Source organism: Protomyctophum parallelum, assembly GCF_964188405.1.
Source record: "Protomyctophum parallelum genome assembly, chromosome: 1".
NCBI lineage: Eukaryota > Metazoa > Chordata > Actinopteri > Myctophiformes > Myctophidae > Protomyctophum > Protomyctophum parallelum.
The window spans coordinates 41,600,631-41,661,578 of record NC_139697.1 but is presented as its reverse complement, the minus strand read 5'-3'; the positions used below and the strand labels follow the sequence as shown (position 1 = coordinate 41,661,578).

General features: G+C 44.1%; 1 protein-coding gene across 1 annotated transcript; it reads right to left on the bottom strand.

Moving 5' to 3' along the window:
* Nucleotides 1–2,643: 2,643 nt before the first annotated feature.
* Nucleotides 2,644–42,358, bottom strand: erf (Ets2 repressor factor). The gene is made up of 5 exons (XM_083782142.1): nt 41,615–42,358; nt 17,390–17,624; nt 11,980–12,092; nt 8,068–8,954; nt 2,644–7,922 (listed from the first exon to the last, which is right to left on the bottom strand). Exons 1-5 carry the CDS (start codon nt 41,634–41,636, stop codon nt 7,239–7,241), a joined length of 1,941 nt encoding a protein of 646 aa, XP_083638268.1. The 5' UTR covers nt 41,637–42,358; the 3' UTR covers nt 2,644–7,238.
* Between the last annotated feature and the right edge of the window lie 18,590 nt (nt 42,359–60,948).

Below are 60,948 nucleotides of genomic sequence, written 5' to 3'. Positions count from 1 at the left end.
CACCTGATGAATCGTACCCATTTCGCACATCTTCAATCACTACTTGCTTCAATACACGATTATTCTAGAATCACAGGGATAATGAATGACCTTTGTCTCAGACCAGTTGGTTGCCTGCTTGGAGGTATAAAATAAATTGGACTTTCACTTTTCACATCATCTAGGAGAGTTGCAAAAACAAAAATAATAATAATGGAAGAGATTGAAGAAGAGATCTAGCGTTTGACCCGCACGGAGGGTATAATTCTGCTAAATCAGTATGGAACGCTCGGCATGGACTTTCTTTCTTCTAGTGAGGAATGGATACGTGTCTACATCTTAATGTAAAACAAAATGGCAACTGCAGAATTCTCCTTTAAGCTGATGACCCTAGCCAACATTAGCCTGGATCCAGCCCAAAGAGGTCGTAGATGTATATATTGAACAACATCGGGGAAAGGACAGAGCCCTGGGGGACGCCATTCCTCAATCTTCTCAGCCTGCTTTGCTGACCATCGCTGGTCCGCAGGATGAATCTGTGGTTTGACAGCATCTCCATGATGAAGTTCACCTGTGGATCATCCTCTCCAGGATCTTAAATGTTGACGCAGAGCAGTGAGATGGGTCTGTAGGCCTTGGGGTCTTCTGCAGGTTTGTTAGCAGGGCTATGACAGAAGCACGACGCCAGGTCTTGGGGAGCTTGGACCTCCGGAAACACGACGAGAAGAATGCACAGAGCCAGGCAGATGTAGTTGCACTTTGGTAGATCGCAAACTCTGGGTGGATGTTATCGTGTCCTGGTGACTTGCCTTGCTTCAGCTTGCTGGATGGCCTCTCTTGAGCTCAGCTGTTGAGAAGTCTCTTGAAAGGTTGGCATTGGCCTAGCCGCCCTAGAGAGAGAAGAAACCTCTCGATGTCAGGCGGGCGAAGTTCTTGTCGGCTCCAGGGAACCGGCCGTTCTTGAGGAGCTGGGACGAGATGGCATCTGCTGTCACCGCCGGACATGTGGGAGGTGATGTTTTTCTACCAGTCAGCTGGTTAATGGTCTGCCACGTTTTGCGGCTGGAGTGGGTGAAATCGACTGACTCTAGTCCATCTAGCTTTATGGGTGGCGTCCAGCTTTTGTTGAAGTGCCGATGCCGTCACATCCACCTCTTCCCTCCAGCTAGCCTGTTGGTGGTCGTGCAAAAGGTGGCAGGCTGGCAGCATATGGGATGAATCCCATATAATGACTTTCACATTTTGAGTAATATTACATTTACTATTTAAAAAAAAAGGAACTAGTTACTATTTTCACAAGGCTTGGTGGTACCGAGTGTTTAATTATAATGGACCAGGTTGGGATGGAGTTGATTTGCAGGCTGCTGATCTAGTCTAGATCGGAGCGGATACGGAAACGATGCGCACTTGTATGCGGAATAGCTGGCCTTAAACAGTCTGGAACAAACTGGGTATTGTGACTTTTGGGGACAAAAGATGCAATAACAATGTAAAGTAATAAGTAACAAGTTACTTTTGGCTGGGAGTAATACTTTTTTTTAATTCGTTTTTGAGTAACCTTTCCAACACTGGTAATAGGACACCAAACATGGATTCATATCCATGTGTATGTATGGCAGCACTCACCATTGTGAGAGGAGGAAGTGGAATAGTTGTGAACTTGTGACCGAATAGGTGTTGCCAAAGAGGACAGTCATGAATCTGATACATCCAACACAGACTCTGCTCTGAGAACAGCTCTGTAAGTGAATAGGAGAGGGGAGAGAGAAGATGAACACAAGACACATGACACCACTGACACCATGTGAACCTCCAAGATTCACAGTTTAGCTGTTGTCCTTCAGTCTCATGGGGGACACATTTTGAACAAAACACAATTTACCAGGAGTTGCTCTTACCATCTCCTGGAATGATTTTGATTATTTTGTGTTGACTTAGCAAAGATCTAATAATAATGGATTGCATTTTTATAGCATATTTTGATGCACAGAGTGCTTAGTCAACATGCTTACAAGTGCATTCATTCATACATTAGGAGGTGAAGCGGCAAACAGTCAACGCCTGCGTCCTCACTTATCACTCCAATGGTGGAAAGCTACCATGCGAGGCACCGACCGACTCATTGGAGGCAATGTGGGGTCCCACTGATCATTGGACGACCTGCTCTACAGCCGCCCCAATATCTACCATGGTCAAATGTTTGCATTGAAGAAAATGAATCGAATGTGGGATTAGCTGGCAGGTTCTACTTGTAAAACATTGCCTTGTACTTAAACCAGCAGCATACACTGTTGATGACCATATCATTTGTGTAGTACAATGAATCCACCAGCCATTCTTCCATACTGTCCAAACAAAGCCAACTGGTGTTGTAACTGAGAAAGATGACTAGTGGTTTTCATCTCATATCACAAATTATTCATGTGAAGTGTCTACTCAACGTCATCTTCTTCTGTACCAGCAATAGTGCCAGGAGATAAACTCTAACACACTTGATGCTGGTATGGCTTTGTCAGGCAGCATAGATAATAAAGCAATAGTCAATTACTAGTGACAGTCATGCCTAATGCAGCATACTCATTTCACTTCCTAATTAATTAACATGTATAAGTGAATGACTAAAAGAGCGAGGAGACACAGTGAAATGAAGCCAGGAGAACTAGGTCCGTTTTTACCAGTTTTTTTGTGTTTCTTTAATGAACCCTGATTACACGTTTAATTACAAATGAAAGATGAAAAGATAAGGAGAGAAACAGAAGTACAGATGCTTCCCCCTATACATGACGAGCGCCAGTCTCTCCCTCTCTGTCCGTCCTTGCTCAACAGTGACCGTTTGCTAGCGAGGAGGACCGGGAGGAGATCTAAGGAGACGGTGAACATTTTTCAAAATAATACAACGGTTAAACAATACAATACAATGCTTTTTTCTCCTTTTCTTTACAGAAATCCCCACCCCTCAAAATGGAAAAAATATATATACACGAGATCCAAGAAAGAAAAATACAAATGAGAACAAAGTTTTTTTTTTTAACAACAACGTGATGGGGTTATATGGACCCCCTCCCCTCTTCTTTTCTCCATGGTAACAAGGTTACCGGGTTAACCGGAGAGCTTTGGAAAACCATAATAGGCTTCTTGTGAAGTGATGTAGCAAAGCTAACTTATATGACAGGAGGGAGATAAAACTAATTCATAACAACCAGATGATCTTGGGAGAAGAGGTGGGCCCTAGGCAAGTGGGTACAAAATTAATCAAAAAATAGTTAATGTTAATAATAGAATAATTACAATAGCAACAGTAATACATATTGGAAAATATATAAGAAAATTATAAAATAAAAAATAAAACAGCAATGAGACTGAGGGAAGTAATTAACATGTCGGGAAAAGGTTAAGTATTTTCTATCCGTCTTCAATAGAGCCATTAGCAAAGCCTAGTTGCTCAATAGCATGCATCGTGTGTCGAAAATCGGTCATATTTGACAAGCCACTGTATGAATGAGGCTTATGGCAGTGCAGGCGCGACAGTTGGTTATGGGACCTCAGTCAAATTGGATTCGACAGTGAATTTCTCCCTTGTGTCACAGATGGGTCGGGGTTGCGGCCAAAGAACAATTTAAATGGTTTCAGATACAGAAAAGTACACTTTGTTACTGAATTGACACTTAAAATACTTGTTTGTGATTGTCTAAACTTTCCATCACTATTGCTGGTGTATGTGCAAACCGAACCCACCTGGGACGCAAGGTAAAAAAAAATGCTGGGGATTAGATCAAAATGATGTTATCCTGGCACTCTTGAGCAGGGCAAGCTCTACTCAATCGGAAGGAATAAAATAAATCTCAAACCGGATTTCAGTTCATTACTCAGGATAGAGAGCCTGAAGACATTGTATATTTTTTATCTTAAAGAGCACTTTAATGCCCACTGGATGTCACCACATGAAACTGACTGCACACATGGAAATTTAAGCTTTTTCCAAATGCTCTGGACTATCAGCCGATACCATTTGACCTAAGTCTGTTCAGGAAAACAACTAAACCACTCCAGCCAAAACCTTATTTGACCATGCTTCTCGGAGCTATGTTCAGTGGCTTTGTGTGTATATTCTGTTTGTTAAAGAAGGGTGTTTCACCACTCGCAACGAGTCGACTACCCACATCACGGGAAACCCCTCTCTCTCCACTCCTTTCCGAGGTTGTGTGACGTCATTTCCTGTGTGCGCGCGTGTGGTTTCTATGGTTACGCCGTCTACACAAGCGGGGGTGTCTGATGTCGTATGTGTGAAGTCATGTTCCTTAACTCACTCCCTAACCATATAGCATGTCAGTGCGTTTTCTTTGCTTGTCTGTACATATTATGGGTAGGTCCTCTTCAGACCGATCCCCATGAACACAAAAGTTCACAAAGCTGCTTGAGAGAACAGTCAGTCCAAGCTTAAAAGTAAACTCCACATGTCCTTAACAGTAGTCCTAAGAGCCTCCAAGTCGCCCTGCTTTTTTTTCCTTCTCTCCCCCATTGAGGGGAAGAGGTTGTGACACAGATGGACACCTGCTTAATGTCTGTGTGCAGTCCATCTACAGCCTGGGGCGTTCCAGGAACAACAAGCCCATTACCAGGTCCCCATTATGAGCTCAAAGCCTCAGTCTCCGTCTTTTATACAGAGCCTAGTGGGAATAGCTTGTGCAAACATTTCTTAGCATTTTTTTAACTACTTGGGAGGCCCAGGTGGGTTTGGAGGGTAGTGAAAAGGGACGACGCATTGAGAATGTTTGGGGGGGGACGGGGGGGACCACAGTAAATTATGCAAATGTAAATTCTACATGCTTTTCCGTGGCTGGCTTGCCTACCTGACACGATGAGAATAGCACTGATGTGGTTTAGACCCAACCCACATGTTATGCCGCAGTGTAGTAAAAACAAAAAAAATGAAAACGTTATTTGTACATAATACTCAACCCACATTTGGTTACATGTTTGCAGAGTACACTGTCAATCATTTGTCCTGAACTCGCCCCGTCCTCCTTCCCCTGAATACACACAATACCTGCATTATTATTATACAACAACAAAAAACTACATATCTGAATTTGGTGGCTGGGAGAAGGCAGAGGCTGCATCATACGGATAATATATGCCTTAACAATATATACCTTAGCCATTAAAAATAGTAGGCTTTTCCTGATTTGTATCAAATTACCGTACTGAAATATAACATTTGTTTTCAATATATATTTCAATAAAATATATATGTATTTTTTACTTGTATGTCTCTTTTATAAAAAAGAAGGCAAGGTGGTACAGTCAGTGTGTGCGTCTGTCTGCATTGTTAAAACCTTAGCTTGGCGGGAGTAGGTAGTCACTGAAAATATATCTTAAAAAAGGCACAATCTTATATGGAATTCTTTGTTCGTTAAAAAGGGGCAATATTTCTTACTCTCACTGATAAAATGGTCTTGTGGTTTAACATCTTACTCGAAGGTTCGCCTGAGTTAGCCTTGAGGCTCCACATTCATATCATGGTTCCTGCTCTCCGCAGACAAATCATCTCAGAATGGTCGAGTCCCTGTCCTCATAACATCATATAAACATGTTAGATACGGCTATCATCTCAACCAAAACAGATAAAATAAAGAAAATAATTAAAAACCCCTCAGATCACGGCAAATGCCCTTAAAAATCAGCATCCAAAAATACTGTCCACGCTCCTTAAGAGGCACTAGTGTCCTTAGATGGAAGGAATACAAGTCTGTACAACAGTGGGGAGCAAAATAAAAGGTATTGTACGCAAGAGCACACTGCCAGTCGCCTCAGCCTGCTCCCTCTTTTTCAAAGATTGTACCAAGTCACTGATAACAAGAGAGCACACACATCTGAGTGGTGTACTCCGAGACGTGCCTCTCAAGGACCTGATGTTTCACATCAAACTTTGGGTCCAGTTTAAAATTGATGTCCATTAACTACAAGACGACTTTGTGCCACGGCAGAAGAGACCAATGAAGTCTGAAAGATTCCGGCGGCGCAACTGTTCCATAAAATATATTAAGGCCTGACGGACATCTTTTCAAGGGTTTGGTTCAAGTGTACATTGGGATCACTCAATGGCCATGCTCGTGCTGCCACCATGGCAAGTGTTCAATGTGGCAATCGGTAATAGAGAGATCGGTATGGGCCACAGGAGGACATCAAAGTGAAGACCTTTGCAAATCCCTCATTTGCAACGCCATCTTGACTCCTGAATCTGTTCAGTTCATGCACATCTGCAGATGTATAGGTCAGTCAGAATTGTACATTGTGGGCTATGGGCAGAGGAAAGGACTATCAAGAATGCCTAGTTGACAGAGAGCTCACTCCCCTCAACCCCGTGAATGTCTCTTAAGTTGTTCACTCATAAAAAGGCCAGAACTGAAGAGTTCCTTCACTCCCCAGTCCACAAGATCAGTTTGTCCAAGGTTCCACTTTGATCATTCAACTTGTAAATGACTGGTGGTGGTTGTGACAACGAAACCTCTGCGTTTTACTTTAAGTAACATTAAGGTCTGTTTGCATGCGCGCGTGTGTGTGTGTGTATGTGTGTGTTTGTGTTGAGGTCAACTGAATCATAAAGGGTCAGCAATTCATTACATTTAATTTCGATTACTTAATACACTTGTAATATATCCGTCTGGATTGAAAGACGATATGAACAAGGCTTGCACTTTGGGATGGGATGATTGACAAATCCACACCGGCTAGATATGAAATATGGTGCACATTTACCAAGCTAGCAACCAAAGTACGTCCACTGAGAACATTTCCGATAATAGTGATGATAGAGCCCAAAAGGCATCCCTGACAGACTACCTTCTGTGGAATGACTGGCATGGCTGGGACTAAGAGGGCTAAGAGACATTGGAAAGGCAGTGGGCAATGTCTAAGTGCCTTAGACACGAAGGGATTAAAAATATAAGTCATTAAATAGGCTAGGTATGGTTCACTTATTTCATACTAGTGTTTACATCTGCAGCCATTCTATTCTGCCTGCTGTGTTTAAGTTGAATAAGGTGTCTTGGTTAAAAAAGAAAGAAAGAAAAAGGCAATATGTCTCACCTCTCAACCTGTGAGGCAACATAGGCACTTTGTTTTTCTCAAAAAATCTGTGTGCGCGTGCATGTGTGTACTTGTGTGTCTTATGTTTAGCGAGTGTGTCGAGAACAATTCCAGAGCTGTGTTTGTATGCAAGTAGAGAACCCTGGTGTGTGTGCGTGTGTGTGTCTGTCTCAGCACCCTGTGTTTTCCAGAGAGAGTTGTGCCGTAGCTCTCTGCAGCTCTGAGCTTGCTCTGCGCTGGGTGGGTGGAGGTGGCAACACCACCCCTAAGGTGACAGCTCCCCCTCTTCCTCCGTTCTCCACCTCTCCTCCTCTCCTCCTCTCAATGCCCTCTTCCTCCTGTTTCTCTGCCCGGACCTTCTTGTCCTCTGCCTCGTCCCTCTCTCCCTCAGCCTCCATCTTTTGGTCTTCACTCCAGCGGCGTTTGAAGCGCAGCTTGAGCGGGATGCAGGGGCTGATGGGAGATGACCCTGGACCCGGACTGGGCTCGCTCTTCAGGCTGGCAAGAGGGAATGCCGGGACGCCGACCAGGGTCGGGGTGGCGGGTGTCTTGAACACGTCTTCGTCCTCCTCCAGGTCCTCAGAGTTGATGTGAGGTTGCCGCAGTGGGAGAGCAGGGTGGGGGTGGTGAGGAGCAGGAGGAAGAGGCGCAGCGCCGTTGGTCTGGTGGTGGTGAGGATGATGATGGTGGAGGAGGAGGCGGCGGTGGTGGTGGGGGTGGAGGTGGTGAGAGGAATGGGTGAAGACGTCGCCTTCATCGTCCTCGTCGTTGTCGTGGTGACGAAGGTCCTCGTCCTCGCTGATGTCCGTCACCTCCACGTCGTCCTCTGAATCGATGTCAGAGATCGGCTCCACCTGGGGTCATACAAGCATTTAGAAAATAAAATTAGCTCCATTTAAGCTTTTGCTTAAAACATTATTTTTAATAGAGACTGCACGCAATTGATTTACGCACTAACCGGAAAAATGTCACGACTTCTGCATCTTCCATTGATCTTACCTTGATCTTAGGGGGTCCCACAGCAGAACCAGAGTAGGCAGAGGACTGGCTGGAGGAAGAGGAGCCTAGAGATGTACTTCCTCCATCCCTCTGCTTGCGGCCCAGGGGTGGCGGCTGCAGCTTGAACTTGAACGGTGACGGGTGCTGCTGCGCTAGCCCCTCCTCCCCCCCTCCTCCCGGCTGCGGCTCCCGGCTCAGCGAATGGGGGAGTGGCAGGGGCGGGCCATGAAGGTGATGGGCGGCCGGCTTCTCTGGGGCGGGGCGGTGGGGCTGAGGGACGATAATATTGGGGTAGTGGAAGAAGGCACGAGGACTGAGGTGATAATTGTAGACGGACTGGTGGTGCGCCTGCAGGTAGCGCTTCATGTCCTCCTGGTTGAAGGAGAAGTGGGAGCCCAGCATGGGGGAGGAGAGAGACGGGGATGGGGTGTAGGGCAGGTGAGAGCTGGGGGTCATGGAGAGGGCCGGGGACAGATTGGGAGCCAGAAGGCCTCCGGGGCCCGGCAGTGGGGAGACGGGGAACGGGGACCCCAGGGACTCGCTGTGGACCCTAGGGGCTGGCCTCGGGAGGTTGGGTGCCCCTCCGTAGACCCTGAACAGAGAGTCATGAGTGAGGCGGGGATGGATCAGGCTCCTGTAGGCTCTCTCTGCGCCCCCTAGGCCTCGATCATCTGCCCCCACGGCCTCCTCCAGCTCGGAGTTGGTGGAGGTGCCGTCGCTGCAGTCGCTGACAGAACCGCGTGCCATGCGGCGGGCCACGCTGCTGAACATGCCCGGGCTGCGCAGGTCCTCGTTGGGGGACAGCACATCGGACGGAGTGGAGGGCGGGAAGCGGAAGTGGGTGCCTCCACTGGGTACAGGAGGGGCACTCTGGGGGACGCCACGACCTGCAAGAGAGAAAGAAAGAAATTAGTTGGGGACGAAGGAGGGTTAGGGACACGATTTTGAACGGGAATTATTGCATATATAAAAGAAAGTAGAGAGTGAAATCAGGAATCAAGAACATATAAAGACCCTGAAATTGAGGAAAAGGCTAGGTGAAGGTGCAAGTGTGTACCCATGTGTCACAAACATTAAACTGAGTCAGTGACGTACAGAAAACAACTCTGGGACACACTAAAGCCTCGTTTATGCTTGCCATATCTCCGCTCTCTAGGCCTGCAGCGAGTAGAGGGGGAGACGAGATAAAGGCAAGTTTGTCTGTTGCATCCGTTCGCATTAACTCCAGATCTTAGCTTGATGTAGTCTAATTCAGGGGCAGTAGCGAGCCCCTACAACACACAGCAAACGGTAGAAGGAAGACGTGCCGTGAGCAACAGTATACTGTATCGGCTATGATCATTTGCAGAGACGGTAGCTAAATGTCCATGAAAATTGTACATTTCCTAGCGTCTATCGTAGTCCGAAGTGACTGTTACTTGTTTTTCAATGTGTTTCGGCTGTTTCCCCAACAATTCACTCATACTTCATCACCATCTCAACGGCTCTTAGCTGGCGGGGAAGCGTTGAAGAGGTGCACCAAATATTACGGTTCTGCTCAACTTCATGCAAATGAGAAGCATACTTGCCAGGCGACAGCCAATAACCATGTAGCAACCATTTTTTGTCAATGTCGAGTCGACACCACTTTAGAGGTGGACAGTTTAACCTGACTGCTGAATGCATTCACTAATATAGATATCAAATAATTAATATAACTAAGATAAAATAGATTATTGTTGTCTTTTTACGACTAAATTGCATATTGCCGCTATTGAGTGGAAAACCTCATGTATCCATAACTGTTACTTTTCTGATTAAAAAAAACAAACAGCTAAAGTAGCAGATCGACAAGCTCAAAATGTGTCAAACCCACGATGGACACACCCATGAAGAGCATCTCCATGACCACACCCATGAAGAGCATGTCCATGACCACACCCATGAAGAGCATCTACGTGACCACACCCATGAAGAGCATCTACATGACCACACCCATGAAGAGCATCTACGTGACCACACCCATGAAGAGCATCTACGTGACCACACCCATGAAGAGCATCTACATGACCACACCCATGAAGAGCATCTACGTGACCACACCCATGAAGAGCATCTACGTGACCACACCCATGAAGAGCATCTACGTGACCACACCCATGAAGAGCATCTACATGACCACACCCATGAAGAGCATCTACGTGACCACACCCATGAAGAGCATCTACGTGACCACACCCATGAAGAGCATCTACGTGACCACACCCATGAAGAGCATCTACGTGACCACACCCATGAAGAGCATCTACATGACCACACCCATGAAGAGCATCTACATGACCACACCCATGAAGAGCATCTACGTGACCACACCCATGAAGCGCATCTACATGACCACACCCATGAAGAGCATCTACGTGACCACACCCATGAAGAGCATCTACATGACCACACCCATGAAGAGCATCTACGTGACCACACCCATGAAGAGCATCTACATGACCACACCCATGAAGAGCATCTACATGACCACACCCATGAAGCGCATCTACATGACCACACCCATGAAGCGCATCTACATGACCACACCCATGAAGAGCATCTACATGACCACACCCATGAAGCGCATCTACATGACCACACCCATGAAGAGCATCTACATGACCACAAGCGTGAAGCATCGAGTCAAGCAAGCGTGACGCTCTCAGGTCACCGTAAGCTATGTGTTCCCTTCTCAGTTTCTCTCCATGTCTTTCCCTCGTTTTTTCTTTATTCTGCTTCCATGCATCTTCATCCCTCTTTTTTTTGCTCCTTCATGCTTTCTCTGTCTGCGTCTTCTCCTTACTCCTGCCAGAGAGACTGTGGCACTGTGATAAATTCTTGGCGTCCGAACACGTGCCAGGATTAAATATTGGAAAGTCATTTTGGCTGCCATCACAAACATGGGTTGGGTTGCCCCGTATTTTCCAGTAACACTGAGCGTACGTGTGTGAGTGTGAAGCTGTTTGTGCATATGTAGCAGCTCTGCATGTAAAAATGTTGGTCGTCCTCACACATGATATTTGCGTGTGTGAGACTGCGTGTGCAGGCCAGAAAAGAAATTGTGGCTGCGTTTATGTGTTTCAGCACAGGGTGGCGTGCACGTGCGAGTCTGTGTGTAACCATCATATCACAACATGTCAGACTGGGAGCCACATCACAGGGTGCCTATAATAAAATCTTCATGCTGCACTTATGTCACCCAGTATCCATTGCTCCATATGGCCTCTGTTTATACTGGGTGGCCAGGACTGGGACCATAATACTTCAGAGGAGGGAAAATACGAGGTGGGGGGGGGAATAAGCAGCAACGTGGCACTGGTGCTGGCCAATATATCAAACTCTCCATTACGATGGATATATATTGTCATTAAACAAATGAAGAGTACAATAGCTTTATCAAAAATACCTTTTGTTTGAATTGCATGTCTCAACAGTTGAAGAGTACATTTGTCCAAAGTCAAACGCTACAGAACAGGGGCATACAGGTGGCGTAAATCTTCCTGCCCACCACTGTGGAGACCAGGGCTCGGTCGCTCTACTGTGCATACAGCTTGGACACATGCTCAGACATGGACAGAAGTGCAATTGGACATATTTGTGGGTGGGAAGCAGGGCAGGGAGGCAATCCTTTTAGCTGCCCTAGTGTCTGCTACAGTTTGGCCAGAGCCCCTGTTCAGCAGGGAGCCCATCTACCTCCTGTGTGTGCAATGCATCCATGTGTGTATACGACTATTGATGTGTATAGGTCAGTCACTGACTCAGTGTGTGGAGAGGACACATGATTTAGAATAATGCTGTGTGAGGTTGTAGATTGCGTAATATTCAGAGCACATAGCCAAGTATAAACCATGGATAACTGTACAGCTGTGTCATGTGTGCATGTTTACATACCAGTTCCCATGTCAATGAATGGGTAGTTGACCAGGACCAGTTTGTTGAAGTTGAATTTGTATGTAAACCTCTTCCCTTTGGTCTTATGCAGGATCCTCTTGTTGTAGTAATATCTAAAAGAAAATGAAACCACATATAATATACAGTAGACAGCGGTCAACCTAGTCAACAGCTGTTTATAGGTTTTAACTTGGCTTTATTCAGAATTCCTTGAGGCGAAGCAATACACATTGTAGATCGAATTGTAGGTTGAATGCTAAACAAGGCTAATCTTCATATCTTTTGGAATATGAATAGCTTTTAATAGTCAAGATTAATACATTATGTTGTGGTTAGGAGGCCCCAATAAGACCCTTTTTAAGTCCCTTAGGTTCACATACTGTAAAGCATCAGAAAGTACAAAACGCCATGTGGAGTCATTGACACATTTTCAAGATGAAATAGAAAACTTAGCAGAGCCCATGTGTCTTTAATTGTCTTGTAAGTCATTTGGATGTTATTTGTTTAGCGTTTGTTTTTATTAGATAATACGCAGAGTAGCGTGACAGGAGAGACATGAAGAGACGGAGTGGATGATTTAGTGATGCAGTAAAGTGGTACAGTTGAAGTGTAAACGAGCAACAGAGGTCCTGAAAACGGAATAAAAAATGAAGAGGAAAGAAAGAGAAAGGGACGAGACAGAATGTTAAAACAAGGAGAAAACAGGAAAGCAATGGGATGAGTAAACGACTCAGTAAAACTGTGGTATGAATAATTCAAACCTCATTGGTGCGGTAATGTCACATAACCTCTTATAATTCTCTGATAATTAGTGTTAATGGCTAGCCGCCTCCATTGCGAAAAGCGCCTCATGCCTAATCTATATTCCACCGTACGACAGTGTCAAGGGCCAAGAATATCAGATTTATGAGTTCACAACACGTTGCAGAGGCAGCATGCTGTGAGCTTCTAAATCCGTTATGTTTGTTGGCAAGGTGGCACTGTCGTACGAGGAAGTATGAATCAGACTTAGTCATCTCAAATGATAGAATATACTAAGTGGTCCAGAGGCAGGAAGAGTAGGTCACTCACAATCAGCAAAATGGCACATCTGACTAATAGCATAACCCATTAAAACCGGGAAAGCAGATTTTAGCATTGGCCATTCAAAAATAGCAGCTATACAAGCTCGCAGCGCATCACTTTGTGCCGCGGTGCGAGCTTGTACATCTGCTTTTTGGAAGATGTTCGGAAAAATCTCCAACTGAAGATTCTACTGATTTTGAAGGCACTCAGGTCTTAATGGGATAAATCCCTAATTAGGTTTGTCATACGACTGCTTGCATTGAGGCTTGAAGCACCCGGCTCTCTCTTGTGGAGATGAAAGCGGTGCTCTCCATTCATCGTACACTGCTTTGGTCGGTGTGAATAGAGTGCGGTATACGGCAGAACAGAGTAAAGTAGTTTTGACTGGCTGAACAGGAAGTTCTTTTAGCCGTGTGTGACTCAGTAAGTGAAGGACCTCTCTACCCTCAAAGCCCACCTGCTGCTGTAAGAGAGATGATTACTCACTCACTCACATGTACACCAGCCCCATATGTGACTTCAGTCCCTACGCTCATTCTGTAGCTCCGAGATGAATTCACACTGTGAGAGCCTTCAGCCCTGTTTCAGAACCGGCGCATGGTTTCGTTGCTTACCCTTTTCTGCACATAGTTTTCAAAAAGTAATGGTCCGATGAGCTAAACAAATTTTTACTTTAGAAGTGGCCTGTGCCGTGGCTCAGCGGTCCAGTCACCTTGGCCTGTAGTCCAAATCTGGCAGTGGCAACTCCCAAACCAGACGGCCTTTACTGCATGTCACCCCCCCCCCCCCCCCCAATCTCTCTCCCCCATTTCCTGCGAGTATTTAAATCACTTGTTTAATCAGCCGCTTCCATGTTTTTCAAGGAAGTTGTGAGCATTAGCGCCTCACCTGGTCGAATGTGGAATTAGATTTTCCAACTGACCAGTTCAGTCAACATTTGACCAGGGGAGGCGCTAATGCACACAACTTCCTTGAAAAACATGCAAGCGGCTGACTAAACAAGCGATTTAAACACTCGTTTCAACCCGTAACTTGGATTTTCTTATCCGCTTCTGAAGTCAAATTAGTTTAGCTCATTCTCGAACCTTTACTTTTTGGATACGATGTGCAGAAAACGTTCCTAATGGAAACAATGCGCCAGTTCTGAAACGCCGCTAAAGGCTCTCACGGTGTGACTTCATCTCGGAGCTACAGAATGTGCGTAGGGACTGAAGTCACATATTGGGCTAGTGTACACACTCGGCACAACAAGGCCGAAATACATGAAAAAGGAAAATCACCCGCACACCGTCTTCAAATGCAGTGAAAACCTTTAAGGGAAACGGCAACGTTTCGGCCTATGCTGCCTTCATCAGGCTTAGCGTGATGAAGGCCACATTGAAGGCCTTCAGCGGCCACAGCAACGTTTCGGCCTATGCGGCCTTCATCGGACTTAGCGTGATGAAGGCCGCATAGGCCAAAACGTTGCAGTTTCCCTTTATTAAAGCTTTTCACTACTGCATTTGAAGACAGTGAGCGGGTGTTTTTTCTTTTTCATGACGCCGGGCACTTAGTTGTCCCTCTCCTACACATCTGTTGCCTGTAGGTGTGCAAAAGGCTTTTATAGGTATAATACATGCCCACACAAACGTAGACAAAATAATATACAGTCAGGCACCCGTACAGTATGCAGACATACATCATTCACACACAGTGGGCAAGACGCCAAGAAATGCGCACACAGAACTACATCAGTATCACAGACCCAGACTCGCATACGGGCTCAAGCTTGCTCTGGGTCTTTGAAGAGCATTTGAACTCACTTCAAATAAAAGTAGAAAGGACTTCTACTGTACAGTATATATTATACCACAGCTCATTTCTCTCTCACACACACACACTTCAAAGTGTGTGCAATATGAATCAACTTAACAATTAAGGGGTGTAAGGCTTTTGCTCTGTGATTTCAGAATTAATTAAGAGCTTCATTCGTATAGGGAGTTTGAAGCCATGTTTAACTGCAGCTGCGGGTCCGTTTGAAATGATGTTCCTTTAGTTCCTTTAGGTTAACATTAAATCAATTGCGGTATTGATAAATTTACAGAACAAGACACAGATGGAATGGAGGAAGATTGACCTATAGCAAGTGTTCTGTGTGTGTGTGCACGCGCATTGATTAGGCAGTGTAACAAGTCATCACCAAAGTGAGCTATAACCCACACCAATCTACGACAGAGGGGGCTTACACCGAGGAGTCACTGTGTGTGTCTGTGTTTCTTTGTACAAAGATGATAAGAAAACAGACAGGGAGTGAAAATCAGTATCCCACATGTGCTGCACAGAGGGATATGGTGGTGTGCCCGTGTGTGTGTGTGTGCGACTGTGCATACGTCTATTTTAGCTGTCTCACTAGCAGAGGTTCGGTGAGACACACACAAGTCATGAAAAAGAAAGAAAACGTCATCTCTTTTTACTCTTCGTACTTTCATCTCCCTTCGTTGAATTAGGATTTGTGTTTTATTAGATCCTGTACAGTGGAGAGGGAGAAGAGCTTTCCTCACTTCATTCGCCTGCACTCTGTTCTTCTTGTGTTGTTGTGTCCGTTTTATTGATTGCCTTTTTAGTCTGTTAAGAGCAAGTGCGCCTTGGTATTGCCTTTGCTGTGAATCTAATTTCCCATTTGGGGACTGTGTAAAAAAAACAAAAAACACTGATGTGGAAAAAGTGATGAAACAGACTTCTATTCAATAAGACAAAGTGGCGTGACGGTACACTCCCTCTTTTCTGTTACTGACAGCTGCACTGTGTGTACTGGACCCGTGCACGAAAAAAATAGGTTAAAACACGGATATTTCTGATACCGCGCACATACCCACACACCTATCTCAACTCAATCCATGGCTCTATCACTCTATCCTGCAGTCTACTTCTTCTGTTTCCAGCTGATCTAAGGCTGAGTGTTGGACAGACACACACACACACACACACACACACACACACTCATCCCGGTTCATCGGAGGTTCAAACTTCCTAGTTCCGACAAATAAAATATGCACGCTCACACATACACCCCATGTCCTTTACCTAGGCAATTTGTAGTTTATCATAGTTCATTCGAAGTTCAACTCTTCCAGGTCCCACCTTGTCAACGGCACGCACACACGCATCGTTTCCTCTCCTTTACCTTTGCGTTTAAAGTTCTTGCCTTTGCTACAAAGTACAAACCACAAATGCATGAACGCACACACACACACACACAGACCCCTTATCTTGTCTTATCTTTTTTGCCCTGCTACCCTTATCGCAATTGATGTGGTTTATGCTTCCTGATGCCCTGTCAAACTCACCCCCCCCCCTTCTTTTACCTGAATGGCCCACTGATTTGTGGTTAATGTCATGCCTTGCAACAATCCACACATCCAACTTTCTAAAAGAGAGCTTATTCTTCTCAATCAATCTCTCTCACATACACACTTTTCTTGTCCAATTATTCAACTCAAACGCACAGATGACAATGTTGTATTATATTTGAACTGAGTTTTACATGTGCTTTCTCTCTCTCTCCCCCCTCCCCCCGGTGACTTTCTGGATTTTACTGGCAGCCACATTCATGCTGCCTGTCTGACCTCATCTTACTGTATGTATTTGAACGGAACCTTTCCATGTTGTCATGCTACATTGAAAGCACCTGTTCAACCCTCGTTGTCAGTCCATCAGTCATTTCCTGACAAATGCTCCATCTCTCATATCTCCCTCACGTTGAGTCAGCTGAGCTCACTGTGATTGATCCAATTGTTACACGTTCAATACATGCCCAAAAGATGCAGGTATAAGTTGAGACCGTCGAGAAAGGAACATGACAAAGGCTAAAAACTGACAGAACAGATCGGATCAAAAGAGGGGAGTGAAATGGGAGATCAAATAGCAAGTTTGTGTGAAGTTACAAGAATGGAATGAATGGCATTAAAAATAATCCTTCCATCTTTCTTTCACCTGTGCTCCGTTCTCTCCTTCATTCTCGCCTAGAAGCACAAGTGATGTAATTTAACCATGATGGCACAGCCTGAGGTTTTAGGACACATGGGTTTAAGTGCAGTTATAGTGTCAGTCAACGTCAGGGCCACACAGTGCGTTTGTTGTACAACCTGCATGTAGTAGGCTACAGCAGCTGCTTCAGGCTGCCATTGTACAAATCAAAAACACAAATGGCGGGAAACTATGCAAAATAAATGACCAGAGAAACTCTGAACTGATAACAAGAAGATCAGATTTCACTGACAGACAGACAATACAACCTGATGTTTATAAAGTATGACATGCAAACATTTGACCCTGTTAATCTGAGACATGATAGGGACCCTCTCACCTTAGCGCGCGGCTGAGCTTGTCGTAGTTCATCTGGGGTTTGCACTTCCTGGCGCCCCACAGACGGGCCACCTCATCCGGGTCCTTGATGACGAACTCGCCGTAGTCGCCCTGCCAGGCGATGACATCGTGGTACTCCTCCTTCCGCAACAACTCCAGGATGAAGTGCCACAGCTGGATCTGCCTCGAACCAGGGCTTGACTCTGGTTTATAGGCCCAATCTGGAAAGGCGAACCCTAGGGCAGAAGGAAGAGAGAGAGAGAGAGAGATTCAGTGAACAAGGGTGGTTGTCAGGTGAATTTGAGGATAGGGAACAGTCCAAAGTGGAATAATCAGGACATTTTTTAATGCTTTTATAAATGTATTCATATTCTCAGGTGACGCTAATGTAATACCACAGGAGGAACAGTTCATGGTTTCATCGGTTTCTATGCATTTGTAAATCGCTCTGGATTAAGAGCGTCTGCTAAATGCCTAAATTGTAAATCGGTTAGAGTTGGGGCGAGAAAGCAGAGACTGGAGACTGAAGGCTGTGGGAGAGTCTGTTGAGTGAGTGGGGGTTCGGGGAGATGATAGTGTGAGCATATAGGGCTAAAAGTCTTCTCAGAGCTCCGCAGTCAAATCAAAGCTGGGCTATCGTTATCAAAGCTGGGGAATCAATGCTAATAGAGCTGATAGCTCAACAGGCCTTGAAACTCTTCAAGACAAAATATAGCTGAGCTTTTATGACACAGAAATGATATAAACATTCACACAGTAGGGAACATAGCCTATGTACAGCCAGTGTGAGAACCTGACTGTATTTAGGTGAGTTTCTGCACAGTACACACAACCTATGTATAAACACAATGGCTATCTCACACACACACACACACACACACACACACACACACACACACACACACACACACACACACACAGTAAAGCTGTGGCTTGCAGTAAAAGACTCAACACCATTTCAACACAAAGCTGAAAACGCACGCATGTGTACACACACACTCATTAGGACCAGATGTGCTTTGGCAGTAAGGCTGAGAATGCTGAGAGTGGGAAACATATGGGCATGCTGCAACAATACAGTGTGTGTGTGTGTGTGTGTGTGTATTTATAATAAAGACGCACAATATATAGACTAAATACCAGTGCTACAATCGGTTTCCCACAGTGAAACAAAGAACGGCCATATCTATATGACAGCCACAGTGAACTGTAAACAACGATAGGGGCCATAGGGCGATGTGTTGAAGGCTTTAATACTACATCACTGTAGTAGCTGTGACTGTTTTGACCTGGCAGGGTTTGGAGAGGTACTAAAAGGTCATACTACTGTATAGAGGACTGATGTGCATCCAAGTTTTTCCATCACCTTACACTTTCAGTCAGAGAAGTACTATCCAGAGATTGGCTATGACCTCTGAACATATGTCTATGATTTGAATCATCTGTGTCACACCGATTTGAATAATCGCTTGTCCTACATCAAGTGTATTCCCTTGTATTCCAATTTATCAGCAAGGATTTCCAGCACCTGGACAAAAACTCTATCATATGTCATATGTCACATAGTCAAGGACTCCTATTGTCAAGTGGTGTATGCGACCAGTGACCTAACCTGCAGTGACAAATACATACATGGTTGACATTTTATACCGGCCGGATCCCAGAATGAATGAAAAAAACAAAGCTCAGTGCAGCGGCAGCCATGCATCAGTTTATGGATACAAATGACAGTTCATTCTTAAAACATCTCTTATCCAGGGTAAGTTTGCTTAGCACAAATAATTGTTCAGCAACGTCCTGCCCACAGTGCCCAGTACAACCAGTCTAATAATGTTGGCCACTGAGCAGCTACACTGGAGCTGTTGGGAGGCAAGTGCCTTGCTCAAGGGCAATGAAACAGTCAGTATTATTTGAAAGAGGGGTAAGTGTTGCTCCCCCAGAGAGATTTTTTTTCTGGCTGTCTGGGGGTCCAAACCGGTAGCATTCCAGCCACAAGCGAGCAAGTAATTGGGACCGTTTCTGCTGTGATCCACCTTCTAAAACGAAGTTCAACCAACATCCCGGCCCATCACGGATCCATGTAGCCATGGTCCTGTGTTGAAGTAAAAACAGTGAACTAGTGCGACTTGTTTTGTGTTAAAAGTCCCAAATCAGCTCCCTAAAAAGCTGAGCTGGGCAAGATGCACTTGAAAATCAAACAGCTGTAGGCCAGTCAACCTGCAACTCTCCCTTTTAAACTTCTTATTTAGGTGTAAAAGGCATGCGGGCATAGCGGACCACTGAGCAACTGTGCGGCACATAGTGCCTTGCTCAAGGGCCTAGCGATGGTAGCGCCATGATTTTCCCAGTTCTGGGGATTTGAAAAACCTAACAAGTAACTATAAAAGGTTAAATTTCAAAACACAAATCCACTTTGAGGGAAAAAGGTTATCTGATGCTTCAGTTATTCATACAGATACAAGTCTTCTAAAAACGGGGGTTTAACTCTGATCCCGGTGATTAGGCCCAGAGTAACTTGCTAAATCTAATTAACACATTCCGTGCGTTATAGCCTAATATAACATGCCACGGTCACTGCCGGTATTGCTTAATTACCTTTGGAGCATACGCCGAAGTATTTATGCCTTTGATCCATGAAAATCCCCCTGAACATGAACATAGTCCCATGGTTTGTGGCCTTGCCGAAAAATTACACGGTCGTGATGCGGAAGAACAACAAACGGTAATGGTGGATGGATCCAAGCATAAAACCCTGTTCACTTGCATTGAACTAATTTCCCCAGAAGCCCTTGCAGCCCAGTGCACGGGTCCATTTCCGGTAACGTCATCATAACACGTCGCGGCGTCGGCCTCGTCACATTGTCCGCGATAAAGCCGTTTTTTCATTCAAGGCATTACAAAACTAAAACGGCGAAACGACTGCATTTTGGCATGTTATTTTACTTTCAAAACAATATCGCAAAATATGAGTTTGTTTTGTGAAATCAATATCTGAGCTTTGCATCAATATATTACGCATAACTAATTCTAAGGTCTTCTAAGGTCCATCCACTCCGCCTTTGGCATCTGTATTTCAATGAGTGGATATCTCGATAGAGTACTGCCACATGCGATCTGAACTACTTGTATTGTGAGTGTGCGGGAAGAGGCCAGAGAAGAGACAGCAACGGGCTGTGTGGGATAGCTGATAATAGCCATTTGAAGGCAGATTACTAATAAGTCTCTAGCATTATGATTCATACAGAAGACAATAAGGCCGTTATAACAGGGCCTCGAGACCAGACTCTGGTCTCAGTGCTAACACACAAAAACAGACAGTCGTGAGATATTTACAAATCCACACACACAAGAACAGACACACTCATGACTACGGATGAAAACACAGAAAATACAAGTGGTGTAATACTTCACGGTGGGTGAGTTACTATGTACATGATGTACGTGCGCATGCGAGGTACAAAAACACAACATAGGTTTGTGAGGAGGTAAGTGGGTTCATGCGTGGGCAGCACAAAGCACATACTGCAGACAAAGAACACAGGAATAGTAACCATGCCCACTGTGTACACGTGTGTGTGTGTGTGTGTGTGTGCATGCTCGCGTACGTGCATGTGATGTGTGCACTGCATGTCCCTGCTGACTTGTACCCCGTTTGTCATTCAGCGTTCAGATTCAGTCTTCTTCCCCTTCACAATGCCACCATCGTTCCTTCCCTTTTCTTTCTGTCCCTCTCTCGCTCCCACTCTCGACACTCTGCGTCTCCTAGCAACGAAAGCTTTTAGCGCTAAGAATAAATGTCTGAGTCACGACAAATATGATCGGTCACAAAATGTTGGGAGAATGGGTTTTTATTTTCTGGCCCTGAATGTTTGTGGCATATTAGAGCTCTCTCTCCCCCTCTCTAAAGGCTGGATTCATGTCCTTCTTGTTTACAGTGGAGAGGACGTGCTGTGGCATATTCCCTAAATATATTCACATTGACTGGAATGACTTATATAGCAGACGTATCAACTGTGGCAAAGATATTGGATACAGGTCTCCCATCATGACCAACAGTGGGTTTACTGGGAAGTAAGGTAGACAGGGTAACCTCAAAAGAATATATAGAACACCACATTTAGATTTAGAAACTCAGACAACTGAAGAAATGTTAATTGAAAAACTGATGTAACATGACAATGGATGTCCTTAAAGGAGAATTCCATGCTAGAAGGCTTTCTTACCTTTATTTGTAGTCGTTACGTCCCCACCAAAGAGGTCCAGGTGTTATTTTGTGCAAAAGTGCATTATTGGCTATTTCCCCTACCATAAGGCCTGAATTGAATGGGGCTATGGGGTGTTGTGCTAATTCGCTTATTTCTATCGCTCAATTGTTTTTGTATGTATATCCTCTCTTCATAATGTAAATAGTATCCCAAGTGGCACACTTTGCTACTTATTTCGATGGAAATAAGCGAATTAGCACAAAAACCCAACCCCATTGAGGTCTTATATTAGGGGAAATAGCCAATGCACTTTTGCACAAAATAACACCTGGTGGGGACGTAACAACTACAAATAAAGGTAAGAAAGCCTTCTAGCATGGAATTCTCCTTTAAATAATAATTAAAACTATTACAGCCAGCAGGCTTTAATGTGTTAAATCATGCCCTGTCTGAGAGCATCTGAATATTGTTTATGTCATATCTTTAGCATCTACAAATGCACCAAGTCTCTGTACATGTGTACGTACGTCCGTCTGTAATGCACATAACTCGAAAACCGTTCGACCCGCCGACTTCCACCACAGGGAGTACAGTGCCTGGTGTCGAGTCCGTCGGATAGCCGGTTGTCCAGAACCAGCACAAAAGCATCTGCCCAGGCTCTGGACTGGGCCCAAATTAGCCAATTGATCACACCTGATCACCCCTAGATCTCCATAATCCATATATGGAGCTGGACTGTTCTGACATCACAATGTGTTCTGACATCACAATGATGCGTGCACCACCGCCAGTTTCCAGTGAGACATTGCATGGCCAGAAAAGGATTACAGACACACACACACACACATAAATTATCCATAAAAAGTAAAACATTGCATAACTGGGTGTGCATGCATTTCCAATCATTCACGAGTAGGCCGGTGCCCAACGGGCACTGTTCTAGTTGTATACTAAATCTGGAACAGCCAACAGGCTTTAATGCGTTAGATCCTCCTGCCCCTCACTAGATCTATGTTATCGTTTATATCCCAAAAATGTTTTAGGCAAAAGATTAGCATTGAGCTTCATACAGGTTATCGTTAGTTCTCATAGCAACAAGAGTTGCTATGACTGGTGCTTCCCACAGCCATCTGTTTGGTGCTGACTGCTAAAAAAAGAAAAAGGCTTGTCGGAGAACACAAGGCCTTAGTGTCTGTCCATGTGTGAAAGGCTCGATGGTGGCTTCATCATAAGATCATACCGCCACCCCTTCACTGTCCCCTTATGACGGACTAAAAGAACATGAAAGCGGCTTGAGGAAAATACCAGGCTAACTTGATAATCGTGACCGCATTCATTTACGCTGGCAAACAGAGGGACAAGGGTCATTCATTAACGGTTTGAACTGAGAAAGTGATGGCATAGATTAGAAAAGATGAACAGGAAAAGTGCAGCGGGAGCCGAAATGGATGTTCAACAGTTGTAATGATTCCTGTGACTAAAGGAAGCAGGGGATCAGATTTTTCATTTCATGGTGTCCCATTAGGACACGGATACAAGCGAAAGAATTTCCCCAAAATGTGTGTTTACACAAACACTCAAAACTAGTCATAGGTGGTGGTAGCAAAACAATGCTGTACATAGGAGGGGCTTGTGCCCCTCAAAAATATAGCTGCAAGCAGCGATAAGACGGGCCCAGCCATAAAGGTTGTCCGTCAACACTGTATTAACAGGGTCCAGTCTCTTCCTCACAAATATGGAAATGTAATTTCAAGGGGGAGTGGTTAACCAGGCCAACTGTCAGAACTCCAAAAAGTGATGGAAGAAGAAAAGACGGTAGAAAAACAATAGGGGCCTTCACCCCTTTGGGCTTGGCCCCCAATTACAATCCAACCTCCATTGACTTCCAGTATTTAAAAATGTAAGTTCTAAAACATACACATATGTATACACTCCCACAGTAAATGAAAAGTATTTCATTTTCCAAAGTTATTTTTCCCCTAGATGATGGCTGCTTGTGGCCTGATCTTGGACTTACACGAGGAAAAACTCTGCAAGACAAATGACCCCCAGAGGTCATTTAGCCATTTCTACCACAGACTGGAAGAATAGTCCACTCTGATTGACACGTTAGCTGAGCTCCGTCTCATTTACAGACCATTACAGGCCAGAAAACTCATTTACCATTAGCCTACAGAGCTACAGGCTGAGCCACCTGTATTCTCCTTCCAAAAGAAACACAGGTTTTAGTAAAAGCGGTGACCGAACATGGCAGAGGGCCAGAGGCTATTTTCAACTCCTTTCTACAGGCTTGCTTTTATTAGTGCCCCCCCATTCTGACGTCACATTACTTTAGAACGCCGTCGTTAACAACCGATAGCTATCGTTAACAGGAGGCCATTGTCTCAGCTGCCTACGGTCCCCTACTTACAGCCCCCCACCAAAAAAAACTCTTCCCCAATTTGAGTTTTTCACGCCATGTTCTCTCCATACCTCCCCATTTATATTTCCCTCCCTTCCTCCAATTCTTTGTTGGTCTATATTTAGCGGATGGAAAAGGTCGAGCAGTGTCTGCCTGTCTGTGGGTCTAACGGTGCAGAGGGTAGGGAGAGAGAGGGTGAGAAATGTACCTCACCAGGCTAAAAGGCGGTGAGGTTGCATGGTTGGTAGAGACACCAGAGACACCGTCGGAAAAAGTTACAAGTGCCGTGGCCACAATGTATCTATCCTGCCTAACTTATAAGACAACAAACTGAAGCACTTCAACGGCTCAGTCAGTCAGTCACACTATACAAGAGCCCAAATGGCCAAAATGCAATTGAGCAATTCTGGATAAGTGTTGACTTAAGGAGAATTCCAGATTAACCATTTCCTTACATTATTACAATGTTATTATATCCTAAAACGAGGGTAGTGAAAAATGACATAACTCCATCCAGAACACACCGCAGCTCAGAGCATGTATGTCTTACACTAGTTTTTACAGCAACAAGATGAGTTGGGGGGGGGGGGGGGGGGGGTGGGGGGGAACTTAAGCCTCCGGTCTTAATGAGTTATAATGGATAATAATAAGCATAACTGGAATATTTGTGACTACTAAACAAAAGGCAGGAAATAAATAGACTTTGTAAAGAAAAAGGGGGAACGTCCGATGGGAATCAACTATATTGTTGGGTCACAGTCTGAAACACAAAACGTAAAAAATAAAATAAAAATTACAATACATTAGTGACAGAAGAGTCAGTGAGAGACAGTATGTATGTATATATATATCTAGCACTGGGCCTAGCATCTGGGCACTTGTTTTCATTACATTTTTTTAATAGCAGAAATGGAGAATTAGACGTAGACACAACACTTGTCTGATAAACCAAGTTGTTTCTTACAGGGGTGAAGAGACCATCCCCAAACTCCCATTTACCCATTCGAAAATAAATGTGTCCATTATCGAATCAATGACGAATTGTTCTCATTGTGTTGGGGGAAGCCCAATAAACAAAAACTACTATGTCTCCAAATAAGTAAACTAAAGCCAATTTAACCTACTGTGAATTTAATGAAGGCATCAAGGCAAACACAATTGTTACTTCATCCCATAGAGTCCAGAATCAATGCAGACAGCAGAGTTGTTAACTACCGTTTTAAATGCGTCTACGTTGATCTCATAATGACGGTTAAGACAGCAAGTTCAAAGAAGAGGACGCCACCATGGCTCACAGCCAGGGTGGAGAGCAGACACACACACACACACACACACACACACACACACACACACACACACACACACACACACAGGGAAGAGGGGAAACCACAGCAGAAGAGAGGAGAGAGACGGATAAAGCAGTGAAGGAGAAGAACAAGAAAAACACTCCAGTGGAGATCAAAGGAACAGACGAGAGATGGCTACAGGTGCACCATGTGAAGCCCTGACCTCAGCTGCCTCATGATCCATATCTCCAACATAAGACTGATGGTGGGAGAGAAAGGAGGGAGGGAAAGAATTGAGAGGTTGAGAGCGAAGAGAGGGCAAGCAGAAGCAGAGAGAGGAAGGGGGAGAGGAAAATAACCATTTAAAATTGGGAGGAGAAAAAAAAAGGGAGAAAGAGATGATGTGTGACTTGTTGGAAGCTCCTGTAAGTTTAAACCCCCAGATGAACTAAACTAACCTCGGTGAAGCACTGAGGTAAAACAAAAGTGTGTTTGTCGATCAAGACAAATTACAATTCATTGTGGAAGTCTGGCAGCGGACATGATGGATCATTTTACAGGCCATGTTGGCCAGCGTTTCAGTGTAATGAAGGTAGGGACAAAACAAAAGCCTCAACAAGCATTCCACACCCCAAAATACTTTACAGACCTGAGAGACCCACGGTTCAAAGGTCCAGTCCACTTCCTACAAGTTTTATATTTTATTAAAAGAAATACTACAGGATCCAGGAAATACGATGTTTTGAGAATTTGTTGCGATGTGATGTGAGATTGTAAATCTCTTCAACCAATGTTCAGAAATTATGACATTCCCAGAACAGGGACGCTACGGTTTGTATGTTTAAAAGGGATGTCTTTTTTGTGACTTGCAATGAGCAGTTTTGAACAATTACAACCGAATTTTGTCTAGATATGGCGTTAGTAGGATAGAGTCTTACCATTTAATACAGAAAGTAAGAAGGGATTGAGCTGGTAGGGATTCAGTGTTTAGATTTAGTGTGGGGATCCGCTCGGAATTCCGACGGCGCATTAGTCCAACAACGTGGCTTTGCATGCGTTTAGGGACAGGGTTAGTAATGGGGTGAGTCAGACCAACACGTCATTGGAATAATAATGCTGACCCCAAGGTGTGAGGAACTTCACACCTTGTTGTAACCCTTTACTTATAATAGCCTTGGTTTTAAATGGTGACGCTCTTCAGTATATTACAGGTAGGGAGAGGTTTCCTATGCATGGAGACAGCTAAGCTAGTGTAATCAGTGACACGACAGCAGCCTCTCTGACCAGACTCAAAGCAGTCTCGTCCTGGTCGAGCTTCACTGCCTGCTGCAGGCACCAAACACTGTTATTAAGTCAGTCCTCAATTGGTGCGTTTGTTGGTGGATAATTTGATGAAAAGTGGCTCAGTGTCATGAATGTGTCCATGTCCTTTTTTAACAATGGCATTTCTAAACCTATATACAGTATGTTGGTGACATTGAAATATATAACCTCTGAACCCAGGACAAATTTAACACACCCTTGGCAGGATTTGTGATATTTTCAGCACCAGGACAAGACATTGTACAGAACAGGCAGGATATAAAGGTTTCAAACGAAGAAAATAGGTAGGACAACCAAAATTGGTGGCTACGTTGTGTAAAAACACCAAAATGGCTTAAAAGACACCAGTAATTATCATAAACATCAACACACCCACAATGCAATCCAGTCAGTTTGAGGCATATCGTGACCTATATTTCCCAGAGAGAAACTATGCAAGCACACGCGCACACATGCTCTCACACAGACTGAGGTGTTTCTGAAACTGGCCTGAACATGTCTGTCTCTCTCTCTCTCTCTCTCTCCCCCCCCCCCCCCCAGAAAATGACAAGCCTGTAAAACATCCAGCTATAATGAGCTGCTGGCTACCTGACTGACTGACTCAACAAGTCAGGCTTACTTCCTATAGACAGCATGGTTCATGCATGCATACGTGAGTGAGAGAGTGAAAGACAAAGGCAGAACATGCGTACACACCATGGAGGTCATAAGCAGAAAAAAATGGGATTACAAGAGAAAAACTTAAAAGCAAAAGAGAACAAGAGGGAAAAAAGGGAGAAGGCATAGAAGTGAGAGTGAGGTAAAGCACGAGCAGGATGTTTCATTTCGGAAGTGTGTTGAAGCAGTATTGATTCAGCCAGCCAAGCCTAGCATATTTGTTGCACAGCAACACACAGTCTTCGGAATAAGTTGTCTGTTCATTCTGCTGCAGGTAATAAGGTACTGAGGCTGACACCCAACAGACTGAAGCCAGCCAACCACAGACAGAGCCATATCAGCAGCAAAGGCAGTTAAATCATAAGCCAGGCTGCTCTCATTAACACCATGGAATGTGGGATCATATATTTGCTAATACAGCTTTATCACCCTTTAGTAGTATTTCCTCTGTGTTCTCGGAGCCCCATGGCCTGCCCCTCATAGCTGGAACATTAGCGATGCATTGCGGCAAGAAATTAAATTAACAGCATTAGTGTGTATGCACACACGCAGACATGGCATCATGTCTACAAATCCCTCACACTTTCAACAAAGGCGTTCCCATTTTTGGCATGCGATTAGAGGCGGACAGCTTTTAAATATTTATTTCCAAACATTCCAAAATATATATTTATTTTAAATAAATAAAAAATAGCTGATCCATAACAGAGCTTGTATTTAGGCTATTTTTGCTGTATTCGTGTATAGGGCTTAAGTGGTTAACAAAACCAAACATTCAGAATCAGAAATGATGTGCCGCCTGAAGAATGCACAGACAATGTGTTAATTGTATTGAATAGTAAATGAGCTAACCAGAAACAGGCTTCAGGCTAATAAAGAATGCATGAACAACATGATTATACTGAATAGTGAGTCAACCAGTCAGACATAAAGAGGCACAGACAGCCTGTTGTGGAACTGGGGTGAGAAACAAAGTTGTGGCGGTGGAAATGGCAGAAGAGAGGGGAGTTCAGAGGGAGAGAGAGAGAAAAAAAAGATAGATGATAAATTTCTTCTTTTAAATCTGGCTTCTGTGTTGTGGTCTGGCCGCCAGACTACTTTCATTTTCCTCCAATAACACGCGCACACAAGTGCACAGTCACACCACACACACAGGGTCCAGCCTGTCGACGTCAACTGTTAGATTAAGCCATGTGCCCCACACACACACACACACACACACAGAGCTCAGAATAGGAGCCCACGGCTCCAAATCCGTGGCCCTAGATGAGTGAGTCAGTCTAGTGATTCCTGCCAATCACTTTTCATCTGGGTCCCCCTGGCCTCTCCTTCTCTCAGCATCTTTCCACGCAGACAAACGGTCTCCAAAGTCTATTAGCACTGGTTGCAGAAAACTGCCAGAAAAATCACACTTGTGTGAAGTGCGGGGCGCCCACTGTGGCTGCCACATGGCATCAAGGCAAGCATAAAGTCTATATTTCACTGCCACTATATATGTTACGAGACATGAATGCAGTGTGTTATTCTAAAACGACTATCACATCTCTAGAGAATAATCTTCTAAATATCGAGCAACGGCACTGTGTGGATGAGATGCTCATGTCTGACAGGGATTTGGAGACCTCTTCTTAACGATCAACAATGGGATTGTTCCCTTACAGAGAAACCAGCTTGGCCAAGACACACGACTTGAGTGAGGCCAACGCTCAGCGTCATTTGCTGGATTTCCCCCCCCCCTTTGCCGGGGGGAGTTAAGAGATTTGGTTCCACCAGTGCTACCACTCTGCTGTATTGGGAATTTGGGATGGTTATTGTAGAAATGTCAAAAGCTGCTGACTGGATCTGGTTTCACCACGTTCCTCTGTGAACAAATGTCAGTACACTGCCATGGCGATTAGATGAGCTGCCCACGTTTACCTTCTTGATAGCTCCATTCATTGAAGGAACCTGATTTGGTTTCAGCCATGCCTAGTTGACTAGTCTAGTTTCAACTGATACAGGGTTAGTAGAAACAAAACAAATCACTGCCTTCTGAGAAAAAGCAGGACAGAACCTCCTACAATGAAGTCCAATAAGACAACATTTATTTGTAATTTTTTACATTTTATAGGATACTTTCAGATCATTTTCCTACACTTTGCTCCAAAGAATGGCCAACAAGCGTAATTTCTTCTACATGACAAAGTGATTAACGGTTCCAGGCCTTCCACCACTGTCTGTGCATAGCATACTAATGCTGAAAACTTGTGAAACGGGGGACTTTCTACATGTGTCACGTCTTAGTCAGTCTTTCCTTATTGGCAGGCCCCCCATGCTTCTTAATCCTCCAGTCTATTGCATTAAAGTAAGATTCTCTAGTCTCTAGACTGAGTGGCTCTCTCTCTCTGTGTAAAAACATTAAAGACAGGGGCACGCTGGCGTCACCGCAGGGAGATGGCAACCCCAAAATGAGCATGCTCCTCAATAGCTTTAGAGGGGGAATTACAAGAGTGTGTGTGTTAATGCAACGCAGGCATCGGCCATTTACACGAGTGTGTGGGCTCCAGGGCCTCTCACATTGTGTGTGTGTCTAGGGGATAGAATGGAGGAGATGAGTGATTGAGCGAGAGAAACCAAACTCAAACATTGTGTGATCAGAAATGCAGCACACAGGAATACAATCTCCCATTAGAAATGGTCAAATGGATTACTTAAATGTGTCCTTAAATTACTGTAAAAATCACATGCATGGTATGTGAGCTTGTGTGTGTGTGTGTGTGTGTGGTCACTGTTTGCTAAATCCCCCCAGCTGTGATGTAGTCTGGGGCTGTAAAGACTGCAGAGACTCTGGGGAGCTGGCGTAGGGTATTAGGGGAGTAGTTTGGGAAAAACGAGGGAGGCGGCGGTGAGAGAGGCCAGACTAACTTTATGACCCATCTCCGGTGTTGACCTGGTCAAATGGTGCCATTGTTATCAGTGAAACAATTTATAGCCTCTCTTGTGAAGTAATTTATCAGACTTGGCCAGGGCCTGACAAATCAACACACTCCTAAGGCCAGGGCCTGACAAATCAACACACTCCTAACAAGTAAGGAGGAGTGAGGAGTTGGGTTTGGGAGAATAAAACTCCTTTCCCATCATTTGCATGTAAAGCGGGCAATATGCACCCATTTCAAATGCCGATTTTGTACACCAATGTCAGCTCTCTATAGTTTGTCAGATTACCTTTAATGTTCTCCCTCCTTGCAAGTGTGAATGAAAATGCATGCGTTTACTGGTACCATCATGAGTCATGACAGTGCTTACATAAACTGCTTCCTAAAAACAATGTTGGCGTAAGAGTCACTGGAAAAGCTCTTGTATGCATTGCATGCATAATACCGGTTGAGATAGCATGGAGGTGAGAGAGAAGGCATGTTACGCTTGGGTCAAGAGAGCATCAGATGAGATGAGACGTTGTGAGTGTGTGTACTCATCGGATATAGTGACAGTGACCATATGTGATGCAACCGAGGCGAAACTGTCCAATTGCCTGCCCTCTGGTGACAAAAGTGGTGGTGCTTGGCTGCCACCGGATCTGCATCCGTTTTAGTATGATGCGCGGGATGGCGATCCCTGATGTCATCAATATTAAGCCCATATATGGTAATGCCCATATATGAAGATCCCTGATGTCATCAATATTAAGCCCATATATGGTAATGCCCATATATGAAGAGCCCTGATGTCATCAATATTGGCAACAATATTAGCAACTCTAAATCTGACCTCAAACCCTTAGATCTCCATATATGGAGCGGACCCGTTCTGACATTCCATGTTGATCCTTCCCCATCCATCCTTCCTCTTTGATGTCTCCCTTTTGACTGATACCTGTCCAACTCTAGATAGGCATGCCCCAAAGTTATTAGTGCAGCCACGCCCGGCAGCCGGCTAAAACTAGAGTTCTCAACAGGGCCGAAAATTAAGGCCCAGCTCTACCTGGACCCTCAAGACACAGCCCCCGCTGCCACCCTTAGATCTCCATATATGGAGCTGACCTGTTCTGACATTCCATATGTTGATCTGACCTCATCAAACCCTGTACACTCAAGACACGCTTGAGAATAAATTCCATATGTTGATCTGACCCCCCAATGCCAAAGCACCAGCACTCGCCCAGCAGTTTGCTGTCACCCAGGCGGATCGTGCCTGCTTCTCACTTCACGCCCTCAGGCGTCTCACTGGTAGTATCTTATCAAATAATCTTATCTAATAATTAATGTAAAGTCTGTCTGTAAAACACAAGGGGCCCATCTCCACACACCACGGCGCACGGCAAGTCCTATCACCAGACGGCCCTGTGCTCTCGCTTCAATTTGAAATGCTTACAAGCGCCAAAAGATTGCTGCCACTATGTTAATTTACTTCATTTTCGTCTAAAACAACTCCTGGCCATCATCCCGCAGAACACATGTCACAAGTGAAATGCGGGACATTTCACAAACGTTCAGGTTCAGGTTTATTTGTCATTTGTATAGATACAGAGTATACATACAATGAAAATTATTTTGCTCAGAGCACTCTCAGTCTTACATACACAGGACATAAACAAACATCTATAGTGCAAGAAAAGACAAAAAACAGGAAAAGAAAAGTGCAAGTGAAGTGAAGTGCAATACAGTTCAAGGTCAGCTGTTCAGCAGCCTGACTGCCTGGGGGTATGTGCACTAACGCACTGTACATCATTTGGTGTTCATATATTCAGAACGGGTAAGGACTAGAAGTTAAATGGATGGAATTAATCCATACATTAAAAAAGAAAATCACTGGGGGTATCCTCTAAAGATTTACATGCTGCCGAAATGGTCACAGTTCATCTGATGGTCTCCCAACCACCCTTGTCCAACTACTCCTTCTGTGCTCACTTCCCGCAGTCTAGCTTTGATCTGTCCAGAGGTGAGAAATCTGCTGTGACCCGTCAATGTTGTGTGAGTTGTGCGTGTAAACGTGTGAGAGAGGGTGCACATTCTGTCCGACCGTGTGAAAGAGAGACAGGCGGTATGCGCGTGTGTGTGTGTAAGAGAGACAGAGTGCATCCATTTGTCTGTACTGAACTGCCGTCTGTGTGGAAGAGATGCAGCCAGGTGAGTCTATGAGAAAAGGAAACTCGTCGGTGTGTGTGTGTGAGAGAGATAGATCAAACAGTCAGACCGAAATCTCACCAACAACACACTGCTAACACAAACATTCATTTTTACGGTGTGTCTGCAGGAAAATAGCAGTCTATGAGAGGGTTGGTGTGTCCGTCTGCCACCAATCTTGCAAAACGCAGGACCGATGAGTGCCAAATTTCCTGTGCACACTGCCAGTAGGCCACAGAAGTACATACATTTCACGTTTCATACTTTTGGAAATATTCAATAATTTTTTTTATAGTATACAGTATAAGTAGTTGATTTCCATGGGGTTGTGATCAGGCTGAAACCTTGCTCAAATAGTCAGATGTCACAGGCTGGCCACAACAAATCCAGTTCCACTTGGAGCCACACCGTTCCCGTGCTATGTGGATCCTGGGATCATTATATTATTTTTAAGTGAAAGCACACACAAACTTGATCACAAATCCACTCATATACACTTGTCCTCTTTCGAACACAAAATTGTTGTTTCTCTAATACACAGTCCCACTCAGACAGATAAACACTCGCCCGGGTACACACATACAGACAGCCACAGAGACCTAGGGCGAGTTGTAACAACCATTGGAGGAGAGAGGAGATTGGGGGAAGCTATTGGAGGAGAGAGGAGATTGGGGGAAGCTATAAACCACAGGGTTCCCACTGGATCCATGGCTGGTACAGAGTTACAGACCAAACAAGCCAACCCCAGACACCCTGCACACCCGGTGTCTACGCCAATGTCTCTCTCCGTCTGTCTGAATGTCATTTCTTATTCTGTCTCCCTCGTTGTGTCTTCCTCCTCTGTGTTCCGTCCTGTTCTTCCATGTATCTGATTCTTTGTCTACTCCTTCTGTCTCTGGGATCCAAACAAGACAATCGCTACAGGCATATTGAGTATTAGGTGTGCCAACTTCTCACAGAGAAAACATTACGCATTTGATCTTTTTGACTCATTGTTCAACAATTGAACACTCAACAATCAACACTCACACAGAATGAATGAGCAAGTAGCCGTTCCACTGCTAATATGCTGTAGTGCAGGGGTAACCAACCAGGGGTTCGGGAGCTACCAGTAGCTTGCACGAGCCATTCAAGTAGATCCCGGAGTGAGCTGGTGTCAGACTGACAGGCAGCCAGTCATCACTACCAAAACACAGAACGTGGATTTTGACTAGCTCGCAGACATGTGTATCGAGTCATCAACTGCAGAGTTTGTTTGTTCTCTTGTTTGACCGCTATCCGTTGTGAACTTGTGCATAATAGTCATGCATATCAGAACAGAACTACGGTATAAGAACCCACAGAGCTAAACAGCCTCTCACTCACTACTATACCTACACAGGAAAGCAGTCCGACTATGGAAAAATACATTTGTCTTAATATTTTGGCATTGATTATCAGTATTTATTCTTATTTAAACTATAGTGTTTGTGTGCACATGAATTGAGCCGTCAAAGTGTTTTTTTAAACATAGCCTATTTTAGTGGTAGATCATGGCTTACAATTGGGAATAAAATGGGCTCTTGGGCTTGAAAAGGTTGGTTACCACTGCTGTAGTGCTAGTGGGTGTGGGGCTACCACAGGGATCAAGCATGTGAATGATTAATGGACGGGACAGTCGATGGCTCACCAATTCTTCTCATGACAATACTACTTGGATTTTGTCTTCTTACATACAATCTGATACTGATTCACGAGATGCATTAACACCACCAGAATTGGGATGGCCATTCATAATAAAATAAAATGTACCTTTTAGATGGGGGCTTAGCTGGTAAATATTGCAAGCGGAATGTGTTCTTAATGGGGATAATATTTGTAATATACCTTTACAAATATAAATAAAATATACAAAAGCAAAGCAAACCCAAGGCTACTAGACCATGTAGGTTTGAAAACATCTGTAAGGCCTTTCTTAGGGCTTGGATATTTCACATTTTCAATTTGGTGGTCTGACCAAAAGGGGAAAAAAAGAAAAAGCAGGTAGGCCATGCAAGAGTACACATACAGGAAACCCCTGGCTTGGTTAGACCCAGTCCAAACAACCACAAAGCCAGGCTGTGCTGTGTCTCTCAGTTTCCATGCTGGCCCCAGACAGCAACCTGCAGGACGGCCTTTCCCACTACCTTTAACTCTGTGCCGGTTTGTTTTCTGGGCACTTGAGGTAAACCTTTTCTGATATATTGCACCGAACGTAGCAGTGCTGAGCCAAACAATTAACTTGTTTCAACTGGTCCTGTGATTATAACAATTCGACTGCTGAACCCGACTTTCCCGTACTAATTGATAAAGACCCCTTACCCTGCCGAACCCGACTTTCGTTTTATTCGCCAATTTTGATAACTTAAGACATACAAGGTTTTCCGTAAACACATTGAGATAAGTCATACGTTTGGATCACATGACCGGAACAAAACCACTGACGCTCGCTTTTCAGGGCTGCTGGGAAATAAGTGTCTCAATGAAACCATATCGGCAATGGCGGCACACTATGGGTCGCTGTGTTTCTCTGTTGTTATCGATGGCACTTGTGGAATATTACCAGACACTAGGAAAAGCGACCACGTTATTTTAAGGGGGGGGCTCACGAAATGGAGGTACCTTCACGACCGGGTGATTCTTCAAAAGTTAGTGAAAAACTGCGGCAATGAAGTTTTTCACGATCGAACAATTCCGCACTAAACTTAATATATTTTAATTGCACTTGGAATTCAAATTAATTTCACTCTGAATGTAGTTAACGATAACGATGGAAATAGTTTCGTTTTTCCCAAAACCTCCATGAATATTAATAATACTCCCAACAAAATATGCAGGAATATCAACAATAATGCAATTCTAGATTGAGACTTAATTCATAAGAACTGGAAAGGAAATGTCATTTTCAAATGTGTTGAAAGTCAATGGGGCTTGACGGCCCGGGTATCGGAGGAGACCTGAGGCTTTCTTCACCCTCCCAATGACTGATTGTGGGGGTTAGCAGAGATGGAGTACTTGTAGAGGCTGGGGAATTGGGAATTGGCTATACTAAATTGGGGAGAAAATGTTTTTCGTTTTTCTTTTCTTAAGTCTTTTCATTATGTCTGCCCACGATCATACAGTACGTTTGTTTACCCCAGTCACTGATACTAAAATCTGATAATTTATTTTTCTACGAATCTGTGACTTGACACCCATACTGTTATAAAACGAAAAGAAAGATTTTGAAAAGAAAAAGAAAGTCAATGGGACTTTTTACAAAGCCAATGGTAAATCCTGTGTAAAGCCCTGTGGGGAAGTCAGCTTCTCAAACAGCCAGAAAGAAAACTGGAAGTGTACTGTACATTTCACCACCACCACTCACTGGTTGATTTTATAACAGCCAACATTGACACCCTACCTGCTTCCCCAGTCAACCCCTCTAGAGTCGGTCTACAAATAGCTGACAACCCAGACATGCTGCCTTGGCTGAGGTCAGCACCTCTCCTGATCACTACACCCAGTCAACTTAAAACAACCAAAACCTGGGCTCTTCCACCACCTCCACCCTCCACAAGGGCACAAGCAAAGACACTTAAAATCTTTTGGAGTTGGCACTAGTTCTCCCAACATCCAAAACAGAGGAGGTCTCTGCCAGACTTTCCTACACTGTGCCGCTGCAATTCAATGCGAGGCCCACACTTATGTCAATCATTGACTTGGAAGCTCTGCTGACTCCACACCCTTCCTAGTTTTAGGTTAATCCACAAAAAACAGGCACAGCAACACAAAACCAGGTTTTTCCCCAACCAAAACGCTAAAGTATAGGGCAATATACTGGACAACCATCATCCTTTCTCACCGACTCTTTCTGAAGAGCTCATATGGTAAATGAGTCTGTCTCTTTCCAATGAACTATAAAAGTTTCAAATTCCTCATGGCCAAGTCTTTGATGAGACTACAGCTGCATAGCTCTTCTTTCACTTCCTCCCTTACACATATATACAGATATAAAACATTAACCATGTGGGTAAACCAAACGTTAACAGTATAAAGTTAGTCGATATTCTTTATAAAATGACAACCTAGCCAAGTAAAAGGGCACAGCTGGGTTATGCCGGAACCTCAGCATCCTGTCAGGTATTCCAAAGATGGCAGTTACCCCCTGAAAAGCCTTCCTTATCGGCTCAGTGAGGCGTGTAGTTGGTTCTACTTGGCCTGTCCTGTCCGTTCGTCTACTGTACTGGGGGTCCACTGCCACAGAGCCTGGCGGTGGCTCCATAAGCTCACAGGTTCAAGGCAACAGAGGCAGGCACTCAAACAAAGACATTGTGGATTTTCAATGTTCTCTAAAGGCACAAATAACGGCTCCAGAGGAAACCTGCATTTTGTCGAAACCTAGTCCACACTTCTCTCTGGGAGCTATAAAACTGAATTCCTCAAAACTAAAATTACACAGGCGGATCCCTGTGGAACACCTAGTCTTTACTCTACACAGGCTCCAGACCTTTTTCATACCATGCATGTGATGTGAAATGACCGACTACACAATGTTAAGCTTTAAGTATTGTTTGCTTGCCTAATGTATTGTCTACTCTCTGCACATATGTTCACAAGCAACACAGGATATACGGTACAAAATGGACAAGGAGAACAGTTCTTCAAATCCCTAACTGTATATCCAAAAAAATCCTTGAATGGATATCATGGCTAGCAATAAATTGCACCTGATTAGGATTGTAAAAGAGAAGCTTCCTCTAAAAACATTTCAAGATACGGTCAATATCAAAGACTTGTCAATCCTCCATGTTTAAAGTTATGCAGTTACAGTAATTTCCCAATGTCAACATGGGGTCATATGAGAAAGGAAAAAAAGATTAGGAGCCCGATTCATGTGTTACGCAGCCCCACACCACAAGTCTCTATTCTTGGCAAGCAAGTTGAAGCAACACACATCTGTCATTTGTATATCTGTACTTTTAAGCTCGCCTTAGAAGCACAAAAAGCAATGCAAGAGATGAAAACACTGGATGTAAAGGGAAGTTGGGCCCCTGCAAAAACGGTCACATCCCAACTTATGAGCTTGTGGAGGTTTATCCTTTTTCAAACTATGCACTGGATGAACCAGACTTGCAAAGAGAAAAAAAATACAATTTCCTACAGCGCTTTCTAATACACCCACAGTTTATGTTTTGCCCAGCATGGCCCTGCTCCGACTGTTTTCTCTACTCTATCACTGCGCTAAATGGATTACCAATACCATAGTCATCTCACACACACACATCCAGGAAAAGAGGCCTTCCGTTGCATTGAGGGACCACATGAAAAACAGAGGCTGGGGCCTTAGTTCAGGTGGTGGGGTCAGCGTCCTGATGACAGAAGAAAAGCTAGACGACACACCAGAGAACTGTTGACGTCACAGCAATAGCGACCAGTGGTACTTTTTCCACACCTTGCTTTCCTAGCCTGGGACCATCAGTTATTAGGAATGTGGTTGGGTCAATGTAAATAAGCTGCATAGGCGTGTATGAGAGAGGGAAAGTAATCACCTGTGCACTTTTATATTCATTTTTCTGTCATGTTGTCCTGTAATGCAATTTTGTTTTTGTTTGCAGACACCAGAGCTTCAAGATTAATCTTTTGTCATTTTCTGTACCTCTCTACATTAAAAACTATTTGTCAAAGGAAAGTTTACAGAGAACAAATGGCTTATTCTGGCAATGACCTCATTCACACTTGATTCATTGTAAGTGCCGAAAATAGCCAATATACAAGCTAGTTTGCGTTTTGTTTTGGTATTTTATAATTAGGTATACACATTTTGTCATGGATTCAGAGATGTATTGTATCATTTTAAAAAAATAAACTAAGAGATTTATTCACAGTTAAATCTGGCACTGCTAGATGTCATGTCCAACAAAAATACTAGTTTAATGTATATGTATATCTTTTTGTAAAGACTAGTTCATTTTAGTTAACTATAATAAGCTTGGTATAAAATCAGATTAAAACAAAGGCGTCAAATGGAATGCCACTCAGTAATAAAAAAAAAATACCAAAGCAAAAATACTTCAAGTAAACATCACACTTGTCTTTTCTTGTCGAAAGGAACCCCTTCCACATGGCATTTGTATGATTGGGTCTTTGAATCACTTGAATGTACAGAAGACGTAGTGTAGACAAAAATACATAGAGCAGCTCATACCTACAGTGTACACTCTTACACTAAATCTACATTACATTTTTGGATCCATGCTATTCGCAAAGTCACATTTGGATCCCAGGGTCTATGTGATTTGACTTTTTATTTTCTCACGTAACCTCAAAAGTCTCAAACAGCAGCTGTGTGTGGTTCCAGAAATCCAAATGAAAAGGTCAGAACAGAAAGAGAAAAAGAGCACATTCCTGTGCATCCGTCACCTAAGTGGCTTCCAAAATTTAGAAACAATCATCTCAGCCTCAACTTGTAGTGCAATCCTGCTCCCTCCCTATGATGTTGGTGGCAACCCTACTGAATATTGGTCAGTCTCTGAGGAACACGGTTTGTTTTCTCAAGGACAAACAATGCCCATTGTTCCTTGAAATGAGTTCTATTTTCCCTAGCATGGGGTAGAGCTTTTTAGTCTTGCCTGCATTATTATTACATCTACGCAGATTTGCATGAAAGATGTCTTGTTTTTCTTCCTGTAATTACAATGGGCTGACTCAACAACCTGCGACCAAATGGATTTCCTCAAGGGCAATTTGGTTACGCTGGTAAAAGTCAAACAGTCACTTTGTTGTGAACACAGGGCCAGCCACATCAATGTCAGGTATAGCAGCAGTGACGGACATATGGGCACACACACACACATGAGGAAACATACGCATGTGCGGCACGCATACTCGCACCAAAGCACATATGGTCAAAACAGCAAGCCTGGCCTGCCCTGCCCTACAGACCTGACACCATCTCTAATGGCTCATGTACAGCTTAATTTAATCCATATACTAACTACACATACATACAAATACACTTTGTAGCAGCAAAGCGTGGCTCGGCCCTCTGGCTGGTCCACGTACAGCTGTGACGTCTCACATGTGGCATGTTGTTTATACAAGGAGTAACACAAGTGGAAAATTGGAGCTGGTGGGGCCAGACGGCTGACTTCCTGGTAGGAAGAGAGTGGAGGCTGACCCACATATATATATATATATATAAATAACGGGCCATAGGCTGACGGCATGACCACGGGAAACAGAAGGACAAAAGACCTGTGTGGCGCTATACTGAATGGAGCTATGAAAGTAGGATATATATACCATCAGATGTCAACCGAGGGACTGTGGAACCCATGTGTCTTTAGATATATGCCAAGGTTGAGTGTAAAATATTGATCCAATTGGATGCTCATTGCTTACAGCCATGTCAGGTTTTACACATCTTAAGAGATTTACTGTGAGTTACTCAACACAACTGACAGAAAAAAACATTAGGCTATATACACACACACACACACACACACACACACACACACACACACACACTACACTATTAGGGGCTTGGGATTCCAGGTAGATTCTCTTGATAGTATGATGGGGGGTCCCAAAAAAACTAAAATTACTTACACAGCTTGCCTATGAGTTGTGACATGTCAAGTTAAAAATAGGTTGGTTTCTTTCCACCCACCTGAGGAATACAGTTTGTTGTTCTTCTCAATAAGCATAAATTAAGTACCATATGCTGTGGGCATTGGGCATCAATGATGTATGATGTTATGCTAATGTTTTAGCAGGGTCACAACACAATGCCACACAATGTTGGGGACAGAAAAACACGTCTCCCTTTTGTGTTTAATGTTAATCATTGATAACATCAGAAACCCCTACAAAGGGCCATAGGTAGCTCTCAATGGACTATATAAACAAAAGCAAAACAATACACCAACAAATGGGACTGCAGTTTCCTGAAACAAAGAATAAAAAAAACACCACCTACTTTTACCAAATTAAGTTCACTTTGCTAACCTGGACAATTGAGTGATTGTGGAAAACCAGTGTGCGCGCGCACACACACACACACACACACACAAAATGTACCCCAAAAAGCACGTTTTCCCACCAGATAACTGGAAACTTGGAAAATACAACATAGCTGCAAATCTAATATGTCTGAATGTATAGTACACCCAGTTGTGTCTGATACAATGTGTGGTTTAAGGTCCAAAGACAGGATCACCCAGGTCCTGTAGCAGGCTGTTTAGGCCTAATATCAAGGAGTTACACACCCCACAATCTTCAAAACCGTAAACATATATTCCAAACGAATACATACTCATATTACCCGAATATTAGTCTGTGAGGATACACATCAATTTCATAGTTGCGTGGTACTCCCCTCTCAAATGTCGGGTTCCAAGGTGTTGGAACATTGCAGTCACTAGCTGACTGCAGTGCTGCTGACCAGTGACCACTCAAACATTGAGACAACATACTAGATGGTGCATGCCCTGGCTTTAAGGCTTTAACAAGCATCTAAACCCTAAAGTCTCGACAAACTAGCTATATCAAGTCATGGGCTGCAGACTTTAAATGCCGGTTTAAAAGGTCCAACTAAAACATAGGATGCGAATTCTACACACGGAGCTGCTTGCTTCGTTCCAGTAAATAGACTGAATCCTGTTCTGCGTGAGCTACTACTAGGCAAAAGATGATAAAGACCGTTTTGAACGTTGATCCACATCTCTAAAGTTGTCGACTGACACCGCGTAACAATGTATCGTTTAACTGTGAAACAATATAAACCACGCTTGTGTCTTTAGTGCTACATTGTAACAACTCGCCGTGGAACTTTGTAAACACAGAACGTTGCCCCGTGTGGAATGTTTCCCCGTTCGAGTTAATCTACGGAGCTAAACCCCATCTCCTCCTGCTAACTGCTTTCTACAAGTACAACATAAAGTTATACAGCGCCGGTTAAAAACCTCCCTGTTGTTCGCACAGTTGAAAGGAGACGAAACAAAACAAACGGGGCTATAAGTGATGCTAACTTCTGCACGTTTTGCTGAAACAATGACAAGAGAGTTTAGAGATGAATCCATTCCAGCGCCATAATTTGTCACACTTTCTCTAGGGTAGCGGAGATGAGGGGGGGGGGGGTAGTTAGCGAGCGAGGCTAACCGTGTTAGCTTAGGAAGCTACACACATACACTGTTTCAAGTTGTGTGTACATAAAAACAACAAAACATAACAAAACGTTGTGTAAAAGTTTCTTACCCGAATCTCCCGGGGTTTTCATTGCAGGTCTTGTGTTCTGCTAGCCTGGTTAGCAGTGTTGGACACCCACTCCTTTTGCTCCGGTGCTGCTCCGGGTCGAGCGGCTTTAAAAAACCTCCAAACCTCGCCGTTCGTTCGGTTGTAGCAGCGCGAGCTTTATGCTAAAGTTGTTCCCTTCAACCCCCTCTCCTCCCACCGCCACCCACCCCGCTGGTTACGTTCTCACGGGGGAGAGTTGCGCTAATTGCGTACGTCCACGTCGCGAACTTTCTCGCGACAACTTTTTTGCCTTGAAAAATAAAAACAAAAAAATATAGCAATAGCATATATTTATGTTATTGTTGTTACGGACGAGGCTGAAGGAAAAAGTTGCGCTGCTGGCCTCAGGGGGGGGGGGAAACCCCACTCGCCAGGATGTGTTGATTGAATGGCGCAGCTCTAACTTTGAGTGAGAAGTGGCTGCAGAGAGAAAGAGTCGTGCCGATAGACAGAGGAGAGAGAGAGAGAGAGAGAGAGAGAGAGAGTGGGGGAATGCACCGCCGCTGCAACTGCACACACGCACACAGATCTACTACTATACTATTTCGAGACGTTTGTTACAACAACTCTTCTTCCACCACCTCATCCCTCACCGACAGTCACAACAAAAGCGCACCACAGAAATAAATAAAAAGTATCAACCCAAAATGGAGAAAGCACTGATTCACACTTCTTTCCTCTCCCCGACTCCCCCACTTCTCTCTCTCTCCGGCACAGACTTTTCTTTTTCCACTCACTTCGTATTCTCAACCAACCAACCCCCCCTTCATCTCTCTCGCTCTGTCGGGGTGTCGTGTTTCTCTCTCTCCTCTGCCACACGGGGCCGCCCACGCCAACCAACCCGCCCGGCCAGGGAGCGAGAGGAGAGGAGGGGAGAGGAGAGCACACTTTGTCGCTCGGCTCCGGTTGGCGCGTCACCGTCGTTGCCGAGGACGAGGAGACTCGTCTCGTTGCTGCCGATTGAGGTATCCTGTTTACCGGTAAATGCATTGCACGTTATATCTGTTCACGACTGTGTGTGTGTGTGTGAAGGCGATCATCAGACAGGTGCTTTTACATTTTTAAATCACAGTGCAGGGGTTGTGGTGGATGGATTAGGCGGACTATAATTCCCAAGAGCCAGAGGACATTATGAGTGTTTAGTTTATTCATTGGCATATTATTATAGCCCTTACACACTTGAACATATACACACTTCAGAACTTGCATTCTGCACTCTGAAAAGTGTGTGTGTGTGTGTGTGTGTGTGTGTGCGCGTGCTGATTGTTTGCAATAATTTGTTTTGCTTTCATTCTTTCTTCCTCTTCTTGTTTTCTTTATTTCTTCCCACCTACCTACCCATTAATTCCTTCAATTTCCTTGTCACATTGGTCACTCTTGTCACTTCTGTCGTGTTCTTCTGCCACCCACTTATCTTCTGTCCAATCTCCTTCTCTCCTGGTCTCTCTCTCTGTTTCTCTCTCCAGCATCATGCTCTCTCCTCCATCTCCAGTTGCCTCCTCATCTTTGTTGAGTGGCAGAGTGTGGGAAGTGAAGGCCAGCCAGCAGGATGATGTATTTCATGCCACTGTCACAGTCACACTACACACCTGTGGCTGAGTGGCACAACAGTGTCAAAAGCGCGCGCACACACACACACACACACACCTCCTTTTGTCTACTTTAATGTCACCATCCTACGCCACTACACAGGAGTGTTAACCAGTGCCACCAAACATAGACCACTTTCTTTTTTTTTATGTTTTTTTTGTGGCTTTCGCCTTTATTTTATATTTGTTATGGAGGGACAGACAGTAGGCTGACAGGAAATGGGGAGAGAGATGGGGGGATGACTGTAAAGGCTGTCGGGATCGGGAGTCGAACCCGCAGGCAGCACACTGTCAGACTGGATTACCAGCCACGGTGCCTGGACCGCTGAGCCACAGCCACTTTTTCCTGTCTATAGCACAACAAAAAACACAAATACAAATAGCCTAATCTACTATTTTTGGCTAATGTTTTCAGTGTCCGTTCTTGTGGGCCAAGCAGGGCTGAGATGTGGCCATTCTGCATGATCTGGCCATACTGTACGTACAGCCATGTGATAAAGAGAAAGATATGCAAGCACAATGATTAAGTATAGTTATAAGATTTTGTCAGATGAGTTGTTCTTCAACAGTTTCATCTTGTTGTCTGCCGATAAAGCACATTGTGGTGTCACAAACATATCAGTATATCCCTATTCCCTACCACAATAGATGAGTGAATCACTAAAATCACAATAAACCAGTGAGAAACGATGACAAAGGAGCCCCGAGCCCACAATGTCCAGGACACTTGAGCTGAACCCATGTCAGCGATGTTGGGAGATGAGGTCGCCTGCTGCATGTGAAAAGAATATGAACAAAGGCTTAGCAGGGGAGCCTCTGGCTGCATAGGTGTGAAATGGTGGGGTGATTGAGACTAATTGATCACAAGACTCACTGGCAGTTCATTACCATGGTGCTAATGACCCCACTCAGTAAACAGGAGCAGTAAATCATTTGAGCGATTCATCATGGACCAGTGAATGATGTAGGTCTTGTAGGACTATAACTTTTGATCAGTGGAAGTCATAAATATCATGAGGGCGAATAACAGAACTGATAAGGCTTGTAACACAATAGGACACCACACAACTGATTAATTAATATGGACATTGTGAGTGCAATTACCCTCTCTTTGGCTGAATTGAGAAAGTTAGTTGTTGAGGGTGACCTTATTGATTCTTGATTGATTGATTTATTAGACAGAAATACAAACAGCAACAGAGTACAGTCAAACACTTAGGGCCGATTCATACTCCTATTTTACCGCTGTTTCGGCGCTGTAGTGCCGAAATGATTTCGGCTCGTCAGAAATTTTCAGTAGCACCGAAGAGCCGACTTTAGGACGAACCTCAAATGACGTCACATTGTAGGCTTAACAGAGCCGAACCGACTTTTATTCGGCTCTAAAATAGGAGTATGAATCGGCCCTTAGTCTAAATGTTAACACCAAAAAAATCCTTGTAGCCTTGTTTCCATTGGGGCCCTATATGTATTCTATTCATAAACATAACGTAAAAAATAACAACAACATTCAATATCATATCACCTTAAAGTGGTAGAAGCTCAAAAAGCTTGGTGATTCTTTTGGGGGGAAAAAATCTTCTAAATACCTGGAAAATGTGTAGATATTGAATATGTATGCTGTCAGAATGTGAAGAGCGATTCAATTATTAAAGCTGTTGATTTGTTATCAGCTCTAAAATATAATAAATGTTATTTAACAATCAGGACATCTTCTACCCGCCAGTTTGTTTTACATTTGTAGTATTACTCATTTTTGAGAAATAAGTATGACTGACTTTTTTCCAAATGAAAAGCAAAATCCCCATTTATGTGGAAGGAGATGTAAAATGAATGGTCGTCAACCATCAACCATTTTCTTTTGATTAGTTCCTGAAAATGTGACTTTATTTTGCGGAGATTATGTCCCAAAGGACCTGCTACAATATAGCATTTGTGGGTTTTATTTGGTTCTAATTAGAAAAGCATGTTGTTGCTGAGGAAATCTGCAATGTTTTTTAAATGGAAAATGGGGCCTGTGATGGAAAATAGTAAACAGAGCCACACCCCGGGTGAACGCACGCACGCACACACCATGTTCCATTTGATATCCTTCTCCTATCACAGCAGCTCACACACACACACACACGTGCATGCAAAGTCTCTGAATTGTAGTGGGAGAGGCCTCTTCACACCAGAACATCTGTATGCCTAAAAAACGGACTCACAAACAGGAAAGACGGGCGTACGGACAGACAGACAGACACTCAGCGCAGGCACACTGTCAGGCGTGGAGGCGTCATTTGGGCGTCGCGTCAGGAGTCACTTTAATTCCTTCCGGGGCTTTGGACGGTCCCTAGAGGAGACGCACACGGAAGCCTATTTAATGGCCTGTAGTCCTCTATTTCTTGGTTGGCGAAGTTGGCGTGAGAGTGACAAGTGAGTGACAAGATGTTGACACAGACAAAGGCGCATTCTAGTGTATGCTATACGGTGCTGCGTTGCTACTTGGCTATCGAGTCATGACTCTTTAGTCGTCTGGTTAACGTACGTGCCATTGGAATGGGGAACCCGGGTTCGCCTCCCGGCCGAGGCTACACTAGTGTTGGTGGCGGTGAGAAGGAGAAGGAGTTTTTTGATTGATTGATTTAAATATTTATTAACAGTTTGCAGAATTACAATACATTTCAAGCACAAACTCAATACAAAGACTGTTAACTGTGAGTGGACGACCCAATTAAGCATTACACTTGTTTACAACAGGGTCCACATTGTTCAATTCATCAAAACATTTAGAGACGTACAAATAGACACTTCTATATAGTTAACGCGCCAGCCAGTTAGCCAGACAGACAGACAGACAGACAGACAGACAGACAGGAGGAAAAGAGCATGGAAATGGACGGGAGGGAGAGAGTGATATATATGAGAGAGAGAGAGAGGGAGAGAGAGAGAGAGAGAGAGAGAGATAGAGAGAGGATTTCAGGAAGAAAAAGGATTTAAAAAGAGGGGCCAGGAGAAGGAGAAGAGGGGGGAGGGATAGAAGAGGGGGGAGGGAGAGGAGAGGAGGTGAAGAGGGGGGAGGAGAAGGAGAAGAGGGGGGAGGGATAGAAGAGGGGGGAGGGAGAGGAGAAGAGGGGGGAGAGGAGAGGAGGAGAAGAGGGGGGAGGGAGAGGAGAGGAGGAGAAGAGGGGGGAGGGAGAGGAGAGGATGAGAAGATGGAGAGGAGAGGAGGAGAAGAGGTGGGGAGGGAGGGAGATGAGGAGAAGAGGGGGAGGGAGAGGAGAAGAGGGGGAGGGAGAGGAGAGGAGGAGAAGAGGGGGGAGGGAGAGGAGAGGAGAGGAGGAGAAGAGGGGGAGGGGAGGGAGAGGAGGAGAAGAGGGAGAGGAGAGGAGGAGAAGAGGGGGAGGGAGAGGAGAGGAGGAGAAGGGGGGGAGGGGAGGGAGAGGAGAGGAGGAGAAGAGGGGGAGGGGAGGGAGGGAGGGGAGGAGAAGAGGGGGGAGGGAGAGTAGAGGAGGAGAAGACAGAAGAGACAGAGTGAATGGGCTCTTTGTGATCAAAAGGCTTGTTTATTTTCTTGGCGCTTGAACTCTTCAGAACCCACATTGGATCTGTCTGCTGTCTTCTTAGCTTGAGATAAAAAAAGAAAGAAATGTGTGTCTCCCTGGGAGACCAACTGTTACAAAAATACATAATGAATCTACTTCAGCCCTATGTAATTAATAATTAATTCAGTAATTGTTTAGTCAGTCACATTTTTCTAATTGTTTAGGATGTTTTTCTTTTTATTTAATATTATTTCTGATTATTTTAAAAAACATTGAAAAGGGGGTAGCTATTTACTCGTGACCCATTAAAATGCACCAGCGCAAACCAGTCCTGACCCACTGTTTGGGAAACCCTGGTCTAGCCTGATGCGGAGGCGAGGAGGAGGACGCCGCCTCCACAAACATCTCAACTCTCTCCACAGCTCCAAGGAAACAGGGACGTGCACACACAGACATCAAAGGGGGCTTAAGCCCCTGCCCTTTTACTCATCTGAAAAACTGCCCTTTCCAGACCACGAATGCAGCATTTACTATGGTTAAAGAAATGCACATGCCCCTCCTTTCCATGCCATACCGGAGGCAGAATTCAGTATCCTGAACTTGAACACAGCATTTTGCGTTGAACAATTTAGTTTAGAAATACGTTTCAAATACAGTGCTGGGTTGTGCCCCGAAAATAGCTGATCTACAAGCTCTCAACGCGTCACAGTGCAACGCATTGTGAGCTTGTAGATCTGCTATTTTCACTATTTTAGTCCCAAAGTGCCCTCTTACGGGATTTCAGCCCCTGCCACTCTCTGCACGTAAAACTGTTAATTTCACTCTGAATGTGTAAGAAATAATTACCATGCAAGAGGTAAATCAACACCATTTAGTTTAGGAAATGTTCGACAATAAAACAACTTTTAAATATTTCACATTCAAACTGATTATACCATCCGGGCCAGGGTCCGATATAATACAATATCCCATGTATAAAGCTTTTGCTTCACCAGTTACAGTACATTGCTTTACATTACATTACATTAGAGGCCCTTTAGAGTGGGCACGCATGAACATGGTCTTACTTTACAGTTATTCACGCTCACACAAGTACTCACTGTTCCTCTCCTTCTTTCTCTGCCCCTCTCCCTCCCTCCCTCTGTATCTTCCAGCTGGTATTCACACATGTTTAATGGGATTAGCACGCTCTTGTGCCAGGGAGGAGAGAGGACAGAGGAAAGGGGATAACTAAGGCTATGGAATAAATGGGCAGGGGGGGGGGGGCAGAGAGGAGAGGAGGGTCGGCGTTTGAAAACGAAAACAAAAACATGTATGGAGGAAAGAAAGAGGGGTGAGAGAACTCGTTAAATGAGCGTGTTATTCTTACTAGTCCTTACCCGTTCTGAATATATGCAAACAGCAAATCATGTTCAGTGTGTGATGTAATAGATCACATTACTGATAGGGGGGGGAATTGTTTACAGATGGTCTTGGGAAGTTGGGTTGGGCACTAAAGTATAGGCTAATTAAATGCTGTAGTACAATCATAAGTACACCATTGATGTGTGATGTAAATATGGTGGTGATATTCTGCCTATAAATGGAAGTTATTGAATATTTTGAAGGTCGGTGTTGCACTTTGTAGACGGTCCCTAACCGCTCACCGTCTGCTGCCCGTGGAGATATAAGCTATTAAACGGTGAACGCGGAGGTTGGCTTTTTGGGCTTCAAAGCAAGTTGTAGTTTGTTCTTTATATAATCAGGATAAGAATTAGATGTTTTGTGTGATTTAGGAACGTGTCGTTGTCATTGCATCTGTCTGTATGTATTTTGTCATTGTGTTGTTCCGACGGCACGGGATCTGTCTTCTCCAAACGTCTCCATTTGGCCACCCCGAGACCCCGACCGATAAGCATTCCGTTGTGATCGTGCTGTTCAGTGTGTCACGCAGCCACGCTGGGTGCGCGCAGGGCTGTAAGCTGTCGTTGTCAGTGTCCAGGCTTTGAGCGTGCATGTAGCCCATGTGTAATGCACGGCGAAGGAGGTGGTTGAGGAGGGGGCGGACAGTGTAAATGGTGCATTTATATATAGCGGCGGAGCGGCTGCAGTCCTGGCTGTGTGTCGCTGATCATAAGCCCAGAAACAGTGTCCTCGGAGCGGCTGCAGTCCTGGCTGTGTGTCACTGATCATAAGCCCAGAAACAGTGTCCTCGGAGCGGCTGCAGTCCTGGCTGTGTGTCACTGATCATAAGCCCAGAAACAGTGTCCTCGGAGCGGCTGCAGTCCTGGCTGTGTGTCGCTGGTCATTCACATCCAACACGGATACAGAACAGATGCTCCGACGGGGCTGGGTTTCGCTTCCTACGTCACACTACAAACGGTGACCTATCGAATTATGCGTCCCACACCCCCTCCACAGGCACACAATTCTTCAAGTTACAATTCTCCATGATCGTGTGGTGATGTAAAAACAATATCTGTACAGTAAATACGACAGTTGCGTCGGTAAAAAAGTAGCCTAGCTGGATTGTGGGAGCGTGCAGATTTATTTTGCCATGGAGAGATGTGTGCTAATAGTGTGGCTCGGTCGGAGATAGAGCACGGACAAATAAACTGGTTTTTATTCACTAATAAATTCATTATTAATCTTATTGGAAAAATGGCTTCGTTAAGACCTCCATATTATTATGGTCAATGCCTGTGTGAAAAGTGGGAGCGATTGGTGCAGGCAATGAGGAGATAAGTGTTTGTTTCTGACAGACAGACAGACAGACAGACAGACATTCAGACATTCGCTCTATTATTATTAGGATTAGACTATGGGAGGTCAGTGAGGACATTTCAGACTCATTTGAATTTCGGGAGCACGATCCAACCGGACCCCCATCTGCTTACTACAGTCCCAAATACAAGGAACCAAACAAGAATCAAGATTTTTTTTTAATTAACTGCAGTTGCGTGCATATATTTTCGATTAATTAAAATGAATACTTTATTAACATGATTATTAACAGTAATATATACCTGTGACTGCCTATATATAAAACGGCATTTTTTTAACTGGACCAAGTGTTGGACAGACTATGATGTCAGGATATTAAATAACACAATATTCCTTTATTAAAAGTTCTATTCTATATTCTACCAGTTGCCAAACACCGTAGTTCCCAATTTTTTTAGGTCAAGAAAAACGTGACCGGGACCCAAACTAGTGAAAGTAGCAGATCTACAAGCTTGTATATATCTTTTAAATGTTGGAATAGTTTTTTGTTGATGAAATGATTACTTTGTATAAACGTTTTAAATTATTTTGATATATTGGTCCATACATATATGGGTCCGTGCCCCAAACCTTGGGTTCCGTTCCGACTCCCTATAGTGTGTTCATGACTGTTTCCAAGTAATAAACCACATGAAAAGAGGACGAACAATAAGCTTCCTCAGAGTCTGGAAAGCAGTCGAAACTTGAAGGAAGGGCCATGTGAGCATTTAATTGGGTGTAAATGAACTCCTCGTCTGGGGGAAAGAGGAGCGGTGTGAGAGAGAGAGAAAGAGAGAGAGAGAGACCTAGAAACTTATAGTTGAGTTAGTAGAGTGAGAGTATGGCGTTTGAGAGTTGACAGAGATGAGAATGAGGCAGAGAGACAAGTAGATGGAGAACAACAGTAGAGAGAGAGAGAGAGAGAGAGGGAGAGAGAGAGAGGCTACATTCAATCCTTGAGGAAGAGAGCCCAGAGAGGAATGTGAGTTATATTTGACCTATTTCCGGCTCAGCGCCAAGACTATAATGGAGAGAGAGCAAGACAGAGCGAGAGACAGTGAGGGAGAGAGGGGGAGAGAGAAAGAGGGATAGAGAAAGAAAAAAAGAAAGAGGAACATGAGTAAGGGAAACCTGAGAGGCAGAGTGCACAGACGATGGGGAAAATGAGTGAGTGGAGAAGTGTGAGTTGGCAAGCCAGAGAGAGGGAGAGTGAGAGAGAGAGAGAGGGGGGATAGGAGATTATAGGAAATGGGGAGTAACGACATGGACAGCAAGTGAGAGAGAGAGTGTGTGTGTGTGTGTGTGTGTGTGAGAGAGAGAGAGAGAGAGAGAGAGAGAGAAGAGAGAGAGCGTGCGCTGGGGGGTGTCAGAGAGGTATGTGTGGAACGGTAAGGGTAAAAAATTAACAGATTGTGCAACCCAGGGAGAAAGCAAGACACCAGTGAGAGCAGAGAGCGACAGAGTGAAAGAGAGAGAGAGAGAGAGCGAGAGAGAGGGGTGGGGGGGTCAGAGAGGTATGTGTGGAACGGTGTCAGTCTATATAGAGATCAGTGTGTATGCGTTAATAGTCTGCTCTGCTGCCTATCACTGGAGGAACTCTCTTTTCCTTTTCCTATTGGCACCATGCACTGCTTCCACAAATACACTCCCCAGACACTACACTACACTACACCCCCTATCTCTCTCCCCCTCTCTCCTCTCCCTCCCTCTCTCTCGCTCTCTTGGTGCATATATTACTGGATTAAGCTCATGCAAATTAAATACAGCTTGATGCGCAGTTGCATTGATTGCAGGTCACACAAACTGTGCTTGTTGCTCCTATCCAGTATAGGAGCAACAAGCACAGTTTGTTTTATTTTTTTAAGACCCTATAGCTCTAGCTCCACATTCGCCATGCCACTTCATCTATCCAGCACACGTTAGTTTTAGTCCCTAACTAGAAAAAGTGCCCTTCCGGGCACAGGTCTCCACCAGGTTATCCACAGATCCGTGCAGTTAGAGGTAAAAACACTTTTCGGCCAGTTATAGCGCCACCTTGAGGCTGAGTTGAAATTGTTCATGTGGCATTTCGTCCTCGGCCTAGTGGGAATGTGGGTGCACAAGTTCACGGAAATCACGCGATGTGTTCATGATTTGCAGCATTTTGTTTGAAACTGAGCACTCCTGTGAACTTTGGAAGCCAATCTTAACCAATCAGGATGGAGTCTGATAAATCTGAAAGACCCGTTTCGTTGAATGGCTCTGGAGAGACTGTGTACCAATTTGCGTGATGTTTGGACAAAATCTGTAGGTGTACTGTGCAAAAACTTGTTTTGCACAAAGCGGCCTCCTGGTGGCGCTATAACAGGCCGTTCTGGAAAGTTTGGGGCAGAGGTTCATGGTTGGCATCCAGGGAGTGTGTGTGCAAAATATGGCATCGAAAAACTTGTTTTGCACAAAGCGGCCTCCTGGTGGCGCTATAACAGGCCGTTCTGGAAAGTTTGGGGCAGAGGTTCATGGTTGGCATCCAGGGAGTGTGTGTGCAAAATATGGCATCGACCGGGTTAACGGTGGCCGAGATTAGCTGTTCACGGACACACACACGGACACACACGCGGACGGACGGAGTGCAAAACATACTCTCCCCACATGCCTTCGGCCTGGTGGAGACAACAACATATCTATAAAACTGCTAGATGCACTGCATCCACGTTCCCAGGAGGATGAACCGTGACCATTTGAGTGACCCCATGACCTTTTCCCTAGGAACACCCTCAGGCCAAAATGTAAACTTTGTACACATAATTTAATAGGCAGGGTGATAGATTGCAGGATGAACCCTACTGACTTTAGTTGACCCCAAGGCCTCTAGCACTACCCTTTGTAGCCTTTTTATTATTTCATTCTATTTCACTTTAAAGCTTTTGCTGTTGTTTACAATTATTTCTCCAATAACCTTTTTATTTTATTTATTATTATTCTTAATCTTTAGCCCCACTTGTGAGCCAGCACAGGGGACTCAAGGACTGTCTAAAGAGGACGAGACGTGAAGACCGTACGGGCGACGCCATGTTGCTCCATGGAAGGAAAGAAACATGCACAATAATAATAATAATAATAATAATAAAACTTTATTTGTATAGCACCTTTCATGACATGAAATGCAGCTCAAAGTGCTTTACAGAACAATGGAGAATAAAAGAAAAGCAAGGCAACGACATTAAAAAAACAAGCAGTAATGCAATACAGTGAGGACATGAATAACAAAAAAAATAAAAAATAAATGATCAATTAAAGGCAATGTTGTAGAAGTGGGTCTTGAGCTGAGCTTTAAAAATGTCTACAGAGGCTGCCTGACGAAGGTACAGTGGGAGCTTGTTCCATGCCGACGGCCCGTAGAAGCAAAAAGCTGCTTCCCCGTATTTTTTAGTTGCCATTTCTTTAGGCAAAGCGAGCAGGCCAGCAGTGGAAGACCTTAGGGGGCGGTTTGGGACATATTTAGGCAGGCAGTCATGTAGGTAGGAAGGTGCGAGACCATTGAGAGCTTTATAGACAAGTAAAATAATTTTAAAATCAATCCTAAATGGACTATATGCAGCCAACACTTCCGCGTTCAGCTTCCTTGGTCTCAACTGTGCATGTTTCTTTCCTTCCATGGAGCAGGGTTGCCAAGTCTGCTTATTTCCCGCGACTTTTGGCTTCCTTTTTTCCCGCACGACTTGCCACATCCATACCGTGCTACTCATACTCATGAACTTGTGGTCCAAAGGCGTGACCTCTACCGACTGAGCTACCCGGACACAACATAAATAAAATAAATTTTAATGACAAGGGGTTTGAGTCAGAATGTGAAATAAATAGATATGTTATCTATGCGATCAGAAACATACTGGAGGAGAAAACTAAAGAGAAGTGGTTCAAGTCAGAAAGGTGTGCACACCTTGGTGGAAGCCACACAGCTATTCCAGGCCGCCTTGCCTTTTGTATACAGACATGACGGATTTGGTCCTAGCTGCGACTAGCTGCAACAAAGCCCCTATTCCATGTCCGTACCTTCAGTGGTGGAAAGTTATGAAGTACATTTATTTACTGTAATTGAGTACAATTTTGAGGTATTTGTAATTTACTTGAGTATTTCCAATTTCCAATATGTTTTACTTCTACTCCACTACATCTCAGATCTACAGATACATTTTGTGAAAATAGCAGAGCTTGTTATATTTTCACAATGTTTGCCTCTTTCTTACTATGAGTATTAAGTATTATTAAGTACTAGCCCTTACCCATTGTGAGATATTTGTGCCCCCTTGTGGCCGTGGGGGGTACTGCGCCCGGGTGCGTTTGTAATTGACTAATAAATTCATTAATAATCAATTAATGTGTCAAATCGAAAAAAGGCCTTCGTTACGCCCTCCATATTCATATGGTCAATGCCTGTGTGAAAAGTGGGAGTGATTGGTGCAGGCATTGAGGAGTTACGGCAGTCACAGTGACACACACACACTCACACACTCACACACTCAGACATTGTTAGAATTATAGTATGATGATTAAAAAGGTCTTAACGTGCAGATCCGCTATACACTTACTGTTTACTGAATTATACTGTATGTTGGTTTGTTTACTGACATGTGAAAAAACAACATTGCACATTAAAGTTAATAATCTGGGGACCCACCAAAATCATTTTGGGGGTCTTGACCCCTAATTGAGAACAGTAAGGCAGAATAGCAGCACAACATTCCTGATCTTGAACAGATTGTGTAAAAGGGTCTTGTTTTAGTGATTCTACCAGTCCCATTCTCATTATCATACAGTTGAGAGAACTACTTTAGGCTAAATTATTCTGTACCAGTGTTTATGTTTTATAATTGTGATTTTAAGTATGTTATTTGAATTAATGCAATTGAATTGTGTTTTATATTGATGTAACTGTGAATTAATGCAATTCATGTTGTAGTTTCTTTAATGTATTTTGTAGTATGTTTTGTGTGCAGCCCAGGAAGACTAGCTGACTGCCATGGCATCAGCTAATGGGGATCCTTTTCAAATATCAAAGATCACTGACATCTTGAGTTTGACCAGATGAAGAGCCTTGGCTCGAAACGTCGTCAATAAATTTATCTTTTGGAGCATATGAGTGTTCCCTTCTCTTTTCATCCTTTTCAAATAAACAAATAATACATTCTGTTTGCCTGACAAAGCTATCCTTACTTCCAATACGAAGTTGTTTCAGAGCCACAGCAGCCAAATAATAAGACTGCACAGCTAACAAAAATACAAAACAGGTGTTGGGATTTGGTTCATTGTTGATCTTCAAATGCATGGCGTGACCTGGCGTCTACATGGTATTATATTGTTGTTCCTGCTTAGCCTCAACGTTTCATTTGTATCAGTACCTTCATTCTTAGCATTTCCCCTTTTCCAATCCTTTTAGCCTTTTTCCCTTTTTCTCCCAATGTAGCTATTATGCCAATTCCCCACAAACATGTAGTCTCATGTCACTGCTAACCTCTACAGTTGGTAATGTGGGTGGGTGTAGATGAGAAAGTCTCCTCCGATACACATAAAATTACCAGCTGCCCTCTATCACTAGTGCAGCAACAGAGACCATCCTCCTCTGCTGGCTTCCAACCCTTGAACACAGCCCCAATGTCTGCTTATTATAAGCGACTTTGGGCTTATATTTGTGTAAAGTGGCTTGTAAATATTGGTAGTTTCAGGTTGCAGTTTTTTTGTGGGCTTGAATCTAAAGTGTAGTTGCATATTTTGAGCTTGCTTCTATTATTATTATTATTATTATTAATAATAAACCACTGGTTCTAAAATATTTTCATATGATGGACACCCAAATAAATATGTATTTGTCCCTAACTCTCATCTGAAAATGTTTTGTGCCAGGGAGCCCCGTACCAGATTTGTATTTGTTTCAAAAATATTCCACATTTTCCACATTTAACTTAAGAGATTTTAAAACAACACATCGTGAGCTTGTAGATCGGCGATGTATACAGTATGAATCCACGGAGGGCTGCCCAGTAGGCCAGCTATATGCATTCAATGCACAATGTCACATTTCCCCGCACCACCCAGACATACTATTATTACTGTTCCCTGCTATTATTCACCCACTCTTTCTCCCTTGTCCTCACTCTTGTCTCTCTCTTTCCATCACACTTGTGTGCTACCAATCATCATCGCTGTCCTTTCAGTTATATAGTCTTCCTTCTACAACTGAGTGGTAAAATTCTATGCAGGAGTCCATTCACTGTTTCCCGGTTTAAATGTGATGGAACCGATTCCTTGATGCTGGTTCCGATTCCGGTTCCGGATCCCAACCCTAAACCAGGTTCTGGTGCTATTGGCCCTTTCAGTCCAATTCGTTTTGCTTACAGTGCTGGTTCAAACCAGCAGGGATTGAGCTGTGGTGTAAAGTCTAGTTGAACTGTAAACCATACTGTACTCATGTAAATGCTCTCATTAGCGTGCAATGTTTACTACAAAGCCCAAATAAATTATGATACTTAGTCAGTTGGGATTTAGGGTGTCAGTGTTATTCGTGACACTTTGACAGGACACAGCGGTTCTTACAGGATCAAACCTGTGACCTGCGATCAATTATGCGACCGACTCCTCACCAACAAAACACCCTGCCACTCTCACTTATGGTGATTTATGAACGCTGACTCATCCTCCCGCTGTTTGCACTTACTTGCGAGTCTGTCTGGCTGAGCCTGTCAGTTTAATCGTTTAGAAAATGTATAAAAAAATATATATAAAAAAGAACGTTACGGTTTCGGACTGGGTGGGGTGTGGTGGGTTTTCTTTTGGATGCATACAGGGTTGAGTTTCGATGGGTCTGGGTTGACGCGAGGTTTGTCTGAACTGGGTTGGGATTGGCTGCCAGTGTGTTTGTGTAGGTTTGGCTGGGTTGGGCAAGGGGCCTACATGGACCCAAAGTTATGCCAATGTGAGGCGCTCCCTTTGGCTGTACCCTTAGGCCTGATGGGAACAGACAGGGGTACCATCGGCCTGTGGTGATTAGCTGGTCTGAGGACGTGCCAATGATTCAACCAACAGTCCGACCAACCTGCCGACTGACTGCGAGAAAGCGGCCACGAGCGCGCACGTGCGCACACACACACACACGCACACGCATGCACGCACGTGTGTGTGTGTGTGTGTGTGTGTATATCATGGTGGTTAGCTATGGACTTTATGTCTGGAAGCGTGTGGCTTATGGAGCCTCGGGTAGACGTTCCAACATCACAGTTAGATGTGGTGTCTTGTGTTGACTGGTGAGCTCTGCGCTGATACTATAGTGGATGACATCTGGAATGAATATACATTTTAAAACAATTGCAATCATTTATAAGTACAGATTTCATTGTTAAAAAAATACGGTAATGTAATCTAATAGATAACATTATTGTGTGTTATCTAATAGATTACATACAGTGCCCGGCCTTGAGTTGGTTGGATACACGGTGGTCCAGAACCACCAGAAAAAGCTCTGGTCAGGCTCTGCTAGTGGATCTAATGAGCTTAACTCCCCACACCTGTCCAATTTCCAGGCTCTGCCTGAGCCAATTGATTGCCATGGCAACCCACACACCTGCCATTTGATTACTTCTACAGTCAGTGCACTTTTCAGTCAGTTTGCAGTTTGCACTCTTCAGACATTATCCACAGACATTTACCACTGTACAACGACTTTCCACAGGCACAGGGATCTCGTATGGTTAGCAACCTACATGGCCGGTTAACACTGAGGTTAGGGCTAGTGACCTACGTGGCCGGTTAAGACTGATGTTAGGGCTAGTGACCTACGTGGCCGGTTAAGACTGAGGTTAGGGCTAGTGACCTACATGGCCGGTTAAGACTGCGGTTAGGGTTAGGGTTTGGGATAGAAATCGGTCAGACTAACGGGAGGTCGGAACAATGACATGTTACTGGCCTATGTCCTCCAGTGACAAAACATAAATGTGTGTGGAGAGGAATTAATTTGAATAATGACTAAATTGGGAAGAAAAAGGGGGTAAAAAATTATTGGCTTCTCAGCGTAAACCAGTGTTTGTTGTCTCCACCAGGCCGAAGGCATGTGGGGAGAGTATGTTTTGCACTCCGTCCGTCCGTGTGTGTGTCCGTGTGTCCGTCCGTCCGTCCGTCCGTGTGTCCGTGAGCAGCTAATCTCGGCCACCGTTAACCCGGTCGATGCCAAATTTTGCACACACACTCCCTGGATGCCAACGATGAACCTCTGCCCCAAACTTTCCAGAACGGCCTGTTATAGCGCCACCAGGAGGCCGCTTTGTGCAAAACAAGTTTTTGCACAGTACACCTACAGATTTTGTCCAAACATCACGCAAATTGGTACACAGTCTCTCTAGAGCCATTCAACGAAACGGGTCTTTCAGATTTATCAGACTCCATCCTGATTGGTTAAGATTGGCTTCCAAAGTTCACAGGAGTGCTCAGTTTCAAACAAAATGCTGCAAATCATGAACACATCGCGTGATTTCCGTGAAATTGTGCACCCACATTCCCACTAGGCCGAGGACGAAATGCCACATGAACAATTTCAACTCAGCCTCAAGGTGGCGCTATAACTGGCCGAAAAGTGTTTTTACCTCTAACTGCACGGATCTGTGGATAACTTTGTATGCCAACTCCCTAGAGGCCAAGGAAAAACCTTTGTCTGGAATTTTTCACATCTGCTCTTTATAGCGCCACCAGGAGGCCGACATATGTAAAACACATTTTCTATTATTACTCCTTCAGATTTTATCCAAATTTCACGCAAATCGGTACACATGATCTCCATAGTCATGTGATCAAGGACAGGTTTTTTTGATTTCTCATATTCCATCCTGGTTGGCCACGATTGGCTCCTACACTTTTCAGGAGTAGCCCGCTTTGTACAAATCGCCACAACTCCTCAACGCAGCGTCCGATTGCGATGAAACTGTGCACGCATATTCCCACTAGGCCGAGGACGACATGCCACCATTTTTTCATCCAAATCAGCCTCACGGTGGCGCTATAACAGGCCAATTCCTGTTTTTAGCTATAACTGCATCGATCTGTATACAACTTATGTATGCACACATGGAAAAACATTGTACCTGCATCCCTCCAACACGAACCTCCGGCCCAAATCTTCCTCAACAGCCTGTTATAGCGCCACCATGAGGCCACAACCTGACCTGCCCTGGTGGAGACCTGTGCCGATTGGCACTTTATCTAGTTTTCTCTCATTCTTTTGGATGTGCTTCCACATTGTCTTCTAGAACTACTGTGACACTGACTGAATAATACAACCAATTTGATAATTACTTATAAGATTCATGGATAGGCCTATATTGAGTTGTCATAGGATTATACCCGAGAGCCTAGTGGGTCATCAGTATGATGAGATGACTGTGATAATAACGGCCGACTCAGCTGTGTAAATAGTGTACTTACTTATTGTGTATTTCTGAACTAAATCTTTCTACTCTAAATGAGAGTTTATAATGCTGTGGAGTGCAAGACTGATTAGAACCTATTAATTCTGGACAACATCACTCAAGTTAAGGTAGATAGATGTCATTTATTTTTTATCGCTGGTGGGGATATGTTTAATCTCTGCTTTTTTTAAAATTTCTGCTGTTCTGTTTCATAAAATAATATGTAGATGTTTTGGGCTCAAATTGCAAAAATAGTAGATATACAAAGTCACAACACATCTATTGACTGTTTACTATTGAGAGATTTCAGACTATCTAAGTATTCCACAGTTTCTTTCTTTTAAGTGTCTATGGGTTGTCTCAAAGTGATGCTGCAGCCATGCTTTGTCACTGTCAGATTATAATCCTTGTATAACGGCACATCCAGGAGATTGGGATTGTATTTGACAGCAAGATTACCAATGATCCTTCAGAGCACTCTCTTTCATCTTTCCTGTCACTGTCAGATTATAATCCATGTATATCTTTCCTGTCACTGTCATAGTTCTGCAGCTCATCAAAGCACAACACCCAAAGCAATAGCGCCAGTGTGTGACCGAGAAGTGTGTGTGTGTGTGTGTGTGTGTGTGTGTGTGTAGCAATGTTTGCCTGGAATGATAATATGTATTCAAAATAGGTTAGACCCGCGTGACGCACACTTAGCTACTGTATATACCGGTTCTGCAACATGGACAGTTAAAACTGTTGAGAAAGAATTTACATGTGAAAGGTAGCATAACGTGCCTGCTACTCTTAAAAAAGAAAAGAAGAGAAAAAAAGGAAGATGGAATGTTATTTTTGTGACATTGAGATGTGGAACGCTGTGTGCCATATTTCTGAATAAAAATATAAATCAAAACAGGAAAAGTATGACAAATTCTCCACTGCATGCTTTGTTTGTCAAACAGACAGTCTCATCTCTTATTAGCTACATTATACAATGTCAAGATACCTGCCACATACAGTACTAATTGCTTGACTTTGTCATACAACCGATCAACTTTACCATCACACTATCTCAAGTTATGGATGACATTCACATTGATGTGATTGTTTGTGGATTCTCCCCTCCCTGATCTTGCATCAGTTTCTAAAAACAATTGTACCCCCAGACTACCTGCACCAGCACACTCAACTGTATCATTTTGAAGTTTTTACTGTTTTTGACTCCACCATGGGACTGGTAAAAAGCCAACCAGGAGGAGGATTCATCATTCATGTTCACCGTCTGATCCATGAGCTGCTTGATCAGCAGAATCACCTTTCAAAGACTTGAACGAGGAACAGAAAGAATCTTACATACATTTATTCAATTATTTATGTACTTATTGTGACAGTAGGTCGCAGTTTACTATGAAAACCTGCGAAACCTCAGTCAGTCAGTCGATCCATCCTTCACGCCACCATATATGGCCGTCAGTCCATTATGCCTCGTGACACGTCACGCCACCATACATGGTCGCCGCTCCATATATGGCTGTCTCCATATATGAAGATCACGACACTGACCTCATCAAACCCTGGATAGCCATACATGGATAAGACTGGATCATCACCTAGATCTGCATATTTGGAGCCGGCCAGCAACTCTACATCTGACCTCAAACCCTTAGATCTCAATACATGCAGCTGACCTGTTCTGAACATATGTTGATCCTACTACCCCACACATCCTTCCTCTTCGATGTCTCCCTTTTGACTGATACCTGTCCATTCAAACTCTAGACGGACCCGCCCCAAAGTTATTAGTGCAGCCACGCCCGGCGCCTCAACAGGCCCGGAAATTAAGGCCCAGCCCACCTGGGCCCTCATCAAAACCTGTACACTCAAGACACTGCCCCCACCGCCACCCTTAGATCTCCATATATGGCGCTGACCTGTTCTGACATTCCATATGTTGATCTGACCTCATCAAACCCTGTACACTCAAGACACACTCCATATACGGCCAGTACAGTACAGAATTCATT

Excerpts from the sequence above, each read along its gene's own strand:
- erf (XM_083782142.1), bottom strand. The coding sequence starts at position 41,636 with ATGAAAACCCCGGGAGATTCGG. Across the intron at positions 17,625-41,614 it reads GAAAACCCCGGGAGATTCGG|GGTTCGCCTTTCCAGATTGG; the intron begins GTAAGAAACTTT and ends CTTCTGCCCTAG. Across the intron at positions 12,093-17,389 it reads AAGCTCAGCCGCGCGCTAAG|ATATTACTACAACAAGAGGA; the intron begins GTGAGAGGGTCC and ends ATTTTCTTTTAG.